Genomic DNA, 70182 nt, shown 5'->3' on the forward strand with positions numbered 1-70182 from the left:
CGACGGTATGTTGCATACGATTTCGTTTTCTGGATACACGTATTCCATCGCAGAATTTGACGGTAATTACCATCGGACAAAAAACTCCGACGGTAACCATTTAACCGGCAAGGTTTATATTGTCCAATTCTATCCGACGGTCCCTCAGATTTTAATTATGTTTCTAATGGTACTCAACGTTTTTCTTGTAGTGTTACTTATTGGTTATTGATAAAATCTAAAGACTTTTTTTTATTATTATTCTGGATGTCAAGGTCATTGGTAATAAACTAATAATATAGATATAATCATCGACAAATCTGTTTTATTGATAATTACTCGCGTCGATATTAATAACAAGGGTTAAGTACAATTTTGGTCTTTAAAAATTAGATCGAAAATTTTATCCGTCCCCAACTTTTTTTTGCATAAAATCCATCTCTAAGGTTTAACTTGGTTTTAAAATTGTCCTTCGGACCAAAATACTCTTCTTTACCAACCTTTCTCCAACAACCCTCTTTTCCCTCGTCGGCATTGTCGCCACCTTCTAATTCTATTTTTCGTGCCCGCGACGTCCTTGCTTTGATTCACACTTAATACTACGCACCACATTCCTTCTCTCTCTATCCAATAATATCCCATCTCCAATTGGATTCAAATACAGAATCCTAGAGTTTCAAATTCTGATTTTTCAAGAGGGAAAAGAGGAAGAGGAACAACATGTCGTGGGCAATGAGATTCTCAGACTTCTTCTCAGCCGCAATATAATGCTGGTGATAATCCTTTCCCCTTCCCTGCAATCGTTCCACCCAGCAGAGGCAATCCAATCTTCACCGCAACTCAACGGTTACCTCCACCAGCCAGACCCACAGAACCGCTTCTCTTTCCGCAAGGCCTCTCCGTTCCGCAATGCCGAACAATGTCGTCCCAACAACCACACCCTAACCATTCACCGTCTGCGACCCTTCTCTCATCCATGTCGCCTTAACCCTCGATCTCGAGTACCTCTGTGGCTCCATCGCCGCCGTCTACTCCATTGCACTCCCTCTCCGTCTCCATCGCTCTCTTGCTCCACGACAAAGAGGTCGCGGTATTGAACATTGTCTTTCTCTTCTCCTCCTTTTTTTTTTCTTTCTCCATGCTTCTCTCTCTTTCGGGTGACAACTTCTCCCTCTTTCGTTTTTTTTAATTTTATAATTCTTTATTAGAAGTAATTAGGTATAAATTTTAAGATTTAGATAAAAATAATGATTTTTAAATTAAGTTGAATATTAGAAACAAATTTAAATGTAAAATAAAATTAAGAACGAATAAAATTTTTAACTTAAATTATAAAGACCAAAATCGTACGTAACTTTAATAATAATTATTACAAGACATCAATAAAATGGGTCAAAATTTTTCAACAGCAACACAACCGACGAATATTTATCGACGTTGTGGCCGTCTGTAAAATAAGTTTTCAATGCCTTCTCTGATAGTAATAATTACAATTTTTGTAGTAAATTCACGCACGAATCAAATTATATTTCAAACTATAACACCCTAACTAATAAATTCTAGGTGTTAACCGCTAACAATATTCTAGAATTCCATCAAGTCTAGTAAAGTATAATAATACCAATATTCTTTTATATATTCACAATATAAAATCAATTTTTAGATTATTTTTTAATAATTAAATTTTTCTGTTATAAAAATATATTTTAAAAATATAATATTAAAAAAATTTTGATTTAAAAAAGAATTTTTTTAATAAAAATATATTCTTTAGTAGTCTTAAACATATATATCAAGAGCACATATATATTAACAAGATTCTTTTTTAAATAATAAATTAAAATAAACAATTTTTACTAAAATAACAATACAATTGAATGTCCATATCTGTAAATTAAATTCATTCTAGAATTTCAAGATTCCGATCTCAATCAAATAATGCAGCCAATTGCGTTTCAAACAGAAAAGTTGCGCGCTGACTGGTCAACGAGACCAGATAGTCCCCTCATAGTTAATTATTAAAAAAATTATTAAAATTTATTATTTTTACTCATTATTTTAAATATCAATCTAATTTATTTAATTTAGTAATCTAATAATATATTTTAACTCGCACTTTTAGATATTAATAACTAATTTATAACTATAAATAAAAGAGTAATTCTCCGCATCCAAATAATTTTACATCCAAATTTATCCAAATGATTTGAGTTTCTCTCCTCATTTTTTATTATTTTTCAATTTCGTTACCGTCGTCACCTCCTCGTCCTCCTCTTATTGAAATTTCGTCTCCTCCTTCCTTTTCTTCCTTCTCCTCCATCATCATCATCATCATCGTCGTCGTCGTCATTGTCTTCTTCTAATACGTATCGTCGTTATCGTTATCATCGAATTCGAATTTATATAATGGACAATTTCGGTTTATTTAATATTATACAATGGTTTCATTTTGAGCTAATTTTCGGTTCATTTGAAGCGCAAGTGTTTGTGAATTCGAATTTATATAATGGACAATTTTCGGTTCATTTGATATTATACAATGGTTTTGTTTTGATAATATTTTCGGTTCATTCGAGACGCAGATGTTTCTGAATTCAAATTTATATAATGAACCGTTTTCGGTTTATTTGGTATTATACAATGATTTTATTTTTGTAATATTTTCGGTTCATTCAATTACAATAGAGAATCAGAATCAATAAAGATGTTAGCAAATGTTGGTATTGTTGGTGATGACGATAACGATGATAGAGGAGAAGAAATAAGAAAGGAGGAGATCAAAGAAATTCAAATAAAAAAGAAATAGGAGGAGGAGGTGATATGGTGGTGGTGATGATGACGATAATAAAAAAAATGAAGATCAGAAAAAGGAGAAGGAGAAGAAAAAGAAGAAGAAAGAGGAGGAAGAGAAAAAAAAAAGAAAACGAAATGACTTGGATATAAAAATGCTTGAATGTGTAGCAGAATCTAAATAAAACAATATTATATATCTAAATCTTTTTGTTGTTTAAGTTTAATTAAATTAATCTAACGTAATAAAAATTAATTATGATTATTTTTATTCTGATTTTTATTATTTAATTTGATTAGATTTAATTTATAAAAAAATTTAAATATATAATATTACTCTTAAAAATAATAAATTTTAATAATTTTTTATTTTTTTTATATTAAAAACAACAAATTACCTGTCCAATTGTTTACATGATTTATCAAAAATTATATTATCATGCGCAGTAAGGCTTCTACCAGCAACTTATTGTATGTCTTTATTGTTGGTATCCATCTTTAATTGCGTGAAAATTGAGAACTAATATATATATATATATCCCCATGCATTCTTGCTCTCTTTCTTCCACTTTTTAACCGTGATTAATTTTATTGGAAAAAAAAAGGTACTTGCTTCGTCTGATGATGATGATGATGATGATGATGATGATGATGATGATGATGATGATGATGATGTGTAGGTTATGGTAATAGCTTACAAGAAGTAGCTAATAAAAAGAAAGGTTTATAAGAAGGTATGGTTAAAGAATTTAATTTTAATATAATGAGAATGTAAAATTATTTTATATTTATATTTAATTATATAATATTATATTAATTGTGTAACTAATTATTTCATGTCTTATATTAATTTTGCATGTGAGTAGTGTTTTTTTAATATAATAAAAAGAAATACAATTAACGGTTGAGATCATAAATTTTTAAAATTGTTAGTTTAATTAAGACAAATAGTAAATTTTTCAACCACAAATAATATAAGGATATGGATATTGACACTATTTTGATTAGAGCATATTAATTTGAATATTTATTTTCTTTTAAAAGTTGAAACACTATCACTTAAGTAGTCGCCATCCACGTGCACAACAATCATAGAATGAGTAGTTCTAAAAGATTATATCAATATATAATATTGGACGATTTATTGGATGCTCTGAGAATAAATAAATGTATTTTTTTGTGTTTAAATAAATAAATGTATTTGTTCTGTATGTGTTATTTATTATGTTGTTACTACGAGTATAATTAATTTAACAAAATATTAACTTGCAATTAGAACATCTAAAAACTAATGAATTATAACTCAAATGTTATAGTTTTTTCATATTCATTAAAAAACTGCGAGTTTGAATCTCTATATTTTTGGTTTAAAAAAAAATCAGAACATCTAAAGAACTATTTCTCATAATATTTTGCCTTCAATTTAACATCCTTTTCTAGTCAAATTGATTTTGATTTATATGCCATATTCATGGTTCCGTTTCTTGTATTATTTCATTTATTTGTAGCTTTTCTATTTCGAGAGGGACTTCATGGTCCCGTTTTGTTTCATATAGAATATCTTGGTATGTAGTCAAAGTTATTAATCAAGTTGTTTAATTTTTGTCTTCCACATAGAATGAGTACGCCCTGTTACCAATAATGTTGCAACCATCTACTAGAATGAATGGTAAAAGTTGCTATAAATAAAGTTATGTATATATAAAGAAAAAAGAATAATAATCCGTATTGCATAACTAAAAGGAGAAAACAAATACGGAGTAATATTGTAATAAACCATGGTTTTAAATTACAAGTCACTTGTTGAATCATGTAATTGTACTATACAGGCGTGGTAATATATATTTTATCTGCAAATATTTAATCCAATCCTATCCAATTAAGTAAGATTGTCAACTTGATCTATAACAAATAAAATAGAATACAGATAGAATTTTCGTGCGAATTAGATGCAGATAAAATTTTTATACGAATTGAATTTCAATCCTATCCGATCAACCTGCATCCTATATATATATATATATATATATATATATATTTTAAGTAGATATTGAACTAAAAACTTCTTATTAAATACAAAAGATTCTTAGCTATTAAAAGAAGATCATTAATTGATAATTTAATATTTTTTTAACATAAAAATCAGTTATAATTTAAATTATCATCAAATTATATAATAATGTTATATTTTTTTGTAATCCGCAGGTAAGATTAGGTACCCACAGCCAAGAATGAATAGAATTAGGGTTAAGATATTCTCAACTCACAGATAAAATAGAGTTAAATTTATATAAAAATTTTAACTCGCGAGTAGAGTTAAAATTGGCTCCAAATTAAATCTTATCTTACCTATTGTTACCCCTAATACTATATAAGATACATATTCGCTTTAAATTTTTAGAATATCACATCATTGCAATAAATAAGTTGTACCAAGGCCTTATGAACTTACTAAGGTTTGTTAAGTAATAAATAGATTTATAATTTCAAGTTGTACAACACAAACTTGTCCCTCTCCCTCCAAATTAAATAATCTCAGTGGTAGCAGGTGAATACTTGATAATGATTGAAATTGCATCAACTACTGCAACTATTTCTGTATGTAGTTTATGAAACTACAATTTAACCTCCAATAATAAAAATTAAAAGTGAATCGTTAAAATGGCCTCTTTAATGTTAAATATTTGATAGTTAAATTGGTCTTGTAAAGTTTTACTTTATATATACCAACTAGCCCCCAAAGTTTTTAATATGAATCATATTCATTTTTACCTTATTTTCCGTATATGCTGCGTTATTTTCGTTCATTTAATTTGTGAATTTATCGTTTTTAAGTTGTAGTCGTAGAGATGACAAAGTTATGAGACACGAAGACTCTTGCAATAATTAATTAATTATTTTAAATGGAGATTCGACTGTAACAAATTTTTTTTTGAAAATAAGAATAGAGGACAAAATTTTTCTGAAACAGGCTTGAAGACCCAAACAAAAATTTCTGCTCCGTTCCTACTAATTCTCAAAATTCATAAATGTACTTAATTATTTTTAATAATTTATTTTTTATATATATTTTTAGTCATTTCACATGCATGCTATATATATAAAAAAAGAAAGAAACTCAAAATTCATAATCCTCATTTACATAACTCTTCTTTAATTTATAGATTTTTAATGTCATTCATACTCCACTCAACCTCTTTACAGTTACCCCTTCGTTACTCTTCCGTCTCACCGCATTGTCACCCTTCTCTGCAATGAAGATATTTTCTTTTGTATTTCCTTCACATTTTACAAATGTTCTTATACTATTTGCGTCATATAGATACATAGTACAAAAGTTATTTTGATACTAAATATCTTTAGTAAAAGATTATTTATGATATAGAGCAAGTATACATGGACGACTACTCTCTATGACTCTGTATGGGGAATTATCTTCCCATTTCATAGACACCTATTAGCATTAAGTCCCAAAATATATGAGATTAACTTTACATTAATAAACTTAATTTTTATATGCTTAATTTTTAAATTTATTATTTAAAATATATAATCTAAACACATAAATCTAATTAAATAATTATGTATATAAAATTATTTATACTGTATTAAAATTAAATTCAATAATAATATACATTTTTTTTCTCTTTTAATTTGATATTTAGATTTTATTATTAGAAATGTCATTAATTTGGTTAAAAGAAAAATTAATCGCTTTCAGTATCAAATTTTTTATTTCTAGAATTCAAATTTGAGATCAATCACGGACATGTTTTAGTGTTTTATAACTAAACCAACTACCCATGCATTGTTGGTACTTGTTCAATATTGTTATATTTTTTTGGTTTTTCGCAATATTCTTTAGCCCGACAAATCAAGAACTAATTCGTTGCGGTATTAAATTTTACTTAAAAGTTTGCTATATATTAGTCAATGAGTTATTACATGCACAAAACAAAATTTAAATTTTTAACATTTATTTAAGTGGATTAATAAACTAACTATTAGACTAATCCAACTTGATTGTAAACATTAAGTACTGTTATATGAACGTTCAAATTTGACGCTAAACAAAGTTCTTAATTTTTTTAATTTCAATTCGAACTTTTTTTAAGTTCAAGTTCTTAACTGTAACTTAAAGAAAAATAAACTAAAAAAAAAATTTCTAGTGGCTAAAGATGATACGTAAATAGATTTTTTTAATTTTTTATTTCAAAAATGCTATTTATATATTAAAATTAGTTACTAAAATTAACTACAAATATATTTATTTATAAATATATATATATAATGGGGCATTCTACTATATATATTGAAGTGGTATAGAGAGAGAAAATATTTTTTATAGTTATTTTTTATTATTTTATTACTATTCAAAGTGTGGGTCCTACCTTTTTCAATTTCTCTTTCATCCCATAAAAAAAAGGAAAAGTATAGGGTACCAACATATTATCTGCCAACTTTTGCCAACTCTTATTTATATTTGTGTTTTATGGAAGTGTGTTCGTAGATGTGTCTAGTAATTAATATATTTTAAATACATATATAAAGAGATACATCCAAAAAATATATCTATAAAGACACTTCTATTAAACACAGTTATAAAAAAGATATTTTTATTAGACACATCCACGAACACACTTCTATAAAACACAATTATAAATAAGAGTTGGCAGAAGTTGGCAGATATATTGTTGGTAACGTAGCAGAACCGTAAAAAAAAAATCTATAAACTTACATCTTTACATATAATATAGTTGTTTTTATATATACACATATACATGCCCGACGAAAAATACAGTATTTATTATTTGTTTTTTATTTTTAATTATAATATTTTCATAATTTATTTTTGTTCTTACTTCAAATTTAAAACTTTTATTTTGTTCAACTTTTTCATGGATTGAAATTTATATTAAGACCATGATTATCTTCAAGAATTTGGGTCCAAATGTGAGATTGGGAATGAGACGCACGATTGGATAAGGACGGGTCCTCTTTGAAGTTTGAACGCATAAAAACTAAATAAATAAATTAAAAATTTTAATCGAAAATCATAACATCACACACTTAGTTTGCAACTATAAATAGCACCCTCTATATATGTTTGTTACATTCAAGTTTTCCTTCTCAATTTATCATAACAAAAACCCTCATCACCTATATATCCCTGCACTATTCCAAGCATCAATCCATGGCTTCCTTTAGCCAAAGCCTTTATGTTTTAGCTTTGTTCGCCATCCTTGCTTTATGGAACTCTTGGGTAACAATGTCTCGCAAGCTTGTTGAGCTGGAGGCATGGTCACCCGAGAGACACGAGCAATGGATGGTAAAACATGGGAAGTATTACAAAGATGTTGCTGAAAAAGAAAAACGTTACCAAATATTCAAAGAAAACGTTGAGTTCATTGAGTCATTCAATGCTAATAATAAGAACTTAACTTTCAAACTTGGTGTTAATCAATTTGCTGACCAAACATTTGAAGAATTTAAGGCTTCATCACTTAATGGTAAAAAGGGGTCACTTGGTTTATTGGGGATGGAAGAAATAAAAACACCTTTTAGGTATGAAAATGTCACAGACATTCCTGAAACTATAGACTGGAGGAAAAGAGGTTCTGTTACTCCAATCAAGGACCAGAAAGATTGTGGTATGTAATTACCATATATAATTGTATTTTTCATGTTTATTTCTATTATTATTTCAGGTTAAGGAATTTCCGTGTAGTATATGATGATGAACTGAGTTTTATATTTTCATCTAAATATTAGTCTATTAGATGTTTTTGCATGTAACATTTTTGAATAGATAATTTTATATTACTAATATAAAATAATTGGATATTATATATAAAATAAAATTTAATTTGATATTTGGATATTCTTTAAACACATTTAATATGCATTTTTTATGTATTGTAAAAACATATAGCTATTTATTTTCAATTCGAATGTTTTAAAAATAATGTTAGAAAACTAAAAATGATGAAAAATTGTTTATTTTTTGGTACATAGATGAAATATAATTTTAAAACATACACATATTTTTTGTTATATGTATATCATATTAATGTATTAGTAGGCACTAATATACCTATTAATCTAATTATTTTTATAAATTAAGTATGTACAATAATAACAAATATACCAGCTAGATTAGTTAAGACACTAATATGTAAAAATTTAATTACAAAAATGTTTAGTAATTAAAAAAATTTAACTAAAAATAATTATAATTTGTCTTATTTAATATTTATTAATTATTACGATAATTAATAAATATTAAATAAGACAAATTTTAATTTTTTCTTTTTGTCTTCTTAATATTATCGAATTAATTATTTGAATTAATTATTTGCTAAGGTAACGTTGATATTTGTTGTTCTTTTTTTTACCAACATTATAGGTAGCTGTTGGGCTTTTGCAGCCGTGGCTGCAGTAGAAAGTATCCACCAAATTAGCACAGGAAAATTAGAATCCCTCTCAGAGCAAGAACTAGTAGATTGTGTTAGAGGAAAATCTGGTGGATGTAGTGGCGGTTTCGTGGAAGATGCCTTCAAATTCATAGCTAAAAAAGGAGGGATTGCAAGTGAAGCAAAATACCCTTACAAACATGTTGATAGGACTTGCAATTCTAAGAAGAAGGAACCTGTAGCCTCTATCAAGGGCTACGAAAAGGTTCCTAAAAACAATGAAAAGGCGCTCCTCAAAGCCGTCGCGAACCAACCGGTCGGAGTTGACATTGACGCCGGCCAAAAGGCTTTCCAGTTCTACTCCGGCGGGGTTTTCGCCGGAAAATGTGGAACTAAGACCGACCATGCTGTTGCCGTAGTTGGTTACGGTTCAACCGAAGATGGTACTAAGTATTGGATAGTAAAAAATTCATGGGGTAAAAATTGGGGCGAAAATGGTTACATGAGGATGAAGAGAGACATAAAATCTAACAAGGGTTTATGTGGTCTTGCTACGAATCCTCTTTATCCAGTTGCTTTTGCTTAATTAATTAAGTCTAGTTCATGCATGCATGATGTGATAATAATAATTAATCTAAATCTATCGTTATCATCATACTATAAATAAAAATAAAGGGTTAATTGTTATTATTATATGCATATGCATGCTCTTAATTTAAGCTTCTCGTGTGTTTGTAAGTACTGGTGTTATGTATGAAAAATAATCTTATTCTCAATCATATAAAGAAATGGTCCTTGGTATATATGCCATATATTCAATGCTTTTGTTTCCTCTTAGATTCTAGCATTATAATTGTAATATATATATGACATAGTCTTTGATATATATTGACATTTTTTTATAAAGATGAATGCTATATCAGTATATCCTAAGTCTTCTCAGCTAAAAGGAATAAAGGAGTAAAGGACAATAAAGAGCTTAATCATATGAAGGAACAATGTACAAACAGATTCATGTTCAGTACCCAAGCGAAGCTTATTCCATTCCCATTATTTTTTAAGATTTTTTTTTCTCTACATTTGTTATATCTAACAATAAAAATAATTGATACAAAATGGAAAAATTAGTTTTTATACCATAAAAAATATACAAAAGACTGAAAAGAGTATATATATAAAAAGGTAATACAACAAACGTTATTTTTCATTATTTTTTGAGAAACGAATTGTTTATTTAATTTTTTTCTTTTTTCTTTTTTGTGCATGATGATATATATCTGATATCATTATATACATGTCATGTTCAAAACAAATATACGTCTCTTAAGAGATTATTTCAAACTTCAGTCCGTGTTAATTAGTGCTAAAAAATGATGTCGCATTTATAAGACGAAAAGAATATCTGAAAATTTTCGACTAATTCTTAGTTTCAATAGAATTCACCTTTTCGTGGAACTAATTACAATACTATCTAACTACATAGACGTTACCCCTTAGAATTGAACTCAGAATATAACCCTTAAATAACTAAGCAACTATAACGGAATAGGTCTTGGACTCTTTTTTTTATGTAATTTTTTTTAAGATGGACGGACAACCTTTAATTTTAAGTATCATAAACTCATCCACACTACACGCTCACATACATATTTAAGGGTTCTATCTACCACTTAATCATTATCAAAATTTGAATCTAGATACAACATATTAAAAGGCATCATATATTGTCACTCAACCAATGTCCAACCGCTTTTTTTTTTTTTTGGTTTTCCACGGTATCTCCCATCCCGACAGGTCAAGGATTAATCTGTCGCGGATCTGAGCTCCATTTAAGAGTCTGTCGCTGGCCAATGAGTTGCTGCATGCATAAGGCAACCGCTTTATGTAATTAACTACTTTAACCTAATTAGGTTGTCTTGAACTCTTTTTTTTTTTTTTGGGTGATAGTTTTGAACTCTTTATTATCCATATAACTTACAAGTGCAGTGAGGGGTATATTTCCCTTCCATCCATAAACAAGTTGATTAGCTGAACCAAATTGGGCTTAACCAGGCTTCGGATTATTTCCTGCCTTTATAACAATCCCCTAGAGCCCAAATATTTGAGGCCCGAGAGAATCTCGTGTTGTCTTCACCCAAAAGTTTCCAAATATTTTTGTTCGCCTCAATTTAGCCTAAAATATCTATAGTAAAAGAATACCACAAAATCGTAGCAAAAAAAAAAAAAAAACCTCAAAATGATCAAGATTACAATTTTATCTTTATGGATAAAAAAAAAGAGTATATGTATAATCCTGTAAAAGATAATCTTATTTGATGAAATACTATAAAATATAGGCAAAAACAAGTGTATTTTGAAATATTTTATCAAGTACTATTACTATTGGTCTTTTTTTTTTTTGGTTTCTCACGCCCACAGTATTCTCCAATCCGACAAGCTAATAACTAATTCGCCGTGGTACTAACTCTATTTAAGTGAATTTTTGTTTTTTTAGGTTATTTTTAGAAGACTAAGATGGTAATTTACTATACCTTTTACAATATTTTTTTGGCCCATCACATTTTGAACTCAAGAATTAGAAATGAAGTGGAACCTCTCTTGAGCAACTAACTAAGATAAAGTAAATTAATGGAGCCTTAAAAAATAGACACAAATAAGTTGGGGCCAAAGATGAAGTGACAGTGACACCAATATATACCGGTGTTTATTTTGTTTATCCACTATCTTCTATTTCAAGTTTTCAACAATACAATGATCTTTCCTTTACGCAACAAATGCAATTCAAAGAAAGATCTCTTTTGTAGTTTTGTTTGTTTGCCTTCAGCTTCAGCAACTATATCGGTTTAGATTGTCTCTTGCTTGAAGCAAGAACATAGACGCGAACCCTAGAAAACTCATTGAATTAGGGGCAAAAAAAATAAATTAACAAAATAAATAGTTTCCAATCCAAGCATTAATTAAAAATATATTTGGAAAAACATATTTAGAGAAAAAAATGAAAAAAGAGAGTTGAAAAAACATGTATATATTAGTTCGTCGACTAGCACAATAAAAAGTAGCATGCATTGCGTACAGGAGATGATGATCACTAAACTTTCTATATATTTAATTTTTAAAATTCTAGAATATACAATTTAACTTCTTAAAATTTTGAGTCATAAAAAAAGACTACATATTTTTTAAAAATATATCATTCAAAAGTAATTTAGAAATCAATTAAATAGACACAAAAAAAAAGAAATCAATTAAATGTAGGCATAAATTACATTTTTAGCCCTTTTTCCTAAGTCATATTTCACGCTACTAACGATGTCTTGTGGCTGCGGAAGTGCCATGTCAGCATATTCAGTATTCCCCCTTTCCAATTTTTTTCTGCTCAAAATTTCTTCCACCTCAAAAAATTCCAAATAAATAAATAATAATTGCTTTCTTATTTTTCTTTCTTCCAATTTCTTTTTTGTTCTTTTTCTAAATTTTCATAATTTTGTTCAACCACTTCACCGTTTAAACAAGGTGGCTTCTTCTCACTGGAAAATTGTTCATTAGAAGAATCAAATGAATGATGGCTCAGTTGCTCTCTCCAGTGTATGCTGCTGAGGCTTTCAAAATCCAGAATCCTTCACTGAATTGGTGGTCAAGTTCTAGAAGCTCATGGCGCTTGCTTTCTAACAAGGTTGCAAGTTCTTGTAACTTTGTAACTCCACCACTTTGTGGCGGTGGCAAGAGAAGAGGTGGCAGTGATAGCAGAGTTAGAGTTGCTGCTGAGGACTCAGTTTCTCGGAGTGAGTCTGTTGCTGATGATTATTATGCAGTTTTGGGCCTGGTAATGCATCAATCAAACTCTTCTAGAAAGTTCAAGTACTCACATTTTGAAGGGGGGGAAAAATAATAATTCAATTAAAATGTCTTAATGACTTTTAAGATTTTTGCTTTAATTCTTATCCATGATCTCATTGATTTTGGTATTGTCCTATTAGAAAATCAATATACTCTCTAGTGTATTATATTATATCTGTTGCTAACCAAGTTTGGTTAGTCTAGTGATTAACTTATTAGTCCGTTTAAGTAAGTGTCAGGTTCGAATTCCGTCTTGTGTATGCAGCAACCCAGTCACAAACCTTTAAATGGAGTTCAGTACTGCAGCAGATTACTCCTTGGTCTATTGAGTTGGGGGATACCGTAGGAAACCAAAAACCAGAAAAATATTATATCTGTCGCTTCAGTCATTAGCACACTAATTAGAAAATTCAAACTTAAGAATTGGAAGTTGCGTAATATTTGTTAAATTGGGTGGATTTTACTGAATCTTAAGCATGATTGATTTATATATATATATATATATATATAGTGTCTAATACTTGGTTGGTCCTTTGTTAATAGCTTCCAGATGCCACACCATCTCAGATCAAGAAGGCTTACTATGATTGCATGAAGTCTTGCCACCCTGACTTGAGTGGCAATGATTCTGAGACTACGAATTTTTGCGTGTTCATCAATGAAGTCTATGCAGTGAGTTCCATTTGTTTCTTCAATTGAGTTTGAGACAAATGTTATTGAGGTTCTATACCTTGTGCTTTTTATTAGGTGCTCAGCGATCCCGTCCAGCGCAAGGTTTATGATGAAATTCATGGATATTCTTTGACTTCAATGAATCCTTTTGTGGATGATTCTTGCCCCAAGGATCATGCTTTTGTTGATGAATTCAGCTGCATAGGTACTTTACTCTATATACAGTGTTACTGTGTTGTTTTTTTATATTCATGTCAGCACCAAACACATTTCATAAGCCCTTAATGTCTACCTATTTTACCTCTTTACAAACAAAGAAGAGTTGTGATTCTCTGTGTAATGATTCTTTTATTAGAAAATTGTATTTAAAAATGTGTTAGTAGGATTCATTCAAGTCATGCAAAAGGGACTACTTCCTGAGTGCAAAATGCTTTAAATAATATGCTTTATTTTTAGTGTAAGATGATGCTTCAGAGTCTCCAAAGCTTTTCCATTTATATAATTATGCTTCAAATCCTTCAACAGGCTGCAAAAATTGTACCAATGTAGCCCCTGATGTGTTTGCAATAGAGGAAGACTTTGGAAGAGCTAGGGTATATAGCCAATGTGGGAACCCTGAATTAGTTCAGCAGGCGATTGACAGTTGGTATGTCTATGAACATCACTCTAATAGACTATATTTATCGATCACTTCTAATATTATTGCGCCTTTCTTGACTGTGCCTTGAACAAGATTACTTCTGGTGACAGTGAATGTAAGATTAAGTTCTTCTTAGTCACAGGCTACATGATGAATGAACTCTCATGAATCAAGCTAATTACATTTTATGATATTCACTGTTTTCTAACAGCATAAAAAAAATTATGAAACCGGCCATGTATTGATTTTATTGATGATAATTCCATTCCCAAACACTTTTAAAAAATCCATGACTCTGCCTATTAGAAGTTCACAGTTCCTTCCTTTTCCATTGGGATCTCAGGTATTTGAGTATTAGAAGTTCTGGCATGGAAATGATATTTCTGTGTAGCAACTAAGCTAATCAAGATTACTAGAATTAATTTGACCATTTTTTTCTTTTTGGGGGTATTTTAGCCCTGTAGACTGCATTCATTGGACATCTGCTGCACAACTATCATTACTTGAAGATGAAATGCGTCGAATAGAAAGAGTCAACGTAAGGCCTATAAAGTAAAGTTTTTGTGTTAAGTGTTTGGTACACAATTTATGCACTGTGTCCCTTTGATCATGAGCAGGTAGCCCTAATGCTTTCAGGAATGGGAGGAGCATCATTCGATGTTTTCAGAATGGTAAGAATAGTGCATTGACGGATAGATTATTTAAATATTCAAGGTTTTCCTGCCAACTTTTCATATTCATGCAATGGATAGTGCTGGGTTGATGTGATTTCTTCGGTTGAAACACAGCAGTGGTTGTCATATTCTGCTTAAATAATGAAAGATCATCATAACATGGATTGAGGAAGCATTTTTAGAATGTTATAATCTATAAGAACATTTCATTTTCCGTCTTGCAATCTGCACTAGATGCCTCTTTAAGTTTCAAACTTGGTTTCAGAGAAAATGTTTTATCTGAATGTTTAAGTTCTTTCCTCGTCTAACATGAGAAGCATGCACTTTTTACAGGCTAGTTCTCGATGGGAAAAGAGACAATCGAAAGTCTTGGTAAGTCCCAGTTTCGAAAATGATTATTTGAATAGACATCTTAGCTTTGATATGAATGAATTCAAGCATTCCAATTCATCCCAGCCCTATACAACTATACAAGTAACAAAAAGTTGTACATATCTGGAATAGTATTATTTTAACAGAAATGAAATGCTCTGCAATTTAAGATAATACAATAATTGATGAATAGTACTGAATTCTTACAACCCTTGAAATTTCACTCTGGCTTCGTTATCTGTAATATGTGATGCACTTGAGTTGCCTCCAGAGTTGAATTGTCATGGATTTTTCGCAGGAACGAGCAAAAATGAGAATGATGAAGCAGCAACGTTCTGATAGAACAGACTCATACTGGGAAAATCTTTGGGGAAACCCGAAAGACTATGAAAGTTCAGGTATGGAGAATGAGAAATTACCAAAAAGTTGTACACTTTGAAATGCTATAGATTATGTTAGACTGTAATCCTACTTAGTCATTGAAATGGAAACCATTATTTTGCAGAAGAGGAAGTTAAAGAAAGAGCAAAAAGAGCTGCCGCGGCGGCACGAAGATGGAGGGAGTACTCTAGAAAAGGTGTTGATAAGCCTCCCACATTCAAACTTCCAGAGGCAAGTTCAGGGAAGGACAGTTGATCAGTACTTTCAGTATACCTTCTTAAGTCATTCAATCCAATGTAATATGTAATTAATTCATTTGTTGCATGGTTGTGAAACAACAATTTGTATATGTAGCAACCTTGATTAAGATAAGAAGATGAATTCATGAAGATATAGATGATTTAGAGTAATATACATGGGAAAGCTAGATTTATATAGTTATTTTGCAGTGTTCTCAGACAACGGCATTTGTGTTTATTTTTTTTAATTTTGGGTAAATTATAATTTATTCTGTGGGAATTGGGATTAACATGATTGATAATCAGATATGGTGATGAAACAATCCAAAACTGATGTGGGAATGACACATGGCAATCTTAGACTGGCATGTCATTAATACTTCAGCATACGATTGTCACATTATAAAGGGGGAAAAATTTCAAGTGTACATGTATACTGATATTTCATTAATTTTTAATCGTTGATTTTAATTATAAAAAATATATATAATATATATAATTAAGATCAACGGTTAAAAATCATTGAAACACTGGTATATCAATATACTTAAAAATTTTTCTATAAAAAGTCGGTGTCTAGATATATTTATGGAAGATTTTCACATGTATCAGTGTACCAGACAGTAAAAATTGTGTTCGCTGACCAATGAGATACAGGTAAAATTCAAACTCCGACACTTACTTAAATGGACTAGTGAGCTAATACTAGACTATCCTAGCTTGGTTAAGACCAATGCTCTATTATAGGTCTCTTTTCCTAAAAAATGGGCCTTAGTAAATGGGAATGCAATTTTGTCATTAGACTAGTATACTGGTTTAATTTAGATTTTGTGATGAAATACATATTAGTGTTTAAATTAAGAAATCAGTTAGAATATATATGTCTAATTAAGAAAATAGTTGTCATTGGACTCTAGTCTAATGTTATTAACCATTAAAATGATCATTTTTCGTACTATTATTTCAAGTATTACACAAGTATTATAATACATTATAACATAAAAAATTTTGTTCTAAGATTAAAAAATAAAAAGTAATCCTTTATCATATCGGTATAATTTAAAAAAGTGAGATTTAGCCTGTTAGAAATAAGAGACTAAGTTGGAGAAAGAATTTGTGTATTATTGAGTGTATTCAAGTTGTCTATTCAAATTGTTTAGAATAATATAATATAAAAAGGTATTTATAGGTACTAAGATAATAATAAAGACGTAATCTCCTATAACAAATATTCAGATATACTAAATAATACTAATTAATCATAATTGATCCTAATTATATTCTAACATCTCCTCAAACTCAAGTGACAACGTGAGTTTGAAACTCAGTTAAAACAACGAAATAAAGAAAAAAATTGCATAAATTGATAAAACGGGTACAAACAGAACTGCCGGAAGGAAGCGCAGATGGAACTGCTGCTAGTCTGAAGGAAGCGCAGACAGAACTGCCGCTTGTCGAAGGAAGTGCAGACGGAACTGTCAAAAGAGAATAAAAACTATACGATTTCTTTATGAGAATAGGTAAGCTAACAATGGTGTTTGATCATTCGACTCGAAAAAAATAGAGAAAATAAGCTAGTCGGTGAGGTGAAAAAGCATCAAAGGAGTGACAAAAGGTAAAGAAAATGGCATAGAAAAAAAATGCAAAAACTATGGTGATTTCACCGCAAGGAAAATAATCTATCAGCTTTAAGGAGGATACCATAGCTCTGATACCATGTTAGAAACAAGAGACTAAATTGGAGAAAATATTTGTATATTATTGAGTGTATTCAAGTTGTCTATTCAAGTTGTCTAAAATGATATAATATAAAAGGGTATTTATAGGTACTAAGAGAATCGTAATAATAAAGATGTAATCTCCTATAATAAATATTCAGATATATTAAATAATACTAATTAATCCTAATTGATCCTAATTATATTCTAACACAGCCAAATAATATTTTTAACAATATAAAAATTATTATCTAATATAATAAAAGAAATTAGAGAAAGATAGATTTAATGTATTTTTTTATAAAAAATACTAGAGGGTCATCAAAATTTATTGTTTTTGTCCATCAATTAGTCATCAATATTTAAAAGTATGGAATAAAAAATATTATTAGACTATTGGACTAAAAAAATTAAGTTAATAATTAAATAATGACTAAAAATAATAAATTCTAATAGCTCCTAACATTTATTTTATTTTATTTCTAAAATAGTCTTTATGATATGTATATAGATAAAAAAATATTATTTTTTTCATTTACAAAACTTAAACAAAAATTTCTTAATTAAAGAATAAGATATTCATATACTCATCATCTTTATTAATCTTGCATTGTAATAATTATATATATTTAATAAATAAAAAGAAATTAAAAAATATTTTATATCTATTAATTCATTAATTTATATATCTATCTATTAGTAATATATTAAAATAGAATCTAAAATAATCTCTAAATGCATTGTTATCTTTGTCTTAAACCAAACTAATCAGTACATTTATGCCCACCAAATTCAAACACAACAAATTTTCATCTATTTTTTCAATGTGGTTACCTGTTCTAATTATATCTGGGCATCAGCTCCCAGCCATCTAGAGTTTACTCTAATGTGGCTGGCTTATTAATACAAGTTATTATTTAGCCACAAATTTATTACCTTTGGGCGTTTTTTTTCCTGCCCTTTTATAGACTTTTTCGTCAATATACACCATGTAAGAGGACAAAAATTTTACTGGTCACCTATCCATATATATATATATATACTGCTGTACCGATATAGTGGTGGATATATGTGAAAATTTTTCTATATTTAAAACATATTGAAATGAAGAGATAAAATTAAAATTAAATATTAAAATAAAATTAAAACCAAACATAAAAATTGAAGAGAAATAAGATATGAGATTTTTTTTAGGAAGATATTTTAATAAAAATTTTATAATTATTTTTTATGTGAAAATAATTATTTTTTATTAAATAGTAAATTATAGAATTTAATTTTAGTATGTTATACAAGTATTATTTTTATTTAAAAATATTATTATTTATTTTAAATCACTACTTTTTTTTATAAGACATATTTTAAAGTACGACTGAATAAATATTTTTATAAAAAGATATTTTTAGTGTTTTTGTTAGAATATATCTATTATATAAAATATGTGAAAAATATATGATGTTTGTCATAAACTTAATTATTTTTAATAAAAATGTTACTTTATAAAAATGCTCTAAGATGACACGCTTTAAGAATATTTTTATATTTATTAATTAAAAAATTTATGAATAATAAATATTTTTTATTTTAAACTTTTATATTTATATTAATTTTATTTTTATCTTTAAAATTTAACTTTAATTTTATTCTTAACATTTATATAATTTTTAAATATATTCTTAAACATTGACATCCTGTAACGGCTCAATTTTATTGATATGGAAGGAGGTTTGGTTTCATTCCCGGATATGGGTTGCTGGTGTTTCATACCAGTATGTGAGGCAGGCTTTTCTCTGGTGTCAGGGCCCAGAAATCGGACCATGCGACATGGTGTTTTGCAGCTTTGGACCAACAACTCGTTGGGTCCGATTTGAAGAAGATGAAAATTTTTTATTAGCTAAACAGCAACTCGGACCGTCCGAGTTGCTGTTGGGAGAATTTTTTTTTTGTTGCTTCGTCAAATGAAATCGGAGGGTACGATAAGGGTTTCTAAATAAATTTTTGAATGTAGTTCACCTTATCGGACGGTCCGACTTGTTGGGGACTCTAAACAAAAGTGTCTGAATGCTGGTGAGACCACTCGCGTCTTCTTCTTCTTCAACGGTTCTTTTCTCTCTGGCTTTGGGTTCTCTATTTCTTCTTTACTTAGATAATAGTAACAGATCCATTTCTCAAATTTTTGATGTTGTTTACGTGATTAGGAGTAATGAGTGATAGAGTTTTATTGAAGGTGTATTATTTTGGGCAGATTTTATTACAAACATCTGAAGGAGTAACATTTGTTTGTGAAAATCCGTTAGATGTTGTGATTCCTTTCACAATCTCATTTGAAGAGCTCAAAGGTGTGATCTGTGAGAAGATTCACTCTGAGAGGGCAAGAAGAGTAGCCTGCATTCTATATAGATACCCGATACAAGTGTTTGGTGGATTCGTCCAGTTTCAAACCAAATATGTAACGGACGAGGCGAGCATGCAAGAGATGTTTTCAATGTATATTGAAAATCGGAGTCAACTCGCGTTCATTGAGTTGTATGTTGAGTTCGAGCAATCTGAGGCCGACCGAAATATTCTACGGGAAGATTACAATAGCGACAGCGAAGAAGAGTTCGAAAGCAACTACGAAGTTGTTGGTCCAGATGGAGATGAAGATCAAGGTGATGGACCTGTGGCTCCGGATGTGTCAGATGTGGCAAATGCATTGGCAAACAAAGTGCCATTTGAGGAGCCATCATTTATGCGAGTTTTGGATTTGGAAGCCATGCATGTTCCGGAGTTTCCGGATTATACCAGTGCAGGTACGTAGTTATCTATATTTATAAAATGTGATAGGATTTTTTAGTAATTTATGTTGAAAGTTAGAGCAACTAGCATGTGACTGAATTAGTTGAATATAAATTAGAAATTATATAGAAATTAGTCAATGACTCAAATAGCAGTTAGGATTCATGTGTTAAGTTAGAAAACTTTAGTAAATATATAAATTAGATTAATATAAATTATTAGTAAAGTAGATTAATATTTATTAGTAAAGTCGATTAATATAAATTAGATTAATATAAATTATTAGTAAAGTAGATTAATATTTATTAGTAAAGTCGATTAATATAAATTAGATTAATATAAATTATATAAATTAGATTAATATAAATTAGATTAATGTAAAGTAGATTAATATTTATTAGTAAAGTAGATTAATATAAATTAATATCTGTTAGTCAATTAGTCGAAGATAAATTCGCAGTCATCGTAAATATTTCAAGTAGTTAAATAGAAATAAATGGGTGTTATGTCATAATTGATGCAGTAACAAATAGGTTACGTTCAATTTCAATGTTACAATTTTTGTGTTTTAAATATGTTTTGTGTGGCTGTCTTTGTGGCAGAAATTCCGTTTGTCGCAGATGGTGAATTTGCTGTTGGAATGGAATTCAGTTCAAGGGAAGCTGTTATCAAGGCGATAAAAGAGTATACAATACGAAGAAGCGTAGACTACCGGGTATATGAATCTGAGTCGTTGACATTTTATGCTAAGTGTACACAGTATGGGTCTGGATGTGATTGGCTTATCCGGGTTAGCATGATCAGCCGGAAGTACTGTTGGGTTATAAGGAGGTATAATGGCAGTCACACATGCACCAGAGCAACAATTTCTCAGGATCATTCGAAGTTGGACTCAAATACAATTGCAGAAGCAATAAAGCCATTGGTTGAGGCTGACCCCTCCTTAAAGGTAAAATCGGTTATAGCAGAGTTGCAATCGAAGTTCAACTACACCGTTAGTTATCGGAAAGCATGGTTGGCTAAGCAAAAGGCAGTGGAAAAAATATATGGAGGCTGGGAAGCATCGTACGAAGCCTTGCCTATATGGTTTGGGGCCATGTGTCATAAGGAGCCATCAGCTGTTGTTCATTTTGAGACTATGCCTGCATATCAAAGGGATGACTTGGTGGCTGACATTCGGGTATTGCATCGAGTCTTTTGGAGTTATTACCCCTGCATTAGAGCATTCAGACATTGTAAGCCAGTTGTCCAGGTGGATGGGACACACTTGTATGGAAAGTACAAGGGTTGTCTACTAGTGGCAGTTTCACAAGATGGCAACAACAATATCGTCCCAATTGCATTTGCTATTGTGGAGGGAGAGACTTCTGATGCATGGTACTTTTTCCTTAGTAACCTTCGTCAGCATGTTGTAACTCGGGATGGTGTGGGACTGATATCCGACCGCCATGAATCCATAAATGCCGCTGTGGAACGGAGTAATGGAGCTTGGTCACCTCCAAGAGCTTTCCATATGTTTTGCATCAGACATATAGAATCGAATTTTCTGAGGAAATTCAAGGCCCCGTACTTGCAGAAACTGGTCGTCAATTTAGGTAACGCTGAGTGTAGCTAATTATTTTAATAAAACATTTACGTTCAATAAGTGTGTTTACCTCTGTGTGTTTGTTTGTATCTTTTTATGATACAGGATACTCGAGGACGGTGCGGGAGTATGAGGTTCGCTACCAACGTTTACGAGAACGGGGCGAGGCCTACACTAACTGGTTAAATCGAATCCCCCGCGAGCAGTACGCGTTGGCTTTTGATGGTGGGTATCGATGGGGTCATATGACGACGAATCTAGTGGAATGCATCAACTCAGTATTGAAGGGTGCTCGCAATCTACCCGTCACTGCCCTTGTGAAGGCAACTTTTTACAGGCTTAACGAGTTGTTCACACGAAAAAGGGCGGAGGCGGAAGCCCGGATTAATGCTGGGCATATGTTTTCTGAAGTCGTCACCTCGAAGTTGCATGCTAACCAACTTGCATCAGGAAACATACAGGTTAGTTGCTTTGACCGGCTGAATGAGGTATTTGAGGTGTGTGAGATGCCCAGTGGACTGGAGTTTGCAGTCGACCTACGAGGCCATCGATGTGACTGTGGTGAGTTCCAGGTGGATAGAGTCCCCTGTCGACATGTGTTCACATGTTGTGCCAACCAGCGACTGGACTGGCAACTGTATGTGCATGATGTGTATAAGATGGACCAAGTTCGGCGTGTGTACCGAGCAAGGTTTAGGCCACTAGGTAACCCGACTACATGGCCTGCCTACGATGGACCTCGGTTCATACCAAATCCATTCCTGAGACGCGTGACAAAAGGCCGACCCAGAATGACGCGCTTCTTGAATGAGATGGACACGCGTATGTTACGTCGGCCTAGGCGATGTACGCTTTGTGGAGCTGAGGGACACAGCCGTAGCAGATGCCGTCGGTCCGGAGGTGCAAATGCCGGCGGAGGTTCATAGTAGATTCACATTCTCATATGATAAGACATATGTAGCATTACTTAATGTGACATGAGTTGTCCACCTTTGTTAAGAAATTATTTTATGTAACATGACCTGTTCTATGTAGTGATATAAATGTCAACATTGTAGTATTAATCTCCACCTGTGGCATTATATAATATGATATCAACTGTTGAAATGGCTTAATTTGATATGCCATTCCTAGTTACATATTCAAAGTTTTGAAACACTAATACATAGCCCAGGACTTTAAGACATAAATAAGTTCATTAATACTAAAATATTATGAAGATACAAATAAATTAAGAACATTAATACTAAAATATTATGAAGATACAATTAATTACATTAAAGTATACTAAAATAAGTCCATTTCATTAATACATAGTGTTCAATGCATATAAAGTATTCTAAACATAGTCCACATCATTAATTTACAAATAAGTTAATTACACCAAAACTACTTTCTCGTTGCCCACTTCACGTCCTTCACAAAGTTCTTGCATTTTTTAGCGGCCTTTTTGAGCAGTGACGGAGTGTAGCGATTGGCGCTACGGCGTGGCGGATCAATCCTCAGATTGTAACCTTTGGCTTTGTCATCCGGAGTGTCACAATGACCTGCATACAATTTAATCAAAACAATTATAATTATGTTTTTAGGTAATCGAAACAAGTGAGATACCACAAATCATTTAATCTAATCAGATGGAGGCCCGAATAATGAATACTAAATGAGTCACTAGTAGAACAAGTAAAGCAAAATACACAATAATATTACCATCATTACGCGATTCCTCATCGTCGTCGAACTCCTCTATATCGTCCTCCTCATCATCATCCTCGTCATCCGGTTCATCTACTAGATACGCATTCGTGTCTTCTTGGAGTGTGTTAGCATCTTCTTCAAGAGGTTCCATGGAAACACGGTTAGGATTTTGACTATTAAAAACTCCGCGCCCACCTTCACTTCTACTAGAGTCAACAGACACAAATCCTCCAGAAGCAACCGATGAAGTATGGCATGGAAGCCTCGCATCCAACGAATACCTACCTGCCATGAAATCAGGCTGACTTGGATATTGTGAATGTCCAGCATCTGCAGCCATGAACCCAAGCAATTGGCTAAAAGAACCTCCTTCTCCTGATTCAAACTGTGGCATACCCCAATATTGTTGATGCATTGGATATGACGTGGTAAACTGTGTCTGAGGTACATACTGGCCTGAGGATTGAGGTTGATCTTCAGGAATCGGATTGGGAGGTGGTGGTGGCGGCGATAGCGGCTCCTGTTCCTGATTGTCATCATCCGCATCCTGGCTACCCTCTTCCATATCATCATTGTCATCATTCTCTTCTACAACAAGGTTCGACAAATACAATCGGTCCCGATATTTGGATCGGTACCAGTTCATGTAATACTCCAATGGGTATTGTGAGGGCATTGGAACCTCAGAAAGAACGTGGTTATACCTGTTTGTCCACATCATTACCCAGTTTGAATGAGTCGGCGCCGTGGCCCAGTTAAGATTCTTAGGACCAGTCAAGACTTCTCCGTGCGCCTTGTCCAGATTCTGTTCCTGAGAAGGTACCCCCTGAACTAAACTGAACTGTCGCCTAATCCTATCGGTAGCATGCCACTCGATGCATTCGAATGATACCAACGGCACTGTTGCGCTCCAAACAACCGACTGCATGTATATTTCAGGAGGAATTATATTCGGATCCACGCGATCAATAGAATAAGCATACCACAGAAACTGCCAATCATAAATGAAACTCATATTACAACCCACATCACATTATACAATACCAATGCTTCGTCATATTTAGCTCAAATAGAAGATATGAAAGTAATACATCTTTAAATGAAAACTAACCTGGCCTTCTTCAAGTTCATCAAAGGCCTTCCTAAAGTGACTTAGTGTCAGATATCTATATCGGCGGTCACCACGCTCCCAGTTACGCCACCTAATATGATATAATTAACTAGTGCAACTGAATTCTAATTATCAAGAAACGGATACATTGCAACATAATATTACCTGTTTGCTAGTGGAAAACTACGGGGCTCCCTAGGAAGAGGCGATAGATAAGGCAGTCGGATCCAAGCCCATCCGAGCAGAAGTGTCAGTGGACCATCGATTTCCTTACAGTTAAAGCGTGATGCCCTGCATAGTGCCCTGTAGAGGTGAGCTAAGCATGCTGATCCCCAACTGTACTGAACAATACTCCCGAAATCACGTAGCAATGGTAGAAACTTCCAGTGCACACCTGCCCCAGATTTATCCCCAAACAAGATCGTCCCGATAAGCAACATAATGTGGCACTTCACATACCTATGTATACTTATCTCATCAGTCAACTGTAAATTTTCTTTCAGATCACGCAGCCACGTCAGTCTTATACAGCATCCTCGACACTGCTCCTTAGACGGTGCAACTCCAAATTGATCCAAACACTCAGCCTGTAACGCTTCGACACTACTCATTGCCATCCCCGTTACTGGAAGACCATCCGTCGGAAGACCAAGAATTAAAGCCACGTCTTCAAGAGTTACGGCACATTCACCAATGGGAAGGTGGAACGTGTGTGTATCTGGGTGCCACCGTTCGATTAGAGCGTTCACAAGTGCTTTCTGGCACTGTACTACACCAATTTGCGATGCATGGTAAAACCCGGTAACTCGTAAATACTCCTCAACCCTATAGTCGTACCGATCAGGAGGAAGTGGATGGTTACACGTCAACATTCTTAATTCCTACAAAAAAAGATCCCAAATTATCAGTCAACTAATTAACCAATTCTAACTCACTACTTGGCGACAAGAAATTAATTACAAGAACAAATCATTAGGCAAAAATTGCACAACTAACTCAACAACACATATTAGTGGAAGCTACAGAACATTCATAAATTCTTTGACTAAGTCAACGTAAAACAAATATTTACAACAAAAATTTCCCTGATCCTTGAGATTTCTCAACACTAACTCTTAATGACATCAACTAATAAATACATTCCTAATCAATTCACAAAAATATGACAACATGCTAGATATTTATTTATTCGTAGTAGAGTCCAATTTTTCTAAATATAACACTATAATTTGTATTTTTAAGTATCTACTAACTACTACTTAAGTAAAGTTAAACACATATATATAAATTCTAAAAAAAACTAATAATCATTCTCATTATATTTCTAAATTCACATTCTAGTAACAACAGTTATGAATAATTAATTTCCTACCAATTATGATTATTATTAGCGAAATCAAACTAAATATCTATTAAAATAAATAATAGTAACCATGAATTTTTTTTTTTATACTCACATTCAATTACTGAAAACTACAATAATATTTCACTTTCTAACAAACGAGATTACAACTACAAAAATTAAAAAAAACTAAAAAAAAAATTCCATAAAGAATTTTATTCATAATCCGGTTCACATTTTATAATTTATTTTTTAAATACTAACACACCCCTCCTTTCCTTTCCTTCCTAACTAACTAACACTAACAAGCCACAATTATAACTAGATAAAATTAAACAAAATAAAAAATTAACGTTCTGTGGAAAAATTTTATTTATACATACACCGGTTTAAATAAAACTAATTCTCACTTCACCCACTAATAAATATATTAAAAACATTTAAACAATTTAAAAAAAAAAAAACCTGTCTGTCTTACATAAATAAATTCTAACTACATTATATTTTCTGATCTCATGTAACAATAATAAAAATTCAGACCATAACAATAATAATTTTAAAAATTAAATAATAACAAAATTTCAGAAAAATATTATAAAAAATTTAATAAATTATTCTAACCGTTCTATCTATATTTTTAAGTTCAGATCCTAATAACAACAAGAAAAACTAAATTATAAGAATAATATTTATAATTATAAAAATTTAACAAAATATTAAATAAACTTACATAATCAGAATGGCTGAGATAGTGTCTAATATGAAGCTCAGGGCGATCAACATCCTTGGTTTTATATTTTTTTGGCATTTTCCTTATTTCTTCAACAAACACAGACTAGAGGAACGAAGAAGAAGAATGGAGTTTGGAGGAAGGGGAGTGAAGGCTGATAGTGAGAACTCGGATGCTGGGAGTCCCACTACATGCATATGTTGGTAATCAGGGCACCGCCTTGGGGAGTGACGGTTGCACGACGCGTGTCCAGGGAGCCAACAACTCGGACCGTCCGTCTTGAATCATACATATCGCAGGGTCCGCTTTCTTCAGCACATGCATCTCTCACATGTCGCAGGGTCCGTCTTGTCGCGGAGCATCATGTCGCACGGTGCGAGTTGCTTGTACCAACACCCACGGTCCGATTTCTGTGTAAGCTGACACCACCTCTTTGTGCAACACCCCTCCTTCCCATAACGTGGTTCAACAACACCCAGCGAACCATATAGAAATTAAAAAGCGTCCTGTAACGTGGTAATTAATTATTTATACGATGACCTATTATTGACATGCCAGTTTAGAATTGTTTGATGTGATCGTCATGTCGGTAAGGAAAAAAATGAGAGAAAAAAATAAAAATAAAAAAAAAATTGTGAGTATTATTTGTATAAAAAAACAATAAATAAAAAGATTTTTTTTTATTTCGATGAAAAAAAAAGATAACAAAAATTATAATAAAATAAAATTACATTAATATCTTTATTTATATTATATATAAATTTATAATTTATTAATTTTTCATTAATTTCTTTTTTGTATATTTGTGAAAAAAAAATTGACATGGCTTTACATCATTTTTTTTCTCTTTCACTCAATTTCTCTGCTTATCCAATAAAAGAAAAGCTTATTTTTCTATTTATTTTTCTTTTTTATATTTTCTTTCTTCTTAAATTCCTTTAATCCAAACATAATATAAAAGATAATGAAATTAAAATGAACCACTATCATTCTTAAGTTAAATGTATCAAATTATTTAATAATTTTAGCTATTATTTTTATATGAAGACATTTGCATATAAATTTTTATCATATTAAAACATATTTTACGTGATAGAAAGATATCGTAATAATAAAAAGGATCTACATATGGTGTTTATTGATTTGAAAAAAGCATATGATAGAGTACCAAAAGAGGTCTTATGGAAGGTTTTAGAAAATAAGAGAGTAAGGAACGCATATATTCATGCAATTAAAGACATGTATAATGGGGCCACAGCTAGTGTGAAAACTCAAGGTGGTGTGATAGAGAAATTTTTCATTGGTATAGGATTATACCAGGGATCATCCTTAAGTCCATACTTTTTTACATTAGTCTTGGAAGTACTCACAGAACACATCCAAGAGCCTGTGCCATGGTGCATGCTTTTTGCCGATGATATCGTCCTTATGTGAGAGTCAATGAAAGACCTAAATAAGAAGTTGGAGTTATGGAGAGAAGGTTTAGAAGTGTATGGTCTGCGCATAAGCCGTAACAAGACGAAACATATGGAATGTAAGTTCAGTTTGAGAAGGAAAAACCCTAATATAGAGGTGAAGATTGGAGAAAACATCTTACGAAAAGTTAAAAGTTTTAAATATCTTGGATGCATTATACATGATACAGTAGTGCTACGTTACCAAATTTTTATTTGCCAAAATCTGCCAACTTGAGTTGGGCTGGACATGAAGCCCATCCACTAAATAAAGCCACATCTAAGTTAACCATGGTTTAATCCTAATTTACCACGTTAACCTAAATTACCATAGCCCCAAATTGACTGACGATGGACCGTGTCTCCCAACCTTCCTTATCCGCATCCAAGGCCAAATAAAATCATTTGTTGCCGTCTCCGCCAGTCTCCGCCGTCAAGGGAAAGTCAACTCCGGCGGACCACCAGACCATCACGTCTAGGCTACGGTCCGATATTCGCTGCGAAGCCGTTTGGTCTGTTAGGTGTGCTCATCAGAGGAGCCTTGAAGACGCATCTGAGTGTCCGGCCTTGTACAAGGCGCAACAACCCAGCGCTTCTCTCCTCAGGCAGCGGCAGAATTCGTAGGCCTGTGTGAGTTCTCTAGAAATCCCGTGGCTTTCTTGAGTCGCTACTGCCACCAAGAGCCACTCGTTCACTGGCAGAGGAGCCCGAAAAGAAGTGTGTCTTCCCTAGGGCACCACCGCGACACTATGAGGTTAGTGGGTATTTGAGATTTAAATTAGGTGCTTGTATAGGTGTGTAAATCTGAGTATTACATTTTTTGAATTGAGAATGATTAAACATGTGTCTGTGTCTCTTGGCTGTGAACGAACTTGGGTGTTGGTGTATTGAAGTGTTTTTTTTGGTGATCTTGTTAATATACAAACGAGGTTGCTTATACTGTGTTGTATCAGTTCTTTGACAAAAATGGTGTGATCAGTTATTCAAATTTTTTTTCGTTGTGGTTATTTGTAATTTATTCTGTATGTCTATGTTGTGTTATTTGCAGATAGAAAAACATTGATTAGTGTAGTGTCGCTGTGGTCACCCTCGTTGACGAAGTTGTTGTCGTTGTCAGATTATTTAGTACATTTTCATCAGTTTTGAGATTTTAAATTGTTGCAGGCACTTTATTAATATAATTTATGTATGATAGAAGCATGTTATAATATAATTTATTAAGTGTAACATATTTTAGTAATATGATTTATTCAGATGTGTCTTTATTAAATTTTGAGATTATTTTGTGGGTATGTTTGCCTTTTTGACGTGTGCATTTTCGTTCTCAAGTTGATAATATTATTTTACAATTAGGCTAAATAATTGAAGTACTCGTTGTTTGTGTTTAAAAGTGAAATGAGATTCAATTTTTTTATTTTAAATGGTTTGTCGTTTCTTGATCCACTGAGTTATAGTGATGCAAATTGTTTATGTGATTGGTGTGGTCTGTTTTAACATGTTGCTCTTATGGAAGAAAAAGTTTATATAACTTTTTTGTTTTAAAATTGATGTTGTATTTTTTGGGTCTATCAATTTTCGTTTGAGAGTACAAGAAGTTAACCTCAAATGTGTCTTGTTTATTTTTCTTTTTTTTCATCTTAATTTGCTTAATGTGACTTTTTCATAGTGACTTAAGGTTGCTGGAAGGCCTAAGCAAAGACGCTACTAAAAGAAGAATTACCTATTCTACATGTGGTGTGTCATCTTCACTCAAACACGGAACATTAATGTCGGTGGAATTAGAATTCTCCCTCACGTTATACCCACTGCCGTACAATGCTTCTTCAAAAATTGGTGTATCCATTGACATATTGTGATGCACTCGCCTTCAACATAGACACATACACCGAAAATCGGTGCTCGAGGAAGGGTCTGTGTCACAAATAGAAATGCTATTGCAGATTCTTACTGATGTTAGTAAAATCAGGACAGAGATATTACCTGGTATAATTTACGGAACAACGGTTTCACGACACCACCATGGACGTACGTCGCATCTATCTTCCACGAGGCTGTTGGTGTATCTAATTGGAATCGGGGGGAGAGACGGTCACTGGCGGACTGGGCACGGCGGCGTCCCGGTGACTGAAAATTTTGGCCAATTGTACGAGAGAGACGTTCGGCGATGGTTTCTTAGAAAAGTGGTTGCGTGAAAGGGTTGGGATATTGGGTTTCTCTAGTTTGATGTTAACCTGATCCACGTTTACCATTTCTTTATTTTTCAAAATGTTTTTCATGGACCCCACATTAAACCTAATTTAGCCATATAAATTTATTTTAATTTTTTTTTAATTTGTGTTGGTAATAGTTGGCAGAGTCTCTCTTGATAACGTATACTTTTTCTATAGGATAATGGAGAGATTGAACAGGAAGTAAATCATAAGATCCAAGCAGGTTGATTAAAATGGCGGAGTGCATGTGATTTTATATGCGACAAAAAAGTGCCTTTAAAACTTAAAGGTAAATTCTATCGCACCGCTATAAGACCGGCTATGCTTTATGACACGGAGTGTTGGGCAGCTAAAGGGGAGCACGAACATAAGCTGAGTGTGACAGAGATGAAGATGTTGAGATGGATGAGTAGTCATACGTGATTGGATAAAATAAAGAACGAAGATATAAGGGAGAGAGTTTGAGTAGCACCCATTGTGGAAAAGATGGTTGAATCGCGTCTCAAATGATTTGGACATGTGAGAAGAAGACTGATAGAACATCTAGTCAGGAGGGTGGATGAGATGAAAGATGGACAAGGGGCGAAAGGTAGAGGAAGACCTAAAAAGACCATCCATGAAGTAGTCAAACGAGATCTACATGTAAACGGTCTCTCTATAAACATGATGCATGATAGAGCACAATGACGTCATTTGATTCATGTAACTGACCCCACTTAGTGGGACAAGACTTTGTTGTTGTTGATGTTGTAGTATTAAAACATATTTTGCATATTAAATTTTTTTTAACAAATTAAATATCACAAATTTCTTTAAATTTTTTCAAAAACTTAAAAAAAAAGTGTATACGTATTATTCTTTTTATTTCGATGAACGGGCCTTTTCACACGTGTTCTTGTTGGTTGATTGTTCAATGTCAACATGATTATTAGAGATACTGTCTCTAGTATAAGAGTTTACTATAATATTTTGTACCAGGAATTGGTCGGAAGACTCGGAGATTCTTAAAGCATTTTTCGGTTTTTCCCAATTAAAAAGTTTCATGTTGTTAATATTTCATGTATTAATTGATTATGTACCATCAAATCCCTGGTTTTCAAAGTTCGTGTTTTTTGTTCAAGAATTTTCATATTGAATATACTAAAAATTTAATTTATAAGCTAGACTAAGTCCAAAAAAATAAATTATTATTATATAATGTACTACAAATGTTAGATAAATAGATTTTACCATCCCAATCTATCTAATTATTATTTATAGATTTAACTAATATTTATCCTAAAATTTTAAAGACACGTAATAAAATTATTATTAATAAAAAATTTTATTTTAATAAATACAAAATAAATACAATAAACATTTATTTTTTTATATTGTTAATAAAACAAATCTATTTTATGTTAATAAAAATTAAATCAACTTGCACCATACTAGAACTATCATGAAATTAAAAGTTACAGGAATTATAAGTGATGAAACTAAAAGCTACAAGAATCACAAGTCAAACTTTATCTACTAGTCAAAATTGGTGGTTACAAATCAAATTGAAAGAATCATGACACATCTATATATATAACAAGTTGCACTTATCACCTCCATACTAAAAGAATCATGAATTGTATTGGAAGCTTCAAGTTGATGACTAAGCTTGAAGAATTTTTAAGATATTCATAGTAGTTGTGCTAGAAATTACAAGATGCCAACTAATAAAGATGTAAAAGTTACTTATTTGAATAGCCAAAAGTTAAAAGCAAAATTAGAGAAGTATGTGTATGAAGAAGTTAGTAGAATCATGAATTATTAGTACGAAGCATTGTCTATATAAAAGCACATATGCCTTATGTATTTTGTGTGTTTCAAACGATGAAAAATGTGTTATGAGAATTGAGAGGTGCTCCTTAGTATTTTATTATGAGTGTTAGTAAGTTTGAGGGATAAAAAAATATGATAGTGTTATTTATGTGAGTGAGTGATCCTGGAACCAATATAGTGTGGATATTATACTTACATTTGGTATCAGAGCTGGTTAATCCAGCGCCTGGTGTTTGAAAGTTTGTGAGGTGTGAGAGAGTTCTTACATAGTTGTTTATTCATAGAATCGGTATGACAAACACTTTTAATATTGTGTGGTCTGGTCCCAAGTTAGATGAAAAACTTGATTATAGTTATTGGGAGACTTTGATATCTACCCATTTGATGGCCTAGAACTTGTAAAATTTTATTGAACCGAATTTGCAAGAAGGAGCAGATGCTGCCCAACAAAGGAGAGATCAATTGACGCTATCTCAAATTCATCAAGCTGTAGATTATACGATATTTGGCAAAATAGCAAATGCCAAAAGTACAAAAGAAGCATGGAACATGTTGAAGCCGTCATACAAAGGCGTAGATAAAGTTCAGAAAGCAAAGATACAGTCTTTCAGAAAAGAATATGAAAGGTACGAGATGTCTAGCTCAAAAATTGTTGAGTAATATTTTACTCGTGTTACAGATCTTGTCAATAAGATGAGAGCCTATGGAGAAGATATGCCCGATAATAAAGTGGTGGATAAAATTTTTCGCACCATACCGATGAAGTATGACCATGTGGTGACTACAATACTAGAGTCCCACGATAGGATACCATGACGATTGCAGAGTAGCAAGGAACTATGGAAAGCTACATCAGCAAAATATTGGAGAAGTCAGGAAAACCAACTGAAGAAGCTTTGAAAAGACGGGTGAATTTAAACAATGTTGCAGAATCAAGCCGTACATGAGTAAAATGAGGTCGTAGTTTCAAATTTTTAAAGTAGAGTCAGAAAAAGTTTCAGAGAAAGAGGTCGCAGAAATTACAACCAAGGAAGTTATAATAATTTTACACTGCTTAATCAAGGAAGAGGTGGAACAAATTTCAGACATGCCAACCAAGGAAGAGGTTGAGGCAATTTTTATCAAGAAAGAACCAACTTCAACTGCTTTCATTATGGAAAGTATGGACACAAAGCAACAGATTGCAGATTTAAAATGGTGAATGACAATCAAGCATACGTTGTAGAAAATCAGCATCAAAATACTGATGATAATCCGGGTACTTAGACTTTATTTTTTACAAGTAATTCAGGTGACAAAGATGAAAATATATGGTACTTGGACAATGCCTGTAATAATCATATGTCTAGTAAAAAGGAGGTTTTTTTTCATTAGATGATTCAGTTAAACTATTATTGAAGTTTGGTCATAGTACAAAGATTCCTATCAAAGAAAAAGAGTACATACCAATTAGATTGAAGGATGGTTCTTTGAGTTGTATTTCTAATGTTTTCTATACTCCTGAGCTTAATTACAATTTACTGAGTATGTGGCAATTATCTGAGAAGGGATATAAGATGATAACTTATCGCGAATATTGCGTTGTGTTTGACAACAACAGAAGGTTCATAAATAAAGCAAATATGTCTTCAAATAGAATGTTTCCACTAAAAATTTAACATGTTAATCCCTCTTACATGAGTTTTGTGATACTTGATGATAACTGGTTGTGGCATATGCGGTTTGGACATTTTCATTTTTCAGGTCTAAACTACCTGTCAAGAAAAAGACTTGTTTCTGATCTACTACGGGTTCATATTTTCAATTATGTTTGTGAGATTTGTCAACTGAAAAAGAAGCACCGAGATCCACTCTCTACAGAAAAGTCATGGAGATCCAGAAGATTACTTGAAATTGAGCATTCAGATATCTGTTCTGTAGAAATTTCAAGCAAAGGTAGTGGCAGGTATTTTATCACTTTTATTAATAATTTTAGTAGATCTACATGGGTATACTTTCTGAAGCAGAAATCAAAATCATGTGATGTCTTTAAGGCATTCAAGGCGTTTGTCGAAAAACAAAGTAGTTGTAAAATCAAAATCCTTAGAACAGACAGAAGAATAGAATATCTTGCATGTTCATAATACTTTAAGCAACACAGAACTCAACACTACCTAACAACTAGGTATACTCCTCAACAAAATAGAGTTGCTGAAAGAAAGAATAAAACCATCATGGATATGGTCAGATGCATGCTCAAGTCAAAACAAATGCCTAAAGAGTTTTGGGCAGAAGCAGTCGCAACAACAGTTCATATTTTAAACAGGTGTCTAACAAAAATTGTTCGTGATAAAACTTCAGAGGAAGTCTGGAATGAGAAAGCGGCCTTCCATTCATCATTTCAAAGTTTTTGTGTGTATCGCTTATGCTCACGTACCAAATCAATTAAGGAAGAAGTTAGATGACAAAGGCAAGAAGTGTATCTTTATCGATTATAGCACAGACTCAAAAGCATACAAGCTGTATAATCCAGAATCAAAGAAAGTAATCGTCAGCAGAGACATGACATTTGACAAGAAAGGCATGTAGGACTGGGACACAAAGACAGAAAAATAACCAATTATAATTTCAAACACATGATGATGAAGAAGAAAGATAACTAGACACAACCGAACAACCAGAATCATTTAGAAAATCCTCAAAGAGAGCGGAGACTACCTGCTAGATTAGCAGATTATGAAGTTGGAAATGACAACGATCCGTCCGATGAAGAAATCATAAATTTTGCTCTAATTTCATATTGTGAGCCGTTGAACTTTGAAGAAGCCTCTAGAGACGACAATTGGAAGAAAGAAATGAATGAGAAGATTCATGCCATTGAGAAGAATGACACATGGGAGCTGACACATTTACCAGCAGATAAAAAGTCAATTGGAGTAAAGTGGGTTTACAAAACTAAGTACAAACACAACAGTAAAATTGATTGTTTCAAAGCAAGATTAGTTAGTTGCTAAACGATACAAACAAAAGCTAGGTATCGATTACTTTGAAGTATTTATTCTTGTTGCTAGATTAGACACTATTCGTATGATTATTTCACTCTCAGCTCAAAATAAGTGGAAGATATATCAAATGGATGTTATGTCAATATTTCTAAATGGTACTTTAGAAGAAGAAGTGTATGTTGAGAAACCTGCAGAAATTTGAAGCTTCTGGAGAAGAAAATAAAGTTTGCATGTTGAAGAAAGTTTTGTACGGGTTAAAGCAAGCACCAAGAACGTGGTACAAGAAGATTGATTCTTATTTCACTCAGAATGGTTTCAAAAGATGTCCATTTGAGCATACGCTTTATATCAAGTTCATTGAATCTGGAGATATCTTGATCGTGTGTCTTTATATTGACGATTTAATTTTTACTAACAACAATTTGAAGATAATTGTAGAATTTAGGGAAGTTATGATAAAACACTTTGAAATTACGGATATGGGCTTAATGTCTTACTTTCTTGGCATTGAAGTAGTTCAAAAAAGATGATGGAATTTTTATTTCTTAGAAGAAATATAAAAATAATATTTTGAAGAAATTTCAAATGGAGCACTCAAAACCAGTTCCTACCCCGGTCAAAGAGAAGTTCAAGTTGTTGAGAGAAGATAAAGGAAGAGCAGTAAATTCTACATATTATAAAAACTTGATTGAAAGTTTGAGGTACTTAATTACGACCAGACCAGATATTATGTTTGGAGTTGGTTTGCTTAGCAGATTTATAGAGGAGCCTTGTACCAATCATTTGCAAGCGGCAAAATAGATTCTTCGATATATCAAAAGTACTTTAAGTGATGGTATTATTTATGAAAATACTAATGAAGTGAATCTTGTTGGTTACACTAATAGTGATTGGGCCGAAGATATAGAAACAAGGAAAAGTACTTCGAAATTTGTATTTCATCTTAGTTCTGGTGCAATTTCATGGTCATCGAAGAAAAATCAGTAATAGCGCTATCTACAACAAAAGTAGAATATATAGCAGCAGCAAGTTGTGCAATGCAAACAGTTTGGTTAAGAAGAATTCTTGAGGAATTGAATGAGAAACAAAATACTCCAACAACGATATTCTGTGATAACAAGTCAGCTATTGCACTTTGCAAAAATCCAGTATTCCATGGAAGATCGAAGCAATATTGACATTCAGGTTCATAAAATCAAAGAGTTGGTAAATGAGAAAGAAGTTGTGATCGAATACTGTCCAACTGAAAAACAAGTAGTAGATATATTTACAAAGTCGTTGAAGATGGAGTTATTTTATAAGTTGAAAAAGATGTTTGGAATGATTAATTTTGCAAGCTTGATTTAAGGGGGTAATATTAGTAAAAACTAAATCAACTTGCACCATACTAGAACTATCATGAAATTAGAAGCTATAAGAATTACAAGTAATGAAACTAGAAGCTAGCTACAAGAATCACAAGTCAAATTTTATCTCTCCTGGTCAAAATTAGAGTCTACAAATCAAGTTGGAAGAATCATAAAACATCTATATATATAACAAGTTGCACTCATCACCTCCATATTAGAAGAATCATGAATTGCATTGGAAGCTTCAAGTTGATGACTAAGTTTGAAGAATTTTTAAGATGTTTATAGTAGTTGTGCTAGAAATTACAAGATGCCAACTAATAAAGATGTAAACATTATTTATTTAAATAGTCAAAGTTAAAAGTAGGGGTGTTCAAGACCCGTCTCGTCCGAAACTCGGCCCGGACCCGAGACATATTTTGTCGGATTCGGGTTTTCATTTTTTACCCTGTGTTATTTTCGGGCCGGATTCAGATTTTGCTTCGGGTCACCCGGCCCAATCTGAAATTGCTTTTTACTATAAAAAAATATATATTTAAGTTAATTAGTAATGTTATATTATATTGTTATAATTTAATTAATATTTTTTATATTATACGGTATTATTTTTGTTTTGAAATAATTTATTTTGATATAAATATGATATAACATTTGTTAAATTTATCTTTTAAAAATAAAATTTTATTATTTTAATATATAAAATTTATAAATTTGTATATACTAATGTTTTATCGGGTTAATTCGGTTTAATCCGATTTTTTTAGGATCACTTCGAATCGGGTTAAAGTAGACTCGTTATTCTTTTAGGATTGGTATAAGTCTATTTAAATCCGGCCCGATTCAGTTTATAAACACCTCTAGTTAAAAGTAAAATTGGATAAATATGTGTATTAAAAAGCCAGTAGAATCATGAATTAATATAAAACCTTGTCTATATAAAGGCACATATACCTCGTGTGTTTTGTGTATTTCAAGTAATAAAAAATGTGTTATGAAAATTTAAAGTGTTTTTTAATTTTTTATTCTGAGTGTTAATAAATTTAAAAAATGAAAAGATATAATAATATTATTTATGTGAGTGAGTAATTTTAGGATTAATATAATATGAGAATTATACTTACACTTATGATTTTAATATACGTCCTTAGTGTATAAATTAGTTACACCCTAAATTTATAATGCGTCACATGTTCTAAAAATCAGTTATTGCCTAAAGCATTGACCATTGAGACTTGAGAGTTGAGGCCCCATTCGGCCATTGGGCAGTGGAGCTGCATGAGTGGATGGAAAGTGGTGTGTATAGGTGATCCCAACCCCCATTGGTTACTTTTCTTCATCTTTGATTAAAGTGTGATTCCATTGCCATTGGTCTTAATTAACTTTTTTGCTAATACAAACACTACTATGCTAGAAAAGTGGTACCCCCACTCAAGTGTGTATAAATTAAATAATTACTTGGTGGCCCTATTTCTCTTCTTGTCTCTATCAATTAGGCCCACACTTCCTTGTAATTCACTAAATATAAGATTATTTTACTAATTTTGGTTGGTTTAGAAAACTCCTTGTCAACCACACTACTATAAGCCAATTACATTGTAATGTTCAATTATTATGGGAAGAGTAACTAAATAATTGGAAGATAGAAAGAAAAAGTATGTTAATGCACCAAGATTAAACAAATCAAGATTCTTATGAGGAGTGCTTTTTAAACATTAAATAAAAGTGGAATATTTATTAACATCTAATCTAATTTAAGAAAAATGTTAAATAATTAATATTTTTATTTTTGTCTTTTATTTAAAATAATACTAACCATTTTTTTTAAACTTAAAATATTGACCTGTATTATCTTCTGATCTAATTTAAAACATTACAATGAATATTTTGTAAAATCTTAAAAAGAAATGAACAAATAAGTGTTAGTATAATGTGTAAAAATTGTATACCAAAACAATATTTTTTGTTAAAAGATTCCTAATTTTATATTAAAATATACATAGATATTATTTCTACAATTAGTTTGAATAATTCTTCCAAACAAGTCATTCCACAGCCATCCCCTGTTATGAGTTATTTGGAAAGGTTGTATATATTAGAAAACTATTTACATATAAAATAGACTTTATGGAATTCTTCTCAATAAGAAAATTGTCTCAATTATTGCCCTATCAACATCATGGAAAAATGGGCCATATACCAAAACAATGATGAAAGCTTATCTCTCATTGCAGAAGTACCTCCTCTCTTTCTCTGCTAAACTTTGCAGACAAATTGACAAAACTGCACTAAGAAAAAAGAAACTCTTTCTTAGGTACATAAACATGATAACTTGATAAATGTACATCCATGAATCTAGCTGTGATAGTGAGATCAAATCAAAATTTTTATACAGTTGAAGACTTTCCAAGGAAAACAACAACATTGTACTTAGAACATTGACCGAAAATAACAAAAAAAAAAAAAAGAAACATCCTTGTTTATTGTCATCTTACAATGGATGCAACTGTATGAGCCCAGAACCTAAGATTATCCTTCATATCAATCTCATTTTCCAGTGCTGGCACCCTCCAATTCAACAATGGATTCTTCACAAGCTTGTTCCTTTTGTCTAATACACCCCAAGCCTCAGATAAATAAGGCCTACATATCACAGTTTCATCAATTTTTTGCTTCTCTAAACCAACACCAACACCAACACCTTCTTCTTCTTCTCCATTATTATTATCCTCTTCTTTTGATCTTCCAAGCCTTTGCAACCCTGGTATGAGAGAAACCAAAGTTGGGTCCTTGTCTTTTTCGGAGAACACAAAACCCAAATCCATGAACCCTTTTAGCTCCTTGAACTCAAGGTCTGAAAGGCTCTTACTACTTTTCCCTCTGTTGAGTCTTCTTCTTCTTATTCTTTGACCTTCTTGTTTCTTCTTCCTTGTAGAAGCTTCTTCTTTGTTATGTTCTTCTCCATCTGCATGGATTTTGGCACTGATTTTATCCTCCTCCATTGAAAATTCTTCACCCACTTCCTTGCCAGAGAGAATTGGCCCTAGTTTCTGTGGTGTGAGGAGAACAGAATCCAGTGACGGAGAATCATCAGAGAAAGAAGCATCACCTAATAATAAGTTTTGGTCACTGAAGGACCTCACTTGAAGTGTTGGAACTCTAAGAAGCTTTTTTGGATCCAAACAAAGTTGTTCCAAAACATGATCTTGGTGGTTGTGTGATGATGTTGGAATATCTGTTTTTTTGGATAAAATTGATAGAACTGTTGTTTGAAACCAGTAGGTATCTAACAACTCAAGAACATGTTCTGCAGCCATTATTAATGAATGGCTTAGATCCTTATCAGAAAGGGAATTGAGATATGGGGTTTGTGTGGGGATAAGGAGAAATTAAAAGAGGGAGAACAAGGTTTATATATGCTGACCAGTGCTTGCATTATTACTTTATTTATTGCCCCCAAATTCTAGTGGATTTATATTGTTCTATATCCCGTTTTATTTTCTTTACATTGTGGAATGTCCACTTAATCATATTTCATCTTTTACTTGATGAATAATTATCAATAAATAAAAAGAATAACCTTGCTTTTTAACTTGAATTTAGATCTTCTAAAGTTTGAATTTTACTTTAAAGAAAAAAATGTGATCTCCTTTTAACTTACACCTGGTTTAAATGATTTTTTTACCAACATGTCATTGTTTTCAAGATTTATTGTTCAGTTGGTCGGTTGGTTACTGAACAAATCAGAGATGCTGTATGTACGGACAGGGACTGGATGCGGATTACTCATGCGTGATTGGACCTCCCGAATAAACGTAGGAGGAAGAAGAAATGAGCTTTACGATCTCCCGGGCTGGTGGAGTGGTGAGAAGAGAAGCCACTTGCAAAAAGAACTTTAACACTCAAGTCAGAATCTGTACAAGGCGGCACAAAAAGTGAGGGTTAAGCGTCGTACTTCGGGAGATGAGTAGAGCTGTATCTAAGATGGGTTCCATGGGAACAGACCCAGCTTCTAAAAAATTTCCTTCCCCAACTGTCAGTTACCTCATAGGGTAAAAGGTGGCATGTTGAGTGGCCTTCCGATTCGAGTTTCGAGTACCCGTCAGGTCGGTCGGTCGTTTGGACCCGAACATTAGACCAGTTGAGCCAAACCGAACACTTATTATTAAAATGCTAATCATCTTTTTTTGTTTAAGTGTTACCTAATTTTTTTTAGTTTAATGTTAATAATAATTAATTATAATAGAAATACATAAGATTAATCATAAAATATATTTTTTTAGTTTTTTATTTTCATTCATTTGAAAAAAATAATTTAAATAACATTAAGTGCTCATTAGGAGGCGCTAAACCAATAGGTGCCTCCGTGCCTCCTTAGCTAAAACTTTAATAAAGGAGGCGAGTTTTTTACAGGTTCGCTAACATAAAAGGCCCTTCCATAAAAAAAAAAATGCAATGGAAAGGCCCCATCAACTTGAAATTGCTGGCCGAATAAGCACCTCCAAATACATGTCTTAACAAAATTAATGATTATATAAAATAATTAAATCAATAATTAACTGAGATTACTATGAAAATAATGTTAAAATTGATTTAGCATTTAAATATATTTATCAATTTAGCTAAGTTTAATAATACGAATAAAGAAAACATATAAAAAATACCTGAGTATTTGTCATAATGTAATACCTTATATATATTTTAAAATGTAATTTAACTAATAACTATATTATTAATATATTACTATTTCACAACTATATAATCATATATTAATGCATTTTTTACATTTAGCAACAAAAAGAAATGATAGTAGTTGAATGTATATGCACACAATAAACGTATGAAAAAACAACGGTGGTTTTCTTTATTAAAAAAATGAAATAATGATTTCAATTAAGAGTAAAATTTCTTTTCGGACTATTTTTTTTTATTTTAGACAACTCATATTTTATTGATTAGAAAATGATAATTTTTTTATTTTTTTGTTAGAAACATGAATTTTTTATGAGATTTTTTAATAAATCTTGACAATTTAATGACATGTCACATTAAACTTTTGAATTAATACATATATCACGTAGATGATTAGTATAGTGACAAATCTAAAAAATTTTGACAGTGAGAACAAAATATATATAACATAAAAATAATTTGGGTTTAGTTAATACGTGTTCTAAAGATACATAATAAGCTTATTATTAGTAGAAAGCTTTAAATTTTTTCATTTAATAACTGTAAATAAATATATTAAAAATTTAAATTTTTATATTTTTAATAAAAATATTCTCAATTTATAATTTTAATATGTGTCTTTAGGATATAAGATAATAAACTCTAATAATTTTTATAATAAAAATATTATATTTCATAAAAATCATCTATAAAATTATTCATTAACCATTAAGTATTTGTGTATAAATATATTTATTTTTTAATTTCATTTTCAATATGTATTATATACGAATAGTTACTTTTTATGTACATATAGCATAATTATTGTTATAATTATATTTTATTATTGTAAAATACGATTAGTCTTCAAAATATATAATTTATAAATTAAAATACTAAAACAAAAATTTAAATAATAATATATAATTTATAATTCTATTTTTTAGGTTTGATATTTTTTAAAAAATTGAGTAATTTATTTTAGCAATATAATCGAAATGCCTTTTTTTATACATATATCACTAAACAATTATTTAGAAATTCACTTCGCATACAATCAAAAGCTAACTCTTAGTGATATTTATTGTTGGAAAAATTCTTTCAATTAATATAGTTGTTATAGGAAAAACTACTAAAACTAATTTTAAAAAAAGATAAATAATATGTTTTGAGTTCATTTCTAAGAAAGAACACAAACTTCATTTAAATTGAAAATTGATCATTCTAATAAATATCTAATATAAAATTCTTAAATCGACTATTAAGTACTAAAAATTAAGTAAAAATTTATTGTGGGGTCAAATTTAATAATTTGATAAAGACAAATAAACATTATTATCATATATTACTCAAAAAAATTTTAAATTGTTGTGAGGGCACTTGCTCCCACTACAATGTGTATAAATCCGTCCTTAGTTAATAATTACTAAAAAAAATTTTTGGATTTTTTTTCATTTTAGATAATTTGTATTTTATTGAATAAAAAATAATAATTTATTTTTTCGTTAGACACATGATTTTTTTTGTGAGATTCTTTAATAAATCTTAATAAAATTTAATACATATATGACGTAGATGGTTACTATGTATTTGGGATACTTAAATTCCTATCTTATAAACCAAATGACGATGTATTGTGTAAGAATTTTCATTACTAAACCTAAAATTAAAGAAGAAGCTAACATTAAGAGAAAAAGAAAATCATAAATAATGCAGAGCAATCTTCAATATCTCAGTAACATAGTTGTCATTATTAAACCTAACATAAAAAACTAATGTGATATGTCATTAAATTCTGTTAAAACTTATCAGAAATTTTTTCAAAAAGATTTATGTGTCTAATAGAAAGAAAAAATAGGAGACAAATTATATTTTTTAATTGATAGAATGTGAATTATCTAAAATTAAAAAAAAAAAAGATAAAAGTCAGAAAATATTTCATTCGTTCAATTAGTTAAATTGCTCTTTGGTTATTCCTTATAATAAGTATGTTACATATATACCTTAAAAAATAAAATATTAAAAATTAGAGTTTGTCATGGATTCAACCCGCAGTAATTTTTCCTGCTTTAACTGCAAATCAAAATTAAAAGCAGTTAGTTGGTAGAGTATATATTTAAATAGATTTTTAAAAAATTTTGCATCAAATATTTTTGTTTTTTTAAAAAAATTATTATATTAAAATTTTTAAATTTTATAAAAATAAAATATATAAATTTTTATTTTAATTAGATTTATTATTTTTATTTAAATAAATATATTCTTAAAAATATGATAGAAGAACTTATATATTTTATTTTTATAAAATTTAAACATTTTTATATAATAAAATTCTTTTAAAACAAAAAATATTTAATGTAAAATTTATTAAGAACCTATTTAATATATACTCTGTAAGTCTGTATGAATTAGAAGAACATGCATGTTAATTTGTAAAACCTGAAAAGGTCATCCAAACAGAGCCCACGTGCTACCTATATTGCAAAAATCAACAAAAGTGTCTACAATAATTGGGACTATATCTCTTTATCATCTTCATATCTATCGTATCATACTATCATCTTTTGATTTAATTAATATCACGTGCATATTAGAATATCAATTATGAATATATATAGGATACTTTTTCTTCTTCTTTTTTTTCCCTTCGGGTTAAGAATACTTAAATAGAAAGACTCTGTGATTACATTAACTAACCATATGTAAATATATTAAGGTTGCTTTACAGAATATATGTGATTACAACTTTATTGGGAAAAAATGGATAAAGCTTTTCGGTAAACATATACAACGCGCAAAAAAGTTTCAAGAAAATCAACTTTAACAAATCAATAAAATTATTAAAGAGAAAGTATAGGGAGCCAATGATCTAAGCGTACAATGTGCACAATAAAGGTTTAGAAAGTATTAGAGATATGTTTATTAGTATTATATTGTCTTATCAGGTTACGCTTTTAGGATGAGTGGTTTCAGAACATGGTATTAGAATGCCAGATCTAGAAGGTCAAAAGTTAGAAAATAAGTGAAAATAAAATTAGCTTTTTATCATAACATGAGATGTTTATTATTCCTGGTATTTGGATGGTTATCCCTGGTATCTGGATGGTTATTTTGGATAGTATAGGTGATGTTCATTTTATTCATAAACCAAATATTTAGCCTATTGTACATATTGTACGTTTAGGCTATTGGCTCCTTAGCACTACTCATTATTAAATATTGGGATCGGAAATGTAGATGATTATTATGTTGGCAAGTGATCAAGGCTCAAGGGTTCTTAAATTGTGGTGTGAATGTGTGATCAAAAAATTTATTTTTATATCGGTTATTATTATGACAAAATTTATTTTTCGTATGAAAAGAAAACTAGTATTTTTGTTCAATATTGACAATTGGAGTGTTTTGCAGATTTGTAGGTGAACTTAACACAAAAAATGTGTTAGCACAGCATTATTAGTGTTTGCCAGAAATTCGTTGCAGACGTTGAAGCTTTTAGGCAACACGCAAGGGGTATGCTGTGTCAGAGATTTCAACCAGTTTTTGCAGACATTTGCCACACATTTTTGAAGAGTTGCAGAAATTTTTTCAACCCGGGGAGAACGTGTTGAAGCTGTGTCTGCATGCAGGGGACAATTTCTTCCTCCAGAAATAAGCAACGTAGGATTGAAACTCTTTAAAGTGAGCTCAATCCTCCCCTGTTTGTTGCATTCGAATGAAAATTTGAAGATAGAGAACTGAGGAATTTTGAGAGAGAAGAGTTCCACAGTGAAGAAGAAGAAGAAGAGAGTTAGTAGTTTATTGATAAAAAAAGGGTGATTATACATAAAAAAAAGTATAAGTTTGTATTAATAATGGTTAAGTACGATTTTGATCTCTAAAGTAGGGGTTAGAAATTTTTTTCGTCCCCAACTTTTTTTTTGCTTTCAAAATCGTTCCTAAGATTTAACTTAGTTTTAAAATCGTTCTTTTTACCAAATTTTTTTATTTTCATTCCAAATATATCCCTAACTAAAAAAAGAAAAAAATATAATAAAATGGGTTAAGGGTTCGGGTATCACGTGAGGGAAGGGGGATTGTTTGGTTTGGGGAAGAAAAGGGGGAAAGGGAAAGGGAAAGGGAAAGGCCACGGCCGCGGCCGCTGCTCCTCACCGCCTCTGCTCCTACTCTTCGTCGTTCGCCGTTTCTGCTCCTCCTCCTCGCCCTCGCCGTCACCCTCATCTTGCTGCAACTCGCCCTCTGGACTGCGCCCTCATGTTCCCCGTCGTCGTCGAAGAGGTGGTGGTGGTGGTCGTGTGCGAAATCTGCAATAAGGATTTCTAGAGAGATTTTTAGTAATTATATTTATGAATTTTTTGTTCTTGTAATTGAAGATGAATTTAGGGATTTCTGATTATTTGTAATTCACTACTAGAACTTCCTATTTTTCGGACGAATTTTAAGACGAAATTGAAATAAATTTCGAACAAACTAGAGACAAATTTTTTTCGTCCCAAAAACCCTTATTGCTAATTTACATTTTGTTTAAAATTTTGTTCGAATTTTTTTTCAGATAATTTTGTGACGAATTTTGAATAGGCTATTATCTGCTAAATTTCTAACTATTATGATGTATTTTGGGTTAAGTACTGAATTAGTGTATTTTGTGTCCATCCATACAGGAAGGACACAGAGACACTAACAATGGACACAACTTATTTTTTATTTTTTCTTTCATTATTCTTGTTAATTTTTCATAATTATATTTTTTATTGTTATATTTTTCATCTCAAATTTTTTGAATGAAAAAAATGAGAATAAATTGAATTTTCATAATTTGTTCTAGTTTATCACCAAACAGAATACAAGAATACAAAATTTTGTGTCTCTGTCCATCAGTGTCTTGTCTTGTCCTGTTCTCAGTGTCTTATCCTGTCCTGTTCTTAGAAACAAACGCAGCTAAGGTCTGGGGTGAAAATCAAAATCATTCCCGACCTTTTTTTATTATTAAAATTATCCCCAATATTACAAAACGTTATAAAATCATCCTTTTATCCATAAACAATAATTTTCGGACAATTTTATCCTTGTACAAAAATAAAAAATATTAAAACTAATATTAAAAAACAAAAGAAACCCTCTCCAACCCTCCTGTTGGGAAAAACTCAACACAGGTTTAAATCAAGAACCTGTTTAACAGCAGAAGTACAAAAAATAATTTTTCCACAACCTGTGCAATTAAATAGGCAACACCAAAGACACTCCAAACAACAAGATATAATGGCAGAAATTAAATAATCAGACACCAGAATTTTTAACGTGGAAAAACTTCCCAAAAAAGGGACAAAAAATCCACAGGACCTAGTCCAGCAAAATCTTTCACTATTAGAATAATGGGTACACAAACAGTCTTCCTAGTGACACTAGAACATCTCAACAATCAACAAAATACATCATCAAAACTAATGGAATCAACATAAACCCTCTACAAAAGTGGGTATCTCAAATCAGACAAAAAAAAGGCAATACAACAAGCAAGTTATATCCTAATGTTCATCTCTATACCAAGAATAACATACTAAAATTTCATAAGAAATGGAGTAAATTTACCAAGTCAATGTAATCAAGATAGCCATGCTCTTTTCCCCAATTCTTCTTATCTAACGCCGAAATGCTACGCTGCTTCTTTTTCTCTTTTCATTCAAAAAAATGAATGAAGCAATCTTCTCTCTCTTCTCGTGGCTATATGCCCCTTCTTGTTTTTTTTTTTTTGTTTTTTTTAACTTGGGAACCCCACTTGGTTAGGGACCCACCAACACCTCCCGTATCTCTCACTCTCTTTCGGTCTTTCTCTTCTCTCCCATTCCGTCACCCCACCACCGCTACCCCCACCTCCTTCTCCATCATCTTCTTCCTCTCCATCACCACCTCTCTCTCTCTCTCTCTTCACCACCACCACCACCACTTCCACCACCATATCACCCACTACCCGTAGCTCTAACACCAATCCTGCTAACTCTTCATCCATTAAAATCAATATCTGAATGGTTGAACAATATCACCCAATTCGTTGAACAAAATCAACACCTCATACCAACATCAATTGAATGCTCAACATAATACCTGAACAGAGAAACAAAATTCCCACAAAATCAGCACCAAAAACAATTTTAAAATCGCAAGCCAAACAAAAATGAAGAAATCCATAATTTAAAACAGAATTGTAATTTGAAGTTTGATTCTGCCATTTTTTTTAATCCATTGAGGATAAAACATAAATTATCCATATCTAACACACCAATACAAGGAAAAAGGGGGTTTGTTCCTGCTTTCGCATTAAGTCAAACACCTGCAAAACAACCCTGAAATATATTAGCAAACTACAATCTATGCCATCAAAGTTTACCGACTCATCAACCTGTGAACAAAATATGGACAAGCTCCATGTCTTTATTGACTATTACTTTTATTTTGACTTTTTTCTTTCATGCATTTCCAAGGCAGAATTACAACACATGAAAATAATCTGTTTAGAGTAGGGAGAACTATTGATTTCAAGGAGGGCTTTGGCTCCTCTTTCTAACGATTCCAGGTCGAAGCCGGACTTGTTAGGTTCATCGGGGGGAGGTTGCTCCGTCTTAGAATCGGAAGTAGGGTCGGACGGCGAAGGCGAATTGGAAGGTGAAGAAGAGAAGAACGGAAAGCGAAAAGAAGAATCGGCGTGGGCGGCGCGATCGGAAAGCGAGGATATGGAAGCCACCGCGGTGCAAGTGGTTAACCTAGCAGCTGCCATGGCTTCAGAATGGATCTTGAGGATCTTGGATCTTGGTGACGGTGGAGCTGTTGGTGGCGCGGGAGTGGTTGGGCCATCGTGAGAACAAGGCAGTGGTGGAGTTGTTGATGGCGTGGGAGTGGTTGGGCCATCTTGAGAACAAGGCGGTTGTAGAAATAAGGAGAGAGAGAGAGAGAGGTGAGACATGATGGGGTTACTGGTGGCCTGGTGGGGTTAGTGGTGAGGGTGGTGTGAAGACTGAAGAAGGTAACATTATTTTTGTTTTTATTTGTGTGAAAGGATAAAATTGTCCAAAAAATATTGTTTATGGATAAAGGGACGATTTTTTAACATTTTATAACGTTGATGATGATCTTAATAAAGAAAAAAGGTTGAGAAAAAATTTGATTTTGGCCTCAAACTTTAGGGACAAAAACAGTACTTAACCCATGTATTTTAAACAAATTTCAAATAAATTAGCTAACATAAAAGACAATGTATTTCAAACAAAAAATATACTTTTTTTTTCAGACAAATTTCTAACAATTTTAGTTAAATATAACAGATTTTTTTGAACAAATTTTAGACAAATCAAATTTTTTTTTATTAAATTTCAGACAAATTTAATTTAATATAATTTACATATTCAAACAAATCTCATACAAAAAAAATTATTTTTGCACAAAATTTCTACAAATTTAATATAATATTTCAAATAATTTTCATACAAATTAATTTACTATTTAATATATAAATATTTTAGAAAAAATATTGTATATGATCTATTTTTTATATTAAGACCATTATAATAAACAAAATTTTTATTTTATATCATTGAAATTATAAGCAAATAATAAAATCATAAAAAAGTTAATTACAATAAAAGACTTAAAAAATTATTATTAAAATATTTTTATTCATAAATATAATTAAACTAAAATAAGAAAAAAATAATTAAACTAAAACAAAGAAAGTTTTTAGAAACAAATAATGAATAAATTAAAATGTATTAACTAATTCACCTAAAAATTTCTTAATCTAAATCAGAAAAAATATATATTTCAAATATCAATCATTTATGTTATCATCCTCATCATTATTAAAGTCCGTCCCAAATTCATCTTCTGCAAAAATAAATAAAGTTAAAAAAAGTAGAAGAATCAATTTTTCATATAAAGCATGCAATATCTTTTTAGTAAAATTAATTTTTTTCTGTTAAACTTTTAACTGACATCTTTAATTTTTTCAGTAGTCTTTTCTATAAAGCATATCCTGCAATTATTAAAATAAATTAACAAAAAAAGATATTCATAGAAGAGAACTATACTAAGATAGTGTATGCCTTGGAAAAAAAAAAACAAAGCAAACAAATGCATAAACTGATTATTTATTTAAACATAGTACCTTATGATTAATTATTGCGAAATGTCGAACCACAATAGCAGTACAAAATACAAACTAAAGTTGCAACTTACACGGCTATGGGAAGCAAGTCTAGAAAGAATCCAAGAGTTAGTTGCCTGAATCAGTTTTCTAACTGCCAAACAGAGTCCATCTGCTAAAGGTAATACTACAAGAGTTAATTTAGCAACACCTGTATTGCATGAAGAAGCTTATTGTGATGATTAGCTCACTAAGCATAAATTATATTCTTAAACATATTAAAGATATTTAAGACATTTTTTTAACTATTCAGTTAGGGATCAAGCCATAACCAAGATAATGTTCTGTCAGTAGAGCTAAGGTTCGGGGCAAAATACGTCAATAAACTAAATATACATCAATATTATTTGAATGTATCAAATTAAAAAATGTAACGTCAAAGTTTCAAGGCATATTTTTATATAAATTGAATTGATTAAATTCGATTTAATGAAATACGTAATAAATCGAATTCAATAAATTCGAATTAGATGAAAAACGTTAATTGAATGAAAATCAAATTAAGTGGATTCAAATTAAATGCATAATTAAAATGCTAATAAATCAAATGGATTAGTTTCGATTGACATGTTTATTTCGTCTCCCATAATTCGAATCTAATAAATTCGATTTACGTAAACTTTGGTTATAACGTTTTTGATTTGAAAAATAATTTATTAAATTAATTTTTAAAAGATAATTTTTAAATAAATTTTTAGTATTTATTTTTGATAAATTAAACTAAAAATAATTTTCAATAAACACAACTAATAATATTTATATTTAATAATATTTTTTTAATTTTAAAAATATTATAATAAATAAAAATATATAAAAATTAAATAAATTTATATACTTATTAATATATAAAGTTATATTAAATTTTTTAATTTCAATAAGAACAAATTAATAATTTACAGAATATTTCTATAAGAAAGAGAAATAAAAATATATTATACCCACTTTATTATAGACTTATTCACTCAATATACTCTTTTAGTACTCTTTTTAAGTATTATCAATAATGTTATTATTATTATTATTATTATTATTATTATTATTATTATTATTATTATTATTATTATTATCAATTTTTTATTTACTTTGTCCAAAAAAATCAACCATTCATACATAATAATCTTATTATGAGAGTACCTAAAAAAATACTAAAATATATTATTTTATACGTTATAAATATTTATGAGATTTTTTTTAAGTACTCTTTTTAGATACTCTTAATAATAAAATTATTATTTACGAAGTTTGAAATCAAATCCAGCAAGCGAAAACAGCAGCAGCCACACACAAATTCTACTTGAAAATCCAAAGCTCATTTAATCACGCCATTTTGTTTTTGGCGATTAGAGTTAAACTATAAAATTGAAGAATCTGACACGATGTTCAAAAATTTAAAATATGATGCGTAAAAAGCAAGAACATTCGATAGAGAAATGCAGCATTTTGGAGAGAAAGAGAACTTGCGAAGCTTCTTGAAGAGGAGATAGTAGGGAACGATGAAGCCTGAACCAACGAACTTGCGAGCGCAAAGCACGAAAAAGGGTGGAGGTTGCCTAAGTTGCGAGATCGGAGGCTGGCTGGAGACTGGAGTGCGACCCGAAAGATCGACGGTACTCACAAGTAGGAGAGCAGCGTGACTGAGTGAGGACCAGCTCTCTGTCAACTGTGAGAGGCTTTTGGAAGTGAAGATAAAAAGTAAGAGGAAGTATCAGATATTAGATGTTTATTATCCCTGGTACTTGAATGATTATTCTGGATAATATAGATGTATTGTGTTTGAAAAATTAATAATATTTTATTCTAGATGTTCATTTTTTAATTCATATTGAGCTAAATAAATAATCCATTGTACACATATTGTACAAATAATCTATTGACTCCATAAAAACTGAAACCAAAAGAGTGATTTTGGAATTGAGTTTGCCTTTTAAAATTTGGCTTTTTAGCGCCGAGTAAAGATTTGGTTTTAAAACAACTACATATATTAAAATTTTAAAATTAAATTATATCTAATCTTTATTAATAAATTAAAAAAAATAATATTATAATATTGGTACCTAAAAAATAAGTTCTAGAATATTGATACCTAAAAAATAAATATTTAATAAAATTATATCTAAAATTTAATTTTAAATTATTTAAATTAAGTTGTATTTTTAAATTTTTATTATATAATAATTTTAAATGATAAATATTTAATAAAATTAAATTTAATATTAATGTAAACTAAATATATTTATAATATATCTTAAAAAAAGATATTTATAATTGTTTAAACAAACATATATATATATATATATATATATATATATATATATATATTAGTGATATATGTTGATAAGTTTCAATTAAGATCACAAGTAAATCTTTTTTTAAATTCTTTAAGATATTTATATAATTCTGACATATATCATTTAATCAAAAGAATAATTTACTAAGAGTTGTTAATGAAAGAGGAAGAATTTTAGTTTTAAGTTTTGTTAATGGTTCTGAGTTTTGACGATGATGATAATAATTTTCTTGTTTTTATGAGTTCTAAGTTCTGAGTTATGCATCTGAGTTCTTGTTTTTCTAGGTTCTTGACGATGATGATGATTTTCAGATGTTTTTTTCTTTTATGATTCTATTATACATTATTGTTGTTTTTCTGTTTCTAGTTGCTTTTGTTGTTGTTCTTCTGATTCTATTATCTATTGTTGTTGTTGTTGTGCTTCTGGTTGTTGTTGTTTCATTGATGTTGTTTTTGCTTTAACTTCCGATTCAGCTTTAGCTTCTGGTTTAGCTTCTGTTGATTTTGGGGAAGAAGGGAGAAGGATATTTTTGTCCGAATGACGATTTTAAAACTAAGTTAAACCTTAGGGATGATTTTGTAAGCAAAAAAATGTTGGAGATGAAAAAAAATTTTCAACCCCCTACCTTAGGACCAAAATTGTACTTAACCCTATTAATAAAAAATGATACGTAATTATACGGTACCCGAAAAACATATTATCAATTATTTGAATAATCCGATTGATGTAAGTTGATAAATTTTAACTTTTTTATTTAAATTTTTAATTTTAATTAATATTATTTTTTTAGTGTTAGCATCATATTATGAGATAGCATTGTTATTTTAGTATTATTATTTTTACTTGTATTTAGTATTATTATGTTATTTAAATTTTTAATTATTAAATTTAATAAGTAATATAAATATTTTTTTTCAAAGATAATAGTGGTATTTTATTCAATAGAAAAATAAAATACAATGTCCAAAAGTCAGGACAAGAAAAATAGAAAAAGAAAATTCCTAAATATTCATGAACAAGTGAAATTGTAAGAAGAAAATAACATAAAAAAATAGATAGGGAAGAAATCTTAGGGCACTATGCATAAAGAAAAATAGATAGCTTCTTATTCAACTTAAGCGATGTTGCTAGCACTTTTTTCGGAGGCTCTTGGACATGCTCGAAGACTCGCCGATACCTCTCCTTCCAAATATTCTAAGCTATAATCAAAATGAGTCAAGCTCTTTGAGAGTTTGTTTCTTGAAGTTCAGTTTGTAACACCGAATCCCTCCACTAATCGAAGAACAAAGAAATCTATAGTTTGGAATGAGATAAGCCAAAAGACTCTTCTTCCACATTAGATTAGCATCTCCACAGAAAAATAGACAGTGCATGAGTGATTCTAGAGCTGACTTGCAGATTAGACAAGTTGTTGGAGTGGATGGGAGCTGCTGACGGATGAGCAGCAGAATAGGAAGCTTACAATGGAGGATTTTCCATGCATAGAACAAAATCTTATGAGGGATTTTCAGCTTCCATAAATAGCTCCAAATTGGCCTTTGTTGCATGAAATTTGGCCAAAATTTAATGGAGGTATGATAAAATTGGTAACCAATCCTGTACCCTGATGCAACATCATATGTTTTTGCTCTGTTCATTACCCATTGAATTGTGTCTTCACCTTCTCCTGGAGTTATGGAGAGGATTCGCTAAGTAATTTATGAAGGAAAAGATTTAAGATTTATACTTGGTTCCACTGTTTATTTGACAAAAACAGATCTTTTACCCATAACAGATGGTAACTATCTGATAGTAGTATCGCAAATGGTGGAACAGTGAAGGGGCCAGGAGGAGGAAGCTATAGTTCACTGAAGATTTGAATATCACTAGAGCTTACTTTTCAACTAATGCCTTTCTCTACAACTCGCCTCTCTTCAAGAATACGTTGCCAACCCTAAGAAGGTAAGGTTCCTACTTCTACTGTAAGGATAGAATTAAATCTAAAGTATTTATCTTTAAGTATTCTAGAAAGAAGAAAAATAGGTTAAGTCACGATTTTTCAGCATTGTTTACTCAAAAGAGCCATGTTTTGAGCCCTGATATCTTTGAAACCAAGCCGCTTTCTTTCATAGGCCTAGTCATCTTATCCCAACTAATCTACACCATTCACCTTTCAGAATCTTGCTGCCCCCACCAGAATTGGGTTAGAATACTATGAATTTCATTTAGCAAGCTGTCCAAAGGTTTAAAACATGACAATGTGTATATTGGTATGGCTTTACCAACTGTTCGGAGTAATACCTATCTTCCTCCATTAGATAACAAGCACCCTTTTTATCTTTGTGTCCTTTTAAAAATTTTATCTTTGATTGATTTGAAGGTGACTTTCTTAGAGCGGTTGACAAGGAAAGGTAAACCCAAATATTTATCCTGTGCATATATATATGAGAAATATTTAGCTTAGGCTGCTAAGGAGGTTCTAATGAAGTGTTATTACTGAAGAACATGACTGATTTATTAAGATTAAATCTTTACCCATTGAAACTCTCATAATATTCCAATAATTCTAGAATAGAGACACAACTATTTTCTGAGGCTTTACCGGATAGAATGAAATCATCAACGAATAGCAAGTGATTTATAGTTGGGCATCTTTTGTTTATCTAAATTTTTCAAATGAAAAAGTCTTGCTCTGCTTTGTGTAGCAAGAAGAAAAGTCTTTCTGCACATAATAAGAAAAGAAAAAGGGGACAGAGGGTCACCTTGACGGATACCTCTATTTGATTTAAAAAAAATCATAGGGTTGACCTACCGCAACAACAAAGTAAGAAACGGTTGTCAACAATTCACGAATTCAGTCAATGAATCTCGATTCAAAGCCTAACTTTCCCATAATAAACTATAGAAAATGCCACTGCACCCTATCGTAGGCTTTACTCATATCAAGCTTGAGTGTCATTTCGTATTACAAACCTCACTTCTTTTATTTAAGGTAGTGCATATATTCGTGTACTATAAAAATATTATCATAAATAAGTCTACCTTTTAAGAATGCACTTTGAGTAGAACTAATTACCTTGTTCATACATCCTTAGAGTCTGTGGACCAATACCTTCAAAATACTTTTGTAGACAATAGATGACAAACTAATGGGCCTTATCTAAGTCATATCACTTGTATTTGAGACCTTTGACACTAGATAGATATTAGTGTGGTTAAAAATTTTCAAAATTCTACCTCCAGTAAAAAAATTCTTCACAGTCCAGAACACGTCTTCTCCCACTATATCCCAATAGAATTGGAAGAATTTAGCCGTTATACTGTCCTCTTCTGATGCACTCTAAGAGTGGATACTAAAAGTAGCTCTTTTTACCTCTGTCATAGAAACAGGTCTTCTGAGCTTACGGTTCATGTTAACTGTAACCTTAGGCTCGAAGTCTGTGAAAAAAGGCCTAGGATCCGCTTGATTAGAAGATGTGAAAATACTCTTAAAGTAGTCCTCAGCCACCTTAGCAATATCAATATTGGTTGTTGCCATATCCCCACTATCCTTCCGCAGATGCCATACTTTATTTTTTTTGGTTCTAGATTTAAATTTTCTATGGAAGAAGTTTGTATTTTAGTCTCCTTCCTTCAGCCATTTAATTCTAGATTTGTCTTTTCAATAAAGTTACTCATCTAAATATACTTTTTCAAGCCGCTGTTCAAACTCAAGTAATTCAGTTTCTCTCAAGATGCATATGCATGATGCTCATTTTTATTCTAGAAGAGCAATAATTTCTACAATTTTTTTAGAATTAGTAGAGCTATTCTTTTGCTAGATAACCAATAGATGTCTAGCCAATTTAAACTTTTGAAATAATCTTAACATCGTTACAAATTTTTTCTTCACCACACCAACGGGATTGAAACTTGAATCTCCTCTATGATCTCTCCGGTTAAAAGTTAGCATCCAAAAAGAAGGGGCGTGATCAGAATTTTTCTCTAATAGTTTAAAGACCGTGGAATGAGAGTACAATTGAGATATAAAGATTAAACTATTTTTGGATAATATTTTTATTTTTTCAGTATAATATTATTTTATTTTATATTTGTAACTAATAAATAAAAAAATAATATAAATATGAATATATAATTTCTTGAATTTTTTGTGATAATGTGATTATTTTTCTATAGATTTAATAAATAATTTAAATATTAATAAATATTATTATTTTTAAAATTTTTGTTTTTGTATTTTAAATATCTATTATCAAAATATGTTTTTATTTTAATTTGTATTTAGTTAATTTGATGTGTAATAAAAATATTAATAAATATTTTTTATTTACGAAAATAAATAATATAAATATCAAAAAATAATTTTCTTCGATTATTTGTTATAATAAGGGTTAAGTACGATTTTGATTCTTATGATTTAGGCCAAAAATTTTATTCATTCCTAATCTTTTTTGTATTTGAATTTGTCCCTAAGGTTCAACTTAATTTTAAAATACTCATTTACCTAAATTTTAAAATTCTAGACCAAAATAAACAAAAGAGGAAGGTATTTTGATATTATAAAATAAACAAAAGAAAAAGAATAGAGAAAGGGGGAAGGACAGGAAAAGAAAAAGGTGGTGACAACGCTGGTGGGGCAGATGTCGCCAGTCGCCGTTTCTTCCTTATGGTGGTGTTCGAGTCCTTCAGTGGCAACGAAAGGCTTATCCGCACCGGACAACTAGTTTGTATAACCTTAGTGAGCCCAATGAAATTGGAGCGTTCTTGTGATTCTGATTCACATAAATTTATGAACAACATGGTCTCAGTACTCGGTAACCAGTAACTATATTGAAGTTCTTGACCAAATAATGGAACGCAAGAACCCGATTTATTGTATTTGAATTCGAATCCCAAGCAATTGGGGTTTGTTTTGCAGGTGGGGCTTAGCAGACAGGGAAATTCTGGGGATCATTTGGTTCATGGTGCTACCGTTGTTGAAAACTGTGTAGTTTACGTAATCAAGCCTAATGAAGTTGGTGTTCTTGGAGAGTGGTTTCTTCCATGTGCAGCCATGATCGAAACACCGTTGTTTGGGTGAACCCGGTGGGACAAATACAAGAAGTGGTAGTGACGCTCAAATCATCACTTGGAGTGATAAGTGGTACTTTTTAGGTTGGGCTTTCGATAAATGGTGGCATTGGAGTCCTTTGATGGTAGCGGCAGGATGAAGAAGAAGAAAAAGAAGAAGAGAAAATAGGTATTTTGGTGAAGAAGGGTTGTTTGAGAAGGGTATTTTAGTCCGAAAAACGATTTTAAAATCAAGTTGAACCTTAGGAACGAATTCGAATGCAAAAAAAGGTTGGGGACGAATAAAATTTTTTGCCTAAATCATAGGGAGAAAATTCGTAATTAACCCTTATAATAATTATTTGAGGATAATAATATTATTATATTTTATTTTATGTTTGTTAAAAGAAATAAATAATATAATTATTAATAAATAAATTTTCTTGTTAGGTATTTAAATTAGTAAATAAATAGAATAATATAATATTTTTTATTTTATTTTTTATTTATATAAAGTAGTATAATAAATAATTATTTGTTATAATCTTCATTCATTTAAACTAATAAATATAATTAACGAATAAATATATTTTTGTTATACCAGCCTAACAGGAATCTTATGGTCCGTAAATTTGATCCGCTGGAGACGTAGAATCCGATGGTAGAAGATGCCTTACGAGTAACGAAATTCTACTACATTTCGAGAATTGTGATGATTAGAGGATATTATCCGTTACTATCTGCTCTCATGGAAAGATGGAGGCCAGAGACTCACACCTTTGTATTATCCGTGGGTGAGGTTACCGTTACATTAGAGGATGTAGCACATATATTTGGCCTAACGATTGTTGGAGAGGTTGTGAGAGGCTGGACAGATAGCAGTCATGACTTCTTGTAGAGCCAGAGCATTGTGATTTTCGGCAGAAAACCCGTTGTAAGTAGTTCCTCTAAATCTTATTTAAAGCTGGCATGGGTTCGCCGTATCAGAAACGCAGAGCCATATGATACTTTGGACTCTATTCAGAGATACGTCAGATGCCAGATTTTTTGTTTGCTGGGTTTGACCCTATTCGTAGATAAGTCAATAGCCTATGCCCACGCAAAGTATCTACTGCTGCTCTACGATTTTCAGTGGATCTACACTTACGGTTGGGGGAATCATGTCTCGCGCATCTTTATAAGGCATTGTGTCGTGCATCACGGTACGATTGCAAGGTGTTTGGGCATGAGAGAAAATACCGTGTATTATGCCCGTTCTGAGATAGCACCTTTCAGCGGCCAACATACCAGTTGCTTGGATGTAACAACTCCTATTTTAATTGTGTATTCTATTGAAAATGCATATTTGATTGACAACACATATTTTAATTTTTTTAATGTTATGTGTTGCAGGTGGAGTCATTCCCCACTATCTACAGCGTGGTTATCGAAGACCACATCGATATTTAGGCAAAAAATAGACTACATGGAGGAGATTAATGTTTTTGCTTTGTATGTGTTAATATCCAACATGATATTAAGTTTCTAATTTTTTAATAATATGTTGCAGTTTGTCTGGCAGTCGTACAAACTGTTGTTTTGTTATTGTCGTTCGAGTGTATTGAGTGGCACCCTGCGAATCGAGTGATGTGTCAGTTCGGGTATGCACAACCCACCCCGGAGCTAGCAAAAGTCTTTAGACCAGAAGAGCATTGCATCACTCTTCACGGAGTGCAACTTCATGACTGAAAAGTTTTACATGGGGGATGGATAGAGGAATGCAACAACCATCGCAATACTCCATTTTGAGACCTGCACCCCTTTCTTACTTAGGACTTTAGATTGTCGGTTGATTACCATGATTAGTACATGAGTTTGTTCAGAGTACTGTTGAGAATGTCGGAGCAAGTTCCTCAGCCACCACCACCTCAGGGACCAACTCAATATGCAATGTTTGAACAATTTTTTTATTATCTCCCACAGTAACTAGACTATAGTGAGCCCAGCCATTATAGCCGTCAAATTCAGCACAATTGACACAGTCAGCCCAGCCGTCACAGTCAGCACAGTTGGCATAGTCAGTCCAGCCGTCACAGGGAGATTTTGGACACCCTTCAACACTGAATTAATGCACTCGACAAGGTTTGTCATCATGTTGCCGCATCGATGTCCCTCGTCAAATGCCAGTACCCAGTTCCTAACTCCAATGGCATCGCACCACCGGGCATATGCCTCGCCTCGCTCTTGCAACCTCTTATAGTTGATGTTGTACACTTCTACTGTCCTTGAATACCCTATGTTGATAATAAATTTTTGTAAGTGCAAGACTTTGAATGCCCTTAAGAAGTTGCTACCGATGTGCCTAATACAAAACATTCACCATGCTCTTGGAGATTGTCAATCACCTCCGGAATGATATACTGATACTCGGATTGACTCATGTCGATCTGCGATTATACCCACCTCATCTCTTCTAACAACATGCCTTCGTAAATTACAGAGAAAAAAGTGTCACGCATCAGTGGTCTCCCCCTTCATGAGGGCAAAAGCAATAGGCACAATGTACTAGTTTTCATTTTGTGCAACAGCAACCAAAAGTGCACATTTGTATTTTTTTGTAAAAGTACACCTTGGTAATTGATGGTATAGTTGAACCTTAACTGGAATTTTGCAATTATAGATTTCACCTTCACAGACGGGTCGAGCTCAACCAATTGCCTTATAACCTTAGCATCTGTGTTTGAGTCCAACTTTGAATTATCTTGTGAAATTATTCCCGTGTTGCAAGTGTGCCTACCATTGTATCTTTGTATTCAACAATCTTTTTTCCGTATCAAGCTGGCTCGGATAAGTCAGGCCCACCCACGACCATACGAATTGCATTTGGCATAGAACTTCTGTGGCTCGGGCTCATAGACATTATAGTCAACTCCTTTGGTGATAGTGTAACTTCTAATTGTTGTGACGATCGAATTTCTAGAACTACATTCCAATCTGATCCTGAACTCCCCATCCTCATGATCAGCAGCACCTACACACACACAAAAATCGTCACTCATTAGTCCATCCAAAGTATAAATTAAGAAAAACATATTATTCGCTATCACTGTTCATTCCTTCGTACACTTCAGCTCTATCATCTTCTAAATCTTAATCATGTTGAATCACATCTTTCTCTATATTTTCAAACTCAACATATAGCTTACTCTTTGGTTGTCACACCTGAGTTTGTCAGTGAATATGGAACATATTCTGCATATTTGCTTCATCAATGGTCGGCATAATATCAAACTATATTATACCACCAAATACTATAAAGGGATTTCGGTATAGAATATTGCTCACTTTCCTCAATATACTGTTCTCCAATCTTTGATAGAGACTGTTCTAAAGCTCTATAAACGCCATGGTGTATAGAACCACAAACGAAAATGGATTCTCACACACAAAACTCACACCCTCATGAGTATTCTGTATAATCTCACCATTGTGATACGCCACCAAATTTGAGGTACCCTCCATCACACCAGAAACACACTAAAACAACTCTCCTCTTTGCAATGAAGTTATATCGAACTTTTTCTTATACAGGGAGAGCACTCAACACGCAGACCATGTGTTACATCACCAACGATTTAGAGTGGGACATGTATGCAACACGCCCTCTACGTGCTGAGTCAGCACGCCCTCCATGTGTTGCAGCTGCCCAACCTGACACGTCCATTAATCTGCAAATATACCAAATGCCCTCATTTTCAATAAAAATACTAAAATATTATAAAAAATAAGCCTCATTATCATGATATTACTCCTTCAAAATATTTAAATTGATAAAAAGAGATAATATAAATGATTATATCTCTATTATTTCCTTTTAAACAAGAGTCTTTTTGAGTTTGTTTGATTTTTTACATGGATCTTCTTTATTTTTTTAATTTACCTTATGCTATTTTTTTCTTCTTTTGGATTTACCAAGGATCAACTTCTAAATCTTTTGAATATAGAGCTCTAATACCATATCCTGATACCACTTGTCTCAAAACTTTAAACTGATAGAAGGAGACAACATGAATAGTTATGTATCTAATAATTATAAAATATTAAGTATAATTTAATGGATCAAATTTCATTAAATGAAAAATTTGTAAATTAAAAAATAAAAAATAAATTTTTAAATTAAAATAATAAATTTATATATTATAAAAATTATAAATTCAATAATAATTAATTTCTTAATTCATCACTTTATTAATCTTTTCATGAGTTTAATTTTGATGCATTGACAATGTAAAACGTTTTACACAGTCGTGTAATCACAACCGTTCCCTTTGATAACCATTCACGCAGTCAATGTAAAATGTATTTATTTTTGTTAATATAACATTATATGATTGGATGCACGTAAAAAATAATTTTACATTGACAGTGCATCAAAATTAAATTTATCTTTTCATTTGCAAAGTTCTATAATTATACCATACAGAACCAAGTTGGGTTGGTCTGATAGTTAATTCACTAGTTCGCTTAAGTAAATATTAGGGATTCAAATCTCGCTTTATGCATGCAATAAACCATTAGTTAACGACAAACCATTATATAAAGCTCTAATTATAAATTAGTCCTTAACTTGCTAGGTTGAAAAATACATTGGTTAACCAAAAAATTATACCATACTTAATTTTATCACTTCCTTAAAAGATGAGAAACAGTGCTTTTTTAAATGTTAAAACCGTCGTTGCGAAAACCGGACCGGTCAATGAACCGGTGAGGTGACTGGTTCATTGGTTTACTGGTTCAACCGGGGTTAACCGGGATTCAACCGGTTTAATAAAATATTAAATAAAATTATTAAAAATTTAGTATATAAACATATTAAGCACAACACAAGTTCCATAATGCATTGAATAGGAAATTATCCAATAGCCATTAAATGTACAATGATGATGCCTATACCAAATGAATTATGTAAATGGAACACAAACTTAAAAAACAATCTATAAACCTCTAGAGCTCTTGGTGGCTTCAGTTCCCTGTTAACTTTTTCATCTGCATTACTCATTGACTCCCCTGCCCTGTTGCATTCTTCATTGCTCTTGATCTGCTCCTCTGCTGTGTTGCACGGTTCATCAAGAGCCATTCCATTCCCATCTTCACATTCACCATTCTCTCTACAATCTTCAGGTGGAGATGCATGAGGGACATCCTCCTGGTAGGTACAGAAGCATCACTTTCACATACTTTCACCACCAACACAATATAACAAAAATCAAGCACATAAAATGCACCGAAATTAGATAAAATTCAAACTTGATAAATTCAGATGATACAGCAATGAAGTGATTAAACTATAGCAAAATTCAGAATGACAATTCAGAATCCATACGATTATATCAATTAATACAATTCATATAACATTCAATATAATTAAATTCAGCATTTTATACAGTTAATTCACCAAAATTAAATATAGCAGAATTCAATAGAGCACAATTGAACTTACAGAGCAAAATTCAATATAGCACAATTCAAAAACCAAAGTCCCAAAATTGAACTTTTATCAAATTTATATTTGGTAAAATTCAGAATTACAAAATGATTAATCCATATAATTAACAAAATAAAAAAATTTGAAAAGCAGAAGAAAAACTCAAAACAAGAACTCTGCATCTGAAGTTATGAACTCAAATCTGCCCTAAATTCTTCACTGAATAAAAAATTAATTGAAAAAAACAAAAACCCAAGAACTCAAAAACCGCGGGAGAGCACAGAAGGCCAGACGACGAAGTTGACAGAAGCCGACGAATATAACATATGATGTACTAAAATCAGCAAAATAAAAAAATTCAGAGGGAGCTCAATTATAAGTAACAAAACTCCACAGTAAAACTAGCAACACAATTATTAGTTGGAGTAAAGGGACACAGGGCCACAGAGGAGAAAGGGGACACAGTGCTTACCGGCGACGAAGAGGAAGGAGAGTGACGGCGACGACAGAGGAGACGGTGCGACACGATGAAAACAGAAAGAGAGAGAGAACGCGCGCGCTCGAACAGAGCAGAGGAGATGCGGTGGCTGTGGGTTCTGCGAGGCTGTGGGGGCTGCGGGGGTGGGGCTACGCCGCTAGGGTTCCAGGAATCTTTTCTTTCATTCTTTGTTCTTTCAATTTTGAGAGAGGAGATGAGATGAGTGGGACACTGAGACTGGGGGTGGGGGGGATTGGGCTGCGTCGGGTAGAAGTTAGAAAATTTAGGGTTTTTTTTAAAGGTCAAAACGGTGACGTTTGGAAGGGAGTGTCCAAACCGGAAGACCTCTAAAAAACCGACCGGTTCCGCCGGTTCACCGGTTAACCGCTGGTTTGACCGGTTTTTTACCCGGTTTTTTGCTGCACGGTTTTTCAGGCTGACCGAACCGCTCTCGTGACCGGTTTCCGGTTAATCCGGTTGAACCGGCCGGTCCGGTTCGGTTTTCACTTAAAACCATCACCATATACTTAATTTTTTTATTTTATATTATTTTAAAATAAATATTAAAGACAATGTCATGGCCTCTCCGTGTATGTGCACGATTCATTGATTCTCCTGCTTTTCCAAGATTTCAATCATGGCACTACATACCATGTCTTCTTTTTTAACATTATTTGCCTACGTAAAGATACAAAGCTCCTATCAAACTTAAGCTTAATTACATCAAGTAAGTAAGCACATGTCTTATTAAAATATTTGATACATTTATTTTTTTTCTTTTCTCCTGCCTTTTTTGGTCCGTAAACAATTTCTAGGTTTGGTTTGAAAGGTACAAGAAAGTTTATAAGACTTGGTATAAGTTACAAAAGTTCCTCCTTGGAGGTAGGAGTTCTCTTCGCTTGTAAACTGTTTTTAATAAATAATCTATAATTATCTTCATAAGCGCTTGTTAAAACCTAGGAGTAAGTTTCCGCTTTCATGGTAAACAGTATCCAATATACCTAAACTTCAATAATAAATCAAAGATTTTAATTTTAATGTATTGATACCAACACGATAAAAATAGGCCGAGTCAAGCCAAATTTTAGTTTTAACGAGTCTGACTTATATTATAAATGATAATTTTTATGGTGTCTTTTACTATGGTGTTTAAATTGCCTAACTTACTTTTAAAAGTAAAAAATAAAATATTTAAAACAAAAAGTAAAATATTTAAAATTTATTAAATATTATCTATTTATCTTTTTTTATAAATTAGACGTAATCCCAAAAGCACAATAGCATTCACTATTATAAATAGATAGTTTAAGTTTAGGCATGTTACTTCTCATAAATTTTTTTCATACTTGAGTCTAGCTTATTTAAAGTCTGACAAGCCAATGATTAAAAAATATTTTGACGAGTTGGTCCAATGAGTTTTATAGACTTTTTTTAAAGTCTATAATCTAACATTTTTAACTAATAGACTTTACAAAAAAATATATGTCTGATCTGTTTAATAAAATGAGTCGAGTCGAGTTAAGCTTAAAACGAGCCAAGTTACAAGTCCCATCAGGTAGCCTGGCTCCCTTTGTTTAATTAATTATATTTGTTTTTTTAAATAATTATTCATGTAATTTTGTTGATGTATCGATACATAATTAGATATACGTGTAAAATTATTTGATAATGACAGTATATTAAAAATTAAAAATTAAATTTTAAAACAAAAATGTTTTTGGTTGGAACATGATCACATGAACAAAGAAAAGAATTTTTGAAGCCCAGAAATAAGGACGTAGTAAGAAATGGGCCTGATCCCTCAACAAAAAGTTCCTTCGGGCTTCCGAATGATGTCACTCGAACGTTTTACTTCCCTCAATGGCTCAATGGATTTCATCATATAACAACTATGATTATGATGAATGTGAGAAACGGTTGCTGCGCCTGTACAGTGTATCTCCACGAAAATCCTACAAAGGGAAAAAGGTAGCTTTATCTTTAAAAAAAAAAACCTCACTGGCTACAATAATTAAAAGTAAGAAAAAATATAGAGTACTAATATACTATATTAATAATAATTAATTATTATATTTTAAATAGAGATATATTCAGAAAATACATAAAAAAAATATTTTTATTAGATATTGTCATAAAAAAGATATTTTTATTAGATATATTCACAAAAATATTTTTATTAAATATAATTATAAATAAAAATTAGTAAAAATTGACAAAAATATTGTTGATAACGTAGCAGAATTGTAAAGTAATAATTAGAAGTTATAATTCATCTTTCTAATATTAAAAAAAATTAAAAATATAAATTAAGACTTTCAATTATCTTTTTAATGTGAATAATAAAAACTATCAACAATATTATCATACATATAAAAGACAACTTGATTATTATAACACAGATATTACATATTATATATTGATTATTTAATGAGAAATACTCGATAGTTAACAAATTTTATTATTTTTTATTATTATATTTAATCATCAATTAAATTTATTTAATTTAATAATTTAACAGTATATTTTTAACTCATATTTTTAAATATTTATTATTAATTGATAGCAAAAAATAACTAATTTTCTAACATTTTTTATTTATTTAATTAATCATTGTAATTATCTCTCATGCTGTCTGTTTTTATGTAGGAACAAAAAATAATTCAAAAAAATAACAGAAAAAAAGAAAGGAGAGCGAGGGTTGTACTTATTATTAGATTGAGTAAATAGTTAAATTTATCTTTAAAATATTAATTATTTTTTAAATTAGTCATCAAATTTTATTTTTAATCAAATTTATTTTTTAGATATTTTAAATTAATCATATTCTTCTACTTTTGTTGCTAATCACATCAGAAAATTCACTGACACATTAAATAATATCATAGTATATATCTAACTGTTATAATTAGTTATTAATATAATAAATTTATGAAATTATATCAAATTAAAATCTATTTGAGGAGGATGTTAAAATATTGATAAAATTCTTCAATTTAAATTTGATTTAGTTTAATTTTATAAACTTATCATATTCACAATTAATTTAGATTATTAAATATATACTGTAATATTATTTTTTTATTTTATTTTTTACTAAAGATAAGAGACTCGAATCTGCAACTTCTTAATTAAACATGGGAAGACTATACCATTTGAACTATTACTCATTAACATACTGTAATATTATTTAATAACAAATTCTAATACCATCAACAAAAAAACTAACATAACTAATTTAAAATCTTTAAAAAAATTTTGATCATTTACTCTCGTTAAATTATTACCGCTTCCTTCATAGAGTACTAAATATGATTCTCAAATAGTCAAATTTCACATGGCCAAGCAATATATAGCATAGGAGATGAAGGGTTTCCCAATATTGTATAGCACGTGAGAGTAAACCCTGCCGCTACTATTTATGTATATATACTTGCCCTAATCATGATCTAGTCTTGCTTTAGAGCCCAAATTTTAGCACACATAATTGGATGTAGCTTTGCTTTTGCATGCGTTATGGTTTTGTTTAATTTCTCTTCTTTTCTATATTATATTATTGATCAAATATTTAATTCAACTAATTCGACTTGTTTTGATAGGAGTTTCACTATGAAAGTAGAAATCATTCTCTAAAAATAGTATGATCAAAACTTTAGTAGTCCCTCTTCCTCAGATAATTGAATTCTCCCTCCCCTCTCTTCAATTGTTATTATATATTTTCATATATCTCATCAGTATATCACTACTATAACTAGAGCTGGAAATTCATATCTTATTCGCGGGTACTCAATTCAATCTAACCTGTTCGATAAGATAAGATAGGCTATCCGATTCTCTGCAAGTAGAGTAAGGTAGAGTCCGAATACACTTGCGGGTAGAGTAGGATACGGGTTTAGGGTGTACACCCTACTCTACCCATACCTCATATATAACATTATATATTTTATAAAAATTAGGTATATAGTGAAGGAAGTAAGAGTTGAACCCACAACTTTTTTTATGTAATGACTTACAATAAGTAAGCAATCACTAAATTAGTTAGTTAATTTAGTAATTTAGAGCATTAGTTTTTTATTTTTTATGTTATTAATATATATAAAATTCGAAATGATTAAATTTTATATTTACTTAAAAAAAATTGATATTTCTGCGGATAGAATAGAGTATGATAGAGTTTAAAATTTTAAGATGCGAGTAGGATTAAGATTGAGAAATTCCCAACTCACGGATAGGATTAGAGTAGAATCCAAATCCTACCTTATCCTACCCATTATCAGCCCTAACCATAACTATCTGTAATAAATTTAAGTTTGAAAATTCGGGTTTAAATAAAATATATTGAAATCTAAAGTCTCAAGTTTCAATTTTCAACTCTTGCGGCTGCTTTGAAGAATTCATTGAAGGGCTTATTTTAGGACAACAATATGATATTTATATAATTGTATACTTAAAATCAACTATTAAAACTAATTAATAGAATAAAATATATATTAAAATATAGAATATATATTAAAAATAAATAAAATTATATATATTTATATATAAATATATAATAATTAATTTTTATAATTGATCTTAGTGTGTACATACATAACATTTTTAATATTTTTAATATTAATTAAGTTTAACTAAAATATATGTCATTTTATCACTTAAAAAGATTTTATAAAAAACATAAAATAAAAATAAAATATTTAAAAGTTTTTACATAATAACAACCTTAATATATACTAATTAAAGATACATATTAACTAATAATAATGGATATGACTTTTGTGTTTTGACCATTTCAAATCGTAGTCAAAATAATTTATTATTTATTATAAACGCAAACAATATATAATTTATACCCGTACATAATATAATATACTTTTATTGTAACCACTAATTTCTTTTAAAAATCGAACTTATTAATACCTTCTAGTTATATATATATATATATATATATATATATATATATATATATATATATATATATATATATATATATGCACATTAACATGAGACAATATAAAATGAAGACTAAATATTATATAAAGTGAAAATTCAATGTAGTTAATTTCACCTTAAGTTAATATTTGATAGTTGTTAAATAAAAATTTAGTTAACTCAGTTAAATTATCTAAGAGTTTTTATATATCAACTTTACGTAAAATCGACTGCACCTGAATTTTCACCATTATATAAACCTATTACCATTTTTGTTTTGATAGTCTACCTCTCCGATCCTTTCTCCGTCGTTAATTAATTTATGCTACAATATAATAAGTCAGCAAATTCTTTATTGGTGGATTTATCCGAATAGCTGTAGAGATCTTAAGGTTAGATCTAGCTAACATATTCATTTTTTTTTTTCTATCATTTTGTTTACTCGTACTATTGAATGAATGCATGGGAAGCTTGTAAAAAAAAAAAAAAACAAATGAAATTATCATATTGTTCTTGTTTGGGAAACAAATTCTTATTTAATATCCTGCTGCGCTTTGGCATTTTATTCCTTTCGTATTAAATTGCATAAAATTAAAATAATGGATCTTTTTCTTCAGCGTAAAAATAGCAAGACTTTTCAAATTGTTATTGATGTCATTCTTATCCAAATGTGATGCAAGGCAACGATAAAAAAAAAATTGTTAAGTGATTAATATTTTTTCTTGTATTTGCTTTATATTTTAGTTAATCTTAGTCAATTTTTTTTTAATTTCTTTTCTAAAATTATTGGCCATCTAAAATATTTTAAAAGGAATTCGACGAAATAATTGTTAAATTAATAAAAATATAAAATAATCTTAATTAACTCATCTCCAACTTCTATGAGCTTTCCAATAATGCATTGCGATCTATGCCAAAGTCCAAACAGAATTAGGTAGATTTCAATACCATTTGATTTAAAATTAATTATTTTCTTATTTAATTCATCACCCACCTTGTCCAAGGAAAAAAACAAATAAGCTCTTGCTTAACCAAATCACTATTTTAATACCAATGGATCACAATGTATGCTAAAATTAATATATGTTGTATGCATGTCAGACGACCTAGCATTTTAATAATTGATCATAATAACAATGTTATTATAAAGTACCTAAGAAAAATAATGACATGATATAATAAATGACCAGCTGGCATACTTATAAGATAAGATTGCAACAGTTTAATGATTAATTATACATTAGTTAGACCAGAGGAAAATTAAACTAATTAAATCCAAGCGAAAGAATATCGGAGTAATTATAATTATAAAATCACAATAAATAGATAGATAGAGAAAAGATCTCTAAATTTATTTATAAAATAATTTCTTTGAGAATTTACTCTGAAATAACTATATATATTATTTAGCAATCCAGTTCATGATGTGCCTACATATACCTTGCATAAATATAACCAAAATAAATTAAGAAAAAAAGGCATTTGTTTTCTCTATTTATTTATAATTTAATTATAGTAGTGACAAAATTAAAATATTTTTAAAATTATTAAAAAGAAAAATAAACAAAAAGGAATTCGAGATAAAATTAAAGCTTCCTATCTTAAACATGATATATTGGAGGAAAAAACAATAACTATCTTTCAAATTTCAAATAACGTTGTTTTCAATGAAATTATAATCTACGTACTAGATAAGAGTTCCATGGCATTAATGTATTTTAGGCTCAATCTCAATCCTATGGGCTATTAGTAATTTAGTAGAGTGAGAATCTTATATTACTACTCTCTTACGAAGAGTGAAAAGGGTTCAAGACAAAGCAAAATAAAATAGAAAATATCTGTGGATATTAAAACATGGTTACTACTCTTGATACATATATGTCCTTATTAATTGGTACTGACTGAAGTGGTGTTACAATATACTAATGTAGAATCATCCCATATTTGTTGAATGACAAATAATGTCTTTTCTTTGTTGACTAATAATTATAATAATCTCATATTTAAGTTTTGATGAAAGAAATAAAAATCATCATTTTTTAAAGAGGTGATATTTAGCCAACTCAGTTAGCCATGGTAAAAATCTCCTTTTTAAAACCCTAGCCATGGTAAAATAGATGTTTATTATTTAACTTTAGTTTTTTTGGTCGGAACAAATTAAGGAATTGGGTTGTTTGTGAAAATAGGAAAAAAATTGTAAAATGAAACTTCTTTGAGAACTCTTGTAATTTGCAAAAATGACGTTATCATGGTTAATTGATTTTGTTTTCAAAACTCAAATTAAATAAATTATTAGTGTTAATCATAATAAAATAATTGAGATTCTCTAATATGAGGTACTTGTTGATTAAAAATCACTTTTAAGAAATTGTTT

At 30.8% G+C, this 70182-nt stretch overlaps 4 protein-coding genes and 1 long non-coding RNA gene across 5 annotated transcripts; 3 read left to right on the forward strand and 2 right to left on the reverse strand.

Annotated features, from left to right (window-relative positions):
• The first annotated feature begins 7904 nt into the window (after positions 1 to 7904).
• Positions 7905 to 9923, forward strand: LOC130946452 (senescence-specific cysteine protease SAG39-like). The gene is made up of 2 exons (XM_057875209.1): positions 7905 to 8420; positions 9176 to 9923. Exons 1-2 carry the CDS (start codon positions 7964 to 7966, stop codon positions 9766 to 9768), a joined length of 1050 nt encoding a protein of 349 aa, XP_057731192.1. The 5' UTR covers positions 7905 to 7963; the 3' UTR covers positions 9769 to 9923.
• A 2719-nt stretch (positions 9924 to 12642) lies between these two features.
• On the forward strand, positions 12643 to 16199 carry LOC130943986 (chaperone protein dnaJ C76, chloroplastic-like). The gene is made up of 9 exons (XM_057872101.1): positions 12643 to 13005; positions 13563 to 13691; positions 13767 to 13896; positions 14217 to 14337; positions 14788 to 14869; positions 14949 to 15002; positions 15339 to 15377; positions 15676 to 15775; positions 15883 to 16199. Exons 1-9 carry the CDS (start codon positions 12742 to 12744, stop codon positions 16011 to 16013), a joined length of 1050 nt encoding a protein of 349 aa, XP_057728084.1. The 5' UTR covers positions 12643 to 12741; the 3' UTR covers positions 16014 to 16199.
• A 3719-nt stretch (positions 16200 to 19918) lies between these two features.
• LOC130945903 (uncharacterized) lies at positions 19919 to 23059 on the forward strand. Its single transcript, XM_057874594.1, has 4 exons — positions 19919 to 20507; positions 21096 to 22088; positions 22184 to 22783; positions 22920 to 23059. The coding sequence occupies exons 1-4, from the start codon at positions 19919 to 19921 to the stop codon at positions 23057 to 23059; spliced, it is 2322 nt and encodes a 773-aa protein (XP_057730577.1).
• A 15835-nt stretch (positions 23060 to 38894) lies between these two features.
• Positions 38895 to 40202, reverse strand: LOC130944032 (uncharacterized). The gene has a single exon (XM_057872154.1). The coding sequence runs from the start codon at positions 40077 to 40079 to the stop codon at positions 39249 to 39251; it is 831 nt and encodes a 276-aa protein (XP_057728137.1). The 5' UTR covers positions 40080 to 40202; the 3' UTR covers positions 38895 to 39248.
• A 6938-nt stretch (positions 40203 to 47140) lies between these two features.
• Positions 47141 to 48427, reverse strand: LOC130943443 (uncharacterized). Its single transcript, XR_009071819.1, has 2 exons — positions 47708 to 48427; positions 47141 to 47532 (listed from the first exon to the last, which is right to left on the reverse strand). It is a non-coding gene; the product is annotated as an uncharacterized LOC130943443 (long non-coding RNA).
• Between the last annotated feature and the right edge of the window lie 21755 nt (positions 48428 to 70182).

This window comes from Arachis stenosperma, chromosome 8 (assembly GCF_014773155.1).
Source record: "Arachis stenosperma cultivar V10309 chromosome 8, arast.V10309.gnm1.PFL2, whole genome shotgun sequence".
NCBI lineage: Eukaryota > Viridiplantae > Streptophyta > Magnoliopsida > Fabales > Fabaceae > Arachis > Arachis stenosperma.

What these genes read in the sequence shown, in the direction of transcription:
- LOC130944032 (XM_057872154.1), bottom strand. Translation starts at nt 40,079, where the DNA reads ATGGCTGCAGAACATGTTCTTGAGTTGTTAGATACCTACTGGTTTCAA.
- LOC130946452 (XM_057875209.1), top strand. Translation starts at nt 7,964, where the DNA reads ATGGCTTCCTTTAGCCAAAGCCTTTATGTTTTAGCTTTGTTCGCCATC. An exon ending in CAAGGACCAGAAAGATTGTG is followed by an intron (nt 8,421 to 9,175) that starts GTATGTAATTAC and finishes CCAACATTATAG; the next exon opens with GTAGCTGTTGGGCTTTTGCA.
- LOC130943986 (XM_057872101.1), top strand. Translation starts at nt 12,742, where the DNA reads ATGATGGCTCAGTTGCTCTCTCCAGTGTATGCTGCTGAGGCTTTCAAA. An exon ending in TCATCAATGAAGTCTATGCA is followed by an intron (nt 13,692 to 13,766) that starts GTGAGTTCCATT and finishes GCTTTTTATTAG; the next exon opens with GTGCTCAGCGATCCCGTCCA. An exon ending in TGATGAATTCAGCTGCATAG is followed by an intron (nt 13,897 to 14,216) that starts GTACTTTACTCT and finishes ATCCTTCAACAG; the next exon opens with GCTGCAAAAATTGTACCAAT.
- LOC130945903 (XM_057874594.1), top strand. Translation starts at nt 19,919, where the DNA reads ATGAGTGATAGAGTTTTATTGAAGGTGTATTATTTTGGGCAGATTTTA. An exon ending in TCCGGATTATACCAGTGCAG is followed by an intron (nt 20,508 to 21,095) that starts GTACGTAGTTAT and finishes TCTTTGTGGCAG; the next exon opens with AAATTCCGTTTGTCGCAGAT. An exon ending in AGCAAGGTTTAGGCCACTAG is followed by an intron (nt 22,784 to 22,919) that starts GTAACCCGACTA and finishes ACGTCGGCCTAG; the next exon opens with GCGATGTACGCTTTGTGGAG.